Below are 58291 nucleotides of genomic sequence, written 5' to 3' on the forward strand. Positions count from 1 at the left end.
GTACCACATGCATGTAGAGTGGATAGTTGCATTTTCATTCATCTGACTGATTGTAAATGTCATGTATTAATATTGTTGTGTGAATGATGGTGTGAGAATCGGTTTATGTTTGTGTTTATGCATGGTGTAGATACTACTCCTTAACCATGTGATATTTCACCGTATATTTATTGAATGTAATTCTCACCCTTTTTCTGTTGTTGTGTCTGTGCTTCTTCGGGAGTACAGATAACCAGGTACCAGAGTAGTGCTTGGATTTTCGAGTGTTCCTGATCGAGTCTCAGGAGTCGCTCTGATACGTAACATAGGGATGTTGGGATACGCCATATTTTGTTCTGTTTTCAGTAAAATGTTAAATTGTTACGTATCTTGATTTTGACATCATTGTTGGACCACCTGTTTAGTGGATATAATTTATTGTTGGGGTCGTGGTGCCAAAAGAACTAATAAGTTGTTTGAATTTCGCTGCAGTATTAGAAATTCTTTTTTTTTAATGAAAAACTATTAAATGCGGTGATGTTTTGTGAATTGTTTGAAGATGTGACATCCTACTTGCAATACTCTGATTATTTATGTATTTGTAATTCGTTTATTTTCGATATGGGAAAGTGGGGTGTTACACTAATGATGATTATTAAAACAGATAATGTCTATCATAAGTTGAATGTTCAGACAAACAGGAAAGAAATTGCAAATGAAAGTAAATCTAATGATCTAAAAAGTTCATCCTTCTGGACATTAATCAATCTTGTCGTTATTAGGCCTGGGAGTAGTGATCACTACAGGAATCTTGGGATGGTTGAATTCAATTTCACCAGCATCGATCATGTCTTGAATCTTGTTCCTCAGTGTCCAGCAACTATTTGTATCGTGACCAGGGCTACCGGAGTGGTATGCACATCTCGTATTGGTACTATAGCCACGAGCAAAAGTACTAGGATTCTTAGGGGGATCCTTTAAAGTAATCAACTCTGATTTCAACAAGTATTGTAATGCCAGAGCCAGTGACATATTAATCTGGGTGAATTGACGCTTATGCGTGTGTGGCTTGCGTCGTTGTTATGGAACTGGTGTAGAGATTCAGAGTATCTGGGGTTCGAGCTTCCGAAATGTGTATCTGATAAGGATGTTTCAGAATGTCCGGGGTTCGAGCTTCCGGAATGTATATCTGATTAGAATGTTTCAGAAGTCTGGGGGTTAAGCTTCCAAAATGTTCATCTGATTGGAACTTTCAGAATGTCCGGGGTTCGAGCTTCCGGAATGTATATCTGATTGGAATGTTTCAGAAGTCTGGGGGTCAAGCTTCCAGAATGTTTATCTGATTGGAACTTTCAGAATGTCCGGGGTTCGAGCTTCCGGAATGCATATCTGATTGGAATGTTTCAGAAGTCTGGGGGTCAAGCTTCCAGAATGTTCATCTGATTGGAACTTTTAGAATGTCTGGGTTCGAGCTTCCAGAATGTCTATCTGATTGGAATGTTTCAGAGGTCTAGGGGTCAAGCTTCCAGAATGTTCATATGATTGGGATTGATTTGTTGATGGTATTTGTCTGACCAGTTGGTCGACCTAAAAGGAAAAGTTAGTTTTACGTGATGTTATGAATGCAAATGCAATCTTTTCTAGGATCTTTAGGAATTTAGTTAGGACATTAGAAAATGATTTGGTCGCGTCTTTGTCTGAAGAATTCTGACTTTTGTCTTTGAATGTCTTTCTTTGAGAATCAAGCTCACCATATCCAGTGGGTCATAGCCTCTGATTCGGGATACTTTTGAATTTTGAAAGTACATGGCTAGAGGAAAATAAATCCTCTTGCCCCTTGATAGGTACAATGTCTCTGAACTGGAAGGCATACGTCCAGAGGAAAATAAATACTCTTGCCCCTTGATAGGTACTGTGCCTTTGAATTGGAAGATATATGGCTAGAGGAAAATAAATCCTCTTGCCCCTTGATTTAGGAATTCAATCCTTGATAAGAGTACCTGAAATTGTGCGCCATAAATTCCTAAGATCCTTGAAAGGGTTAGTTAACATGATATGTTATGATGTCATGATGTCATGATGTCATGCACATGTAATGCAATAAGTAAAGCATGAGGTAATAAGGATGAAATGTCCTACAAGCAAATCCTGCAAGGAAATAGTAGGGTTAGTAGCACACACAAGCAAGTCACACAAATGTCCATAGGTTCAAAGGCTTGCATGGAGTTTGATTAGATAACAACACTTCCCCAAAGGTATTTCTAAGGATAAGGATGATATCAGCAACGGGTTCTACCGAGTTATTCAGAATTGTCAGCCCTTCTAAAGCACCCTCGGACACGATACATTCGCATCATGCAATGATACTTTGAGAAAGAACCTATCTGAATTGTAGTATCGGGTAGCGACTAGATTCTCAACATTTGTCAAGAGTAGTCCCCCCACTACGTTCCTAAAGGCCAAGATGGGTTAAAGGTAACTAAAGGTCCTTGAGCTCCGGCGCACCCACAGACACATACATAGACCTCCCTCATTTGAGAAAGGTGTGCATATAGCTATGGAGTCCTAACTCAAGCGTGAACTTCATATTGACTCATCTCCCACATATGTGAAAGAGGCCGCCATGACTATGCCACTCCTATCTTAAGTGTACTTGAATCCTAGTGTAGGATTTTTCCTTCATTTATTTCTCAAAACAGCCCTGAAAAATAAAGCAAGCAAAGCAGACAATAGAAAACAATTAAGTGATCCTAAGCTATTAAGGTAACCCCTCTTTTATTCGAATATCCCCAGTAGAGTCGCCAGTTCTGTAATACGGTGAACTGACTTTATTGAAATGTCGCGGTAAGCAAGAGTCGCCACCGACTTTTATTTTATCCAAATTAACAGAAAGGCTAAAAGAACAAAAAAAACCTTTTAAAAGAAATTTTGAGTTCGGGGGGTAATTTATACAAAGGGAAGATGTAAGGCACTCTTTGTATCCATGGTTTTCCATGGGCTCTTAATTGCTTTGCTCTTTTGTAACCAAAAGTTTAGAAATATGTAGAAGAGGAAATAAGGACTTTAGCTCGTAAATGAGTGTAGCCTTTATGAAGGTTTATCAAAAAGTGTAAGAAAAAGATTTAAGCTAGAGCAAAGCAATTAGGGGCAAATTACCTTGACATTGTAAAAGAGTTCTTTTAGCCTTTCAGGGCTATCCATACCATAAGAGGGTAGGAAGTCCTTTTATTTGGAGGTTGAAGGGTCGTCGCAATTATCGTTCGCCATAAGACTGTCCCTGCCATAGGGGGGCAGATAGTCTAAGGAAAGGATCAGAATAGTCATCATTATTAGGCAACCAGGAGGACACCTCAGCAATAATCGAAAGGGACTATCACATCATCGTAGGCAACCTCGAGGGACGAGATCATATAACCGAACCGAAGGCAGCATCATTGGGACTTATGATCTTTTGTGACAAGAATGAACTGAGGGCAACATTGCTGAGGTGTCCTCGTATTCGAGGGACTTGACCCTCGAGGGACGAGATCATATAACCGAACCGAAGGCAGCATCATTGGGACTTATGATCTTTTGTGACAAGAATGAACTGAGGGCAACATTGCTGAGGTGTCCTCGTATTCGAGGGACTTGACTATCCTGCACTGGAAAGGCAACAAGGCAACAGGCAACAGACAACAAAAGGGGTTACCATAAAAGGTGTGTGTGGCACAATCATGTGGTTCAGTTTAATTATTTTATCTTGTAATTAGTGATCTAAGTTATTTAGCAGGCTTGCACTCCCTAGGATTACTAACCATAGCAGAAAAACAAAACAGCAAAATTAAACCCTAATTACTATTACAACCTCGGATCAGATACATAATAAGGCAAAAGGGCTTGTGGGCAAACCACAATAAAAAAATAATTAAATAGATGATAAGTTTAGGGTTACCACAAAGTTTAAGCTTTAATCAATCTGGTTAACCCTGGATGCCTGGATGCTAGAATCAGGTGTGGTCGAATTTTGAAGGTTCACCATGGAACTGCAAGCTCTGAAGCGTTGGATTAATCCATGCGTGAACAAGCTATGAATGTCTCCAAAACAGTCCAATGCTCACGATGGCAGTACCTCGCAAAAACAAGAAAATGGTAGTACGGATATAAATAAGATGACGCGTGAATAATGATAAAGAAATATTAACAATTAATCATAATTAACAAAAAAAAAATCTAAAAAGAAATTAAAATTAAGAAACACAATTTTATATTTTAATATGAGAAAATAAAGTCTAAATCTAACACAAAATATCTTTATATTTTTATGTCAATTAAAAGAAAAAGGAAACCATTAAAGAAAACTATTATTCAAAAATAAAACCAAAGATAGGGTGCAATATGCAACGGGGGCGCTGGGCCCATAATCAATACAAGACCATGTTAATTCAAAAACAAAACTCAGCCAAATTGGGGGAGGTGTATCGCATAGGAATAGGTGATGATGTAGTAAAACCGGTTTGGACCTTAAGTCACCAGCAGCCCAAATGAATAAAAAGAAAAACCCTAAGACAAAGGGGTGAGTCGTCCGCCCCCCTTCACTCTGTTCTTTCATTCGGCCTCCCTCTCTCTCTCTCAATTCATCGCTTTCTCCCTTCAAACTAACCGCAAAAAAATTATGAAACAAAGTTACCAACTCGCTTATATTCCAACTCACACAGAAAACCTAACATCTCAGCACTAAATTGAATGGCATATGGACACATAATCAATCAATTGGCATGGGATTTATAATCAACACATACAAGCAACAAATTGGCAACAAGAATTTGATGTAAGGGAATCGAAAATTACCCCAATCTAGTGGTTGGCGGCAGCCTTAGGAGGACTAACAGTGACGCTACATCCTGTGTATCGAACTGTTCACTTTCTTCTGTTTGTCTTGGATTAACACAACCACCATGTGTGATAAGAGGGGTTTTGCTACTACCATAAACTAGGGTTCTACTCAAAGAAAAAAGAGATAAAACTTGAGACAATAATAAAATTAGTTTTCATTCAGCATGCTAAGAAATAGAGGTTGCAGCTCTATAAATACAAGATATAAAAATATGGGCCTTGGGTAACACTGGTTCGGCCCACTTGGAGGAAAACATAAAAAGCTGAACTTAAAAATAAGGATTTAATTCATAACATAGTCTTGAAGCCATGTGGGCTTCCTCACAATTCTGTTGGGCCTATCACTACTATCCATCCCAATGAGAACCTTGTCCTCAAGGTTAGACCAACTTCTTGGAAGAACCGGCCCACTAGAAGGCCCATGAATCAGCGGTGGAATAGGGTTAGCAGCAACATGGTGAGAGGTTTCCAGCTGTATTGTGGAGTTTGAATGAAGAGGACGCGTGGCAGTGGGAGGCTGTAGCAATTCCGAACGTTGCAAATCCAACGGTCCCATTGGCAGACCCGCGGGTAAGTTCACGGGTGGTTGGGAGAAAACTTTGGGCAGTGTGTCATTTAATGGGATAGGTTGGGAACAGCTGGAAGCACATGGTTTTGGTGGAATTGAAAACGCGGTTTGATGGACTGGTGGGCCACCATTCACGTGAGCAGGTAGGGAGGGTTGGAATCCAATGTGATCCAACGGTGCAGATGCTGGGATAAGGAGATCTGAAGGCTGCATGTGCTGCGTGAGTGGGAATTGTGTCTGGCGCGTGAGATTGGGAAAAGAGTCACAAGTGCTGTACTTTAAAGTCTTGGAAAAAGACTTAAAGTCTTTAGATAAGTCTTTTTTTTCAGAATGCGTAACTACTTCTTTATCTCCTTTCTCTCCCAACGAATCTAATACCACAACCGAGTCTGCCATGGTGTTTTGCAAACCTTCTCCCCTTGAATCAAACACATTTCCGTCTTCATCCTCTTCCTCGTTTTCCTTCAGATTCTCCGGTAGAGGTAGCGGTACCACCGTTGGGTCTTGAGTATGAAAGTATCTAAGCTGAGAAACATGAAAGACTGGGTGGATCTTAGAAGTCGGTGGTAGTTGCAGCTCATAGGCCACCGGACCGATTCGACGCAGAACAGGGAAGGGGCCAAAGTATCGCTTTGAAAGTTTCTGAGAAGTTCTTCGCTGAACAGATGTTTGTCGATAAGGTTGTAACTTTAGCAAAACCAGATCTCCAACCGCAAAGGTAATCTCTCTGCGCCGTTTATTTGCTTGTTCTTTCATGTTCTTCTGACTGCGTTGTAGATTGATCTTTAATGCATCGAGTACGGTTTGTCTTTGTTGTAGTGTTGAGTCCAGTAAAGGGATGGAAGAAAATCCTTTGACATAATCTTTCACTGCCGGTGGAGATCGACCGTAGAGAGCTTCGAAAGGCGTCATCTTAATAGAAGAGTGGAAGGTGGAGTTATGCCAGAACTCAGCTAGATGAAGATATTTGAACCACTGTCTCGGGCTATCGCTTGTGAAACACCTTAGGTATGTTTCTAAACATCTGTTTAAGACCTCTGTTTGACCGTCAGTCTCGGGATGATAAGCGGTACTGTATTTCAGGGTCGTGCCTTGTACGCGGAAAAGTTCCTTCCAGAAAGTGCTCAAGAAGATTGGATCTCTGTCAGACACGATTGTTTTCGGGATACCGTGAAGTCTACAGATCTCAACTGAGAATCGCCGCGCCAGATCTACGGCGGAGAACTTTGGTGGTAACGCAATGAAATGGGCAAACTTGGATAACCTGTCGCAGACAACCCAAATGACCGTATGCCCAAAAGACTTCGGAAGGTGAGTAATAAAATCCATGGACAAATCTTCCCAAACTTGTTTAGGAATTTCCAGTGGTTGTAACATCCCTTGTTTCTTTGTTGTGAGGTACTTGTTGTGTTGGCAAGAAGAACAGCACCGAACATAGTGCTTGACGTCTCTAGCTATGCCAGGCCAGCTGAAGGTGGCCGAGATACGAGCCAAAGTCGGTTTCAACCCTGAATGACCTGCAGACGGTGTGCTGTGACATTCCTTAAGCATCGAGGCTCTAAACTCCAAATCATCAGGTAGAAAAATACGATTTTTAAAGTACAATAGCCCTTGTTTGAACTCAAAATGTGTTTGCATCTTCTGGTTATTTAGACACTTAGTAACAAAATCTTGCCCTGTTTTGTTTTCTGCGTAGTACTGCTGAAGATGGGAAAGGAATGTAGGAATTGTGGAGGAGATTGCAAACATAAGGGAAGTCTCTTCTGGTTTTCTGCTCAAGGCGTCAGCCACGCTGTTCGTTTTTCCAGGTTTGTAAAAAATTTCGAAACTAAACCCTTGCATTTTCGCCGCCCACTTTTGCTGTTCTGGTGTTTGAATTGTTTGAACCAAAAGATTTTTAAGACTTTTTTGATCTGTGAAAATATGGAAGTGTCTTCCAATGAGGTACTGACGCCATTTTTTTACCGCTTCAGTTATTGCATACATCTCTCGAGCATAGACCGAAGCAGCTTGCAGTCTGTGGCATAGTTTCTTGCTGAAGAATGCTAAAGGGTGGCCGTCCTGTGAAAGAACAGCTCCAATGGCTACAGCAGAGGCATCAGTTTCAACAACAAAGATCTTGCTGAAATCAGGAAGAGAAAGAACAGGAGTGGCAGTCATGATTTTCTTTAAATTTGTAAACGCAGTCTCTGCATTTGTATTCCATGTAAACTTAGTAGTGGAACGTAATAAATCGGTGAGGGGAGCGGCGAGTGTGGCGTAGTGACGGACAAAACGTCTGTAAAAACCGGTGAGGCCCAAAAATCCCCTGAGTTGCGTGAGTGATAGTGGCTGCGGCCAATCAACAATTGCTTGAATTTTGTCTGGATCAGGGGTAACGCCACTTAACGAAATGACATGACCTAGATAATCAACTTTAGGAACTGCAAAAACACACTTAGAAAGTTTTGCAACAAACTTATTTGAAGCAAGTAGGTCTAAAATCAAAGTCAAATGAAGTAAATGATCAGAATAAGAATTACTGTAAATTAAAATGTCATCGAAGAAAACTAAAACAAACCGTCTCAAGTAAGGTCTCAAGAGATCATTCATCGCCGATTGAAAGGTACTAGGAGCATTAGTTAGGCCAAAGGGCATCACCAAAAACTCATAGTGCCCGTCAAAGGTTCTAAATGCCGTCTTGTGAGTGTCTTCGGGTACAACCCTAATTTGATGGTAGCCTGACCGTAGGTCAATCTTTGTAAATAAAGTAGCAGAACCCAACTCATCAAAAAGCTCATCAATGGTGGGAATGGGAAATCGGTCTCGTATAGTTACTGCATTCAATGCACGATAGTCAACACAAAAACGCCATGAACCGTCTTTCTTGCGGACTAGGAGAACTGGGGAGGAAAAAGGGCTAGTACTTGGTTTTATTATGCCGTCACATAACATCTCATGAATTAGGGTAGTCATTGCTTCTTTTTGTGAATGAGGATAGCGATAAGGTCGAACATTGATGGGAGGTGTATTGGGGTTTAAAGGGATGTGGTGATCATGTGGACGACTAGGAGGTAAACCATGTGGAGCTTGGAAAACCGTAGGATACGATTTGATAAGGGCAGCTATTTCTGGTGGTGGAGTGATAGGTGGGTTTTCATGGGAGTTAGGTGGATCGTTTTGGATTGGTTCAATGCATGGTTGGTAAATTAAAAGGTGCATGGATGCAACTGAGTCAGTATGTAAGAGATGGCAAAGTTGGGTGAAAGTAGAAGGGGAGGGGGTCTGGGTAGCATCACCTTGAATAGTAATCTGTTTAGACTCATAGGTGAAAGAAATTTCTGGAATAGAAAAATCAGCGACAATGGGGCCAAGGGTACGCAACCATTCCATTCCCAATACTACATCAGCTCCTTCAATTGGGATTAAGTAAAAAGGAATAATGAACAATTGGTCCTGAAGTGTGATAGGGACTTTAGAACATAGACCTGAACATTGTAGCTTAGAGCCATTTCCCACCATGACAGAAAAATTAGGGATGTGAGTATTAGGTATTTTGAGGTGTGTTGCGATTCGAGGTTGGAGGATGTTATGAGTACTGCCCGTATCTATGAGAACAGAGACAACCAGCCCATCAATCAGTCCCTTAAACTTCAACGTCTTTGGAGAGAATTGCCCACTTGCAGCTTGTGGTGAGAGCTGAAAATAAGTTTCATCGATGTCTGTGTTCAAAACAGCCTCTGAAGGAATATCTTCGCTGATGTCATCATTGGCAGCTGTTGAAATTTCATCATCAACCATAAGTAATAAGAATTTTCCATTTGAACACTTATGACCCGGAATAAACTTTTCATCGCAGTTAAAACATAATCCCTGGGCCCTTCTTTCGGCCTGTTGTGTTGGTGTAATCCGTCGAATTGGAAAACGTGGAAGGGAGGTGGGTTGAGAGTTAGCTGGTTTGGAGACAGCAGCCATAGTTGGTGAAAGTGGGGTTTGTTTAGGATTGTTAGGTTGGAAAGGGGTACTGCCATATGGGCCTTTGAACTTGGGTTTAGAGTCCTTTAGCTTTGCTTCAATGAGTTTAGCGAGGCCTATTGCATGAGTGATGGATTGAGGGCGCTGAACAGCTAATTCACTACGGATTTCAGGAATTAAACCGGAGATAAAACAATTAAGAATTGCATCCGGGGGTAATCCAATGACACGGTTTCCCAATTTTTCAAAGCTGGCTTGGTATTCCGTAACAGACCCATGCTGTCTAAGTTTGAACAATTGAGCTTGATGGTTTTCGTACGTTGAGGGACCGAAACGTAGTTCCAAAGCCCTTGAAAAAGCTTCCCAAGTAGTAAGTTCATTGCTTTGAAACATCCATTTATACCAACCAAGCGCCTCACCTTTCATATAAAAGGCTGCCATAGGTAAGCGATTCTCAAATGGAATACTATAAAAAGCAAAGAATTGCTCCGCTTGAAAAAGCCATTCTAAAGCATCCGTTCCGTCAAAGTAATTTAACTCAATTTTTGGGTGTCGAAAACCAGAATTAGGTGAGGGGGAAAATGGAATTTGGGTGGCTTGAGGGGTATAAGGGTAAGAAGCGTATGAGGGTGGTTGGGTGACGGCTGGGATTTGGGAAAAAGAAGTATAAGGTGGGTTTGGGGGGTGTGTTAAAAATTGAGGGGGCTGTGTGTAATTTGGGGGAAAAGGATTTGTAAATGAGGTGGAATAAGGATTTGTAAAAGATGTGGAATAAGGGCAGAATGCAGAATTGGATGTGTGGATTGATGAAATAGGGCGAGTAAAGGTGGACGAAGGGGGTGGTGGTGGGGTATAAAGTTGGGTTGAGATAAGGGTGGAGTTGATTTGGGGAGATGAGGACGTGAAATTCATGTTAGGGTTCCCCAAGGTAGTTCTGGTGGTAGAAAAAGGAGGAGATGTAGGGGTAGATCTGGTTGTAGGGATGGGGGTAGATGTAGGGGTAGATCTGGTGGTGGAGGTGGGGATAGGTGTAGGGTTAGATCTAGGTATAGCAGCAGCTGCTGTCATTGCTGCAAATTGCTGGTTCATAAGAGCTGTAAGGGCAGCAAAGTTGTTGTTCATGGTGGACTCCAAGTTTGTGTGGTTTGTGTGGATCTGCCCTAGCTGTAAAGATACAGCTTGGTTATTAGCTTCCATGGAAGATTCAAGATTCTCATGGGTAGAAATTAGGTTTTCAATACGTTGATTTGTGGCATGAAGAGTATCTTCAATGTCTTTGGGTGTAGGATTGGCGGGTTTGGGAGGCATTGAGAGGGGAGATGAAAGCACCAATTGATAAGAGGGGTTTTGCTACTACCATAAACTAGGGTTCTACTCAAAGAAAAAAGAGATAAAACTTGAGACAATAATAAAATTAGTTTTCATTCAGCATGCTAAGAAATAGAGGCTGCAGCTCTATAAATACAAGATATAAAAATATGGGCCTTGGGTAACACTGGTTCGGCCCACTTGGAGGAAAACATAAAAAGCTGAACTTAAAAATAAGGATTTAATTCATAACATAGTCTTGAAGCCATGTGGGCTTCCTCACAATTCTGTTGGGCCTATCAATGTGCTATTCGATTCGTCTAGAACTCGCCGTTGCGTGTGATGAATCGGTACTGATCTTGTTTCAGCGTCGTTGTTGGACTGAACATGTACTGAAGAGGTTGAAAGCTGATTTTTGTGTGTAATTTCCTTTCGTTGTGATTACGTTGTGTTCGGATGCTTGTTGAAGCACATGTCGTGAAGTTACGAAGTTGCTTGAAAATATTCGATCCGATTTGAAATCGCAGAATTGCCTTGGCTTCGAATTGTGTTGTGAATTTGTCTCTGGAATATTGTTGTTTGAGTTCGATCGGCGAATCCTCATAGCAGAAATCGTGCCGGTTTTGCAGCGACAGAGAAACTCAATTCACTGCTGTGTTGAGCTAATCTGGGTCTGCAACGGTTTTCATCCTCCCAATTGCTTGTTCTTATTCTTTCCCTTCCTCAAAACAATGATTAGTGACGAGTTACGATAGAGAGTGGCTGAAGGTTAAATTAAAAATCTGCAGGTTTGTGCTTTTGAAAGGTGGTAATGGATAGTTGCGAGATCGGGGAAAACACCGACATTGTGCTCCTTCTTTTCATTGAATTTCCTGCAAAATAATTGAACAAAGTGGTGTTGGTCTACTTGATGCATATGTGTTAGTTGTGAGAGTGAGAATAGGTTAGCATTGGAAGAGTTTATGTAAGTGGAGAGGGAAATAAGGGTTCCCGAAGTCCTCTTTTTATAGTGAAGAAATTAGGTAAACTAAAAATATAATTAAATCACAATTTGATGACAATTATCAATAATAATTAAAATTTGAAATCAAATTTGATTTGATCTTAAAATTATAATTATTTTGATCAATTTAATAGAAACTATCCTAAAATAAAAATGGAATAAAATTAATTTAAATATTTTTTGTATTTTGTATTTTTTTTTTTACTAAAAAAGCATGAAATCAAGATTTAAATGGAGAATTAATATTTTTGAAAATTGATTAAAATAAAAAACGAAAATTCAATTTAATTAATAAAAAAAGACATTTTTCCGATAAAAAAATAAAGTTAGTAACAAAATAAAAAGATGGAAAAAATGTTAGAAGTGAGATTCTAACCCTGGACCTTGTACCCACAAGCCTTACCTTCTTACCAATTGTGCTAAGTTATTTATTTGAAATAAAAAGCCAGTTAAAAAGGTATGAAGCATAGACGGACATTTTCTATTTATTAAAATATAAATAATTTAAGAGTAAATTATTATATTTTAAAAAGCCAGTTAAAAAGGTATGAAGCATAGACGGACATTTTCTATTTATTAAAATATAAATAATTTAAGAGTAAATTATTATATTTTAAAATAGACTTTAAATCGAATATTTATAAAAAATTCAAGACGTCAATGTGAATGACCTCAAAATTTTATAAAAAATCCAATTTTGAAATAATTTGAATATTTGAATATGGTGGGCAAATTTTGGGGTATGACAGGAGGCATTACCAAAGGAACAAAGAGGCTAAGAAGGAGGCTTCAACATCACAAGGGAAGGTTGTCAAACCTCAAGAACAAAAGAGGTACTATCCAAAGGGAAAGCTAAACAAGAAGGAGAAGATCATAGCAAATCAGAGGCTAGCCATGAGAGTAGTGCTTCTAAGAGATAAGGAAATAGTCTTGACATAGAATACGAAGTACACTCCGTTGCCTGAAGAAGGAGAACCTGGTTATGATCCACTCCCAAAAGATGAGATGATCGAAGACAATTTGGACGGTGAAGATTTCATTATTAATTGCAGCATTGTGTTTGTTCTACCTACTGAATTTGATCGAGTATCGGAGGTATCGGAAGTAGAAGAAGATTTCCTACCACAAAAAAGCGTCTGGTGAGAAACCATTATGCTACTATGATATGAATAGCGGTGTGGTAGAAGAGAAAAAAAGTTGTGTTTGAAAAGCCTAACCCAGGGATGATGTATCATCTCAAACCCTTGTTCTTAAGAGCTAAAGTGGATGGAATGCTTGTGAACAAATATTTTTTCCACGGTGGAGGGGAAGTTGTTAATTTGATACCTACCGCTTTGTTCAACAGGATGAGAAAGTGTGGTTCTGAACTTCGACCATATAACATGGTTATTTCCAATTAATAAGGGAGAGCCATCAACATATTTTGAGTTATTCAGGTGGAATTGGTTGTTGGTACAACAACTAGGTCGACATTGTTCATGGTAATAGAGTCCATGGCAAATTACAATTTATTGTTAGGCCGGGAATGGATTCATGGGATAGGGACTGTCACATCGACTTTTTATCAAAGAATCTCAATCTGGTGGAAAGACGGCATCGTCGAAAACATCGTAGTCGATCAAAGCTATTGCAAAATCAATGAAACCAAAGTTAGGAGGAAATCTTTCGACCAACATTTATAAAATGTGGCACCTTGTAATGATGCTACAAAATTTTATACCCCCAATGAAAATGTTGGCCATTTTCTAATTTTGGATCCTCATTACGGATTCATCTGGGATACTGAAGGGACAACAGAACCTGAAAGGGTAAATCCACCTACGGGATGGCATGTGGTCGAAAATAATGACCATTGAGCCCGAAGGCTTGGCTCGAATTTCGGGGTATATGGTTGAAAACAAAATAAAATCGACTCTAAAAGGTGAGAAACAACAAAATTTGGCTGTCAAAGCTAAAGTCAAATATAGTGAGAAGGGCCTATCTGGCCAAACAATAGCTTCACAAGCTGAAGGCAGATTGTATTTACAACAACAATCCTTTGGGATTTGAGAAAGATCCAGTGAATTCACAACAGAAAATGCAAGCCCAAGATCCATTAGGGGAAGTGGACTTGGGAGATGGCGGCGCAAAAAGGCCAATGTACATAAGCATAAAAGTGGAATCCAAGATGAAAAAGTGAAGTTGATTAAATTATTAAAAGAATACAAAGATTGATTTGCTTGGGATTATGGCGAAATGCCTGGTTTAAGTCGAAATATGGTAGAACATTGATTACCGATTCAACCAGGAAAGAGGCCAATTAAACAACAACCTCAGAGGTTTTCCCTAAAAATCACAATAAAAATTAAGCAAGAAATCGAAAGATTGCTTAAAATCAAGTTTATTTGAAATGCAAGGTAGGTCGAATGGTTAGCTGATATTGTACATGTGATAAAGAAAAATGGAACTCTTCGAGTTTGCATAGATTTTGGAGATTTGAATAATGCAACTCCTAAAGATGAATGTTTGATGCCAATGGCAGAAATGTTGGTTGATTCAGAAGCACGTTTCAAATATTTAAGTATGCTCAATGGATATTTTGGATATAATCAAATTTTTATAGACGAAGAAAATATACCTAAAACAGCATTTTGATACCCAGGTGCTCTAGGAACTTATGATTGGGTTGTGTTACCTTTTGGTTTATAAAATGCAGGAGCAACCTACCAAAGATCTATGAATCCTATGTGTCATGATTTTATAGAAAATTATACATTGATGATATTGTGATAAAGTCCTTGTCAGAAGAGGGCCATTTGGACCACCTTCGACGATCTTTTAAAAGAATGAGAAAATATGGATTGAAAATGAATGCACTAAAGTGTGCTTTTGGTGTACATGCACGAGACTTTTTAGGCTTCGTCATGCACAAAAAAAGGCATTGAGATCAACCAAAACAAAACAAAGGCAATTTTGAATCTCAAGCCTCCTTCAACGAAGAAGCAGTTATAATCTTTGTTAGGGAAAATCAATTTCTTGAGAAGATTTATATCAAATCTAAGTGGCAAAACGAAGGTCTTCTCACCATTACTCAAAATCAAAAAAGAGAGTGATTTCTGTTGGGGAAAAGAGAAATGATAGGCTTTCAATGAGATCACGACTTATTTAACAAATCCTCCTATTTTATTGACTCCTAGTAGAAATAAGAGTATGAGACTGTATATAGCTGCATCTGACTTGACAACAAAAAGTATGTTAGCCCAAGAGGATGATAATGGTGTCGATAGACCTATTTACTACCTCAGTCCAGTATTAATAGATGCAGAAACTAGATGCAATATGATTGAAAACCTGTGTTTATGCTTGTAATTTTCATGTACAAAATTGAAGCAATATATTAAACCAGTTGATGTTTATGTTTATTCAAACTTTGATGCAATTAAACACACGTTGTCAAAGCCTATCTTGTATTTTGTGGATTGATTCACAATGTTGATGGTGTGTTGGTCCACAGTTTTACGGGTATAATTAGTTATTACAACATCCTTCATGTTGAGCTGATGACGATATATCATGGTTTGTGTATGGCCTAAGAACTTGACATTAAAGATCTAATTATATTATTCTGACTCCAACTCTACTATCAAACTTATCTCAGAGTCTATTAATGTTTGGCATCACTATGCCACGATTCTTCACAATATTAAAGATCTTTTCTATTGGGAATGGTGAGTTCAAATATTTCATATTATTAGGAAGAGAAATGCTTATGCTGACTATTTAGAAAAACATGAAACTGATAATGATAAGGTGTAATGATCTTTTGCGGAGCCTCCTGTTATAATCATCACTTTTCTATTAGTTGATCTTAGTCTATTTTTTATTGTTTGGTAATCCGATATATTCAAAAGAGAACTAAGGGTTCTCGAACCTGTTTACAAGAAAGAATGAGACTACGGCTCGACAAAAAGAAAGATTACTATCCAATTGAAACTCAAGATAAATAAAACAATGGGTTTTTGCTAAATTTATAGAAATTATAATTTAGATGAGTAATTTTTCCGATGAATGACCATCTCCAAACCAACGCCTTTATGTTCCACACCACGTCTAATATGTTCCGTTCATCATCAACTATCTAACTAAGAATAAAACATACCACCAAACACCCTAAATTCCCCTTAATGAAAAAAATAATTACCCTTACAAAAGCCCTTTATTTTAATTTGCTAAATCAAGGTTTTATTCCCACCAATCACATTTCTCCATTCTTCCAAATGGCACTCTCTTTTCGTATTCCTTTTCATTAATATACCTACTATTAACGACTGAATTTTTCCCTCCAACCTTTCAAAATCCAATAACTTTTTCAAAAAAAAATTCCACTTCCCAAAGGAGAGAACGTGCATATTGGGTTCTCTCCCATTCTTTCGTCTCTCACCCGCTCTCTCTCTTCCTTCAACTATTCAAACCCTAAATCCAATGGTCATTCCCTTTCTTCCTCATCTTCACTTCTCTCCTTCTCTGATTCAAACCCAAAATCTGCCTACATCAAAATTCTGCTTCTGGTTCTTATGATTTCGATCTCATAGTTGTTTTATTTCTACTGAGACAATTTTTCTGGTTTTTCGATTCTTCTGGTTCTTGTGATTTCAATTTCGATTTCGATTTCGGCTCTTTATTGTCGTTGATGAACCAATCTTTCATTATTAGAGGCGGAGAGGTAGTGTAAAGGTGAGATTGATAAAAGTTTCCGTTATCAAAATGATTCCTTCAACCATGATCGTGAACCAATTAGAATAATGATGCTATTGTTGTTGTGTGTTTGGTTTTGTTTGTCATGCCTATTTTTGTGTAAACTTGTAATTGTTTTTCTGGTAATGAAGCTGGTGAAAATCTTAAATGCTTTTCGTTTTTTTGATAATGATGCTATTGTTGTTCTGTATTGCAGATCTGTGTCGCGGTTATGTTGCTATTATGTGTTGCCCTTAAGTTGTTGTTGTGTGTTAGGTTTGTGGTGGGTCATATTTACCTCGAAGAACAAGTGAATTAACCATGTTTTTCAATCATTTTTGAACTACTATAGTATGCTAAATATATTCAGATGGATCATGTGTGAATTGCAGTCTTTACCATTCCTATTAAGCTAGAAAGTACTGATCTACAAAACTTTACTCTGTTTGAAATCATTTTGCAGAGAGTGTGGGGCTGAGTAGTGCAACCATATAGTTTCTAAAAGGTGTCTTTAAATTGTTAGATAAAGTAAAGTTTTGTAATAGTGTTTTTAACACTGTTAGATACAATATGCATATTGTAGAATGGATCTTAAATGCCCTTGCATCTAACATTCTCCCGCTTTATTGTAGGTATGTTCTATGTTAGAGCTTATGCATCGAAGTCGGTGTTAATGCAATTCGCGGTTGATTCACTGTTGTTGTTGTTTGATGTGGTTTAATCACAAAGATCAAATCACTGTTGTTGTTGTTTGATGTGGTTTAATCACATTAATCACAATTTACTTTAAATCTAAAAACACTGACCGATAAGGATTAATTAAACTCAGTATTGATGATTTGCAATCGTTTGTTGCTCAGAGGATTTATATGCCAATCATGATGTCATGCAAATAGTTGAGGTGTGAATGTTGTCAAATCTATATTTTGATATGTAATTTTGTTTATGCTTTTAACAAATATTAATAATTAATAATTCCTCATACATTTATAGGTCTTGGACGAGTGTTTACGTGATAAGCACTTGCTTGCTTTACTAGAAAAATAACAATATTGACCAGCATAGCCTAAGCAAAAAGAATTGTGCACATCAAAATTAGAAAGACTTGAGTTGAAGAGTTGCCAAAACCTGCAATTATTGCCTAAGCTACCACCAAATGTACATTTTATAAATGCAAGTGATTGTGGTTCAATGGAACTCTTATCAAATCCACAAGAGATATGGGATCACTTGGCATCATTTGCCTCTGATAAGGTACACTACACTATAACCGTGCATCTCTTTCTTTTTATAACACAGTTTGTAGTTCACTTTTTAACATTCTGATTTCGCTGTAACAAAGGTTGCTTTTTCGGTCAGTGATTTGAATGTTGTGAGTTTGTTAGTATTCTTGAGCTTCATTTTTGGACAGCATTATATATTTATTAGATCTATACTGGTGTTGGTTTTGGTTATATTTTGTTTGGGTGACTTTTGTATGCTAAGTGGAAAAGTTTTTATAGATGCAGGGTGATCAAATGAAAAACAGGGTGATCAAATGAAAAACATTGTTGTGGTGGATGCTGAGTACATATTTAGTGTCCACATTAGGTGTGTTTATTTACGACACTGATATCCCTTAAATTACTCATTAAAAATTTAGTGTGCATATTAGGTATGTTCAACAATCTGCTATCCCCGATTTGATTCTAAGGTGCACTCACAGCCTTCGATTGTATTTCAATTAAAGGTATTTTTTCCCTGCATCATGTTATGATTGTGTTTTAAATATCGAAAAAAGTATTCACGTGTTTTTGTAATGAATTCTTGCATACAAATAGTGATTTTGATTGCAAACCTATGGCGCACCTCGGAATCAAAAATGATGTTCCGAAGACGATAATGCAGCTCATGAGTGTTGATGGGTTAACAAGAGAAAACATGGCAAGACACTTGCAGAAATATCGTCTTTATCTTAAACGCATTATATGCCTTTTGTTCCTGTACCTGTACCTGTACCTGGCATTCACATATATTATATGTTTGGTATTCTATGATAATTACTTGGGTGTATATCTGGTGCAACATTTCAATGTCTGTTTTAAGGCAAATGCTATACAAATGGAGTGTAGAAGAACTAATCCTTGCAACTGGCGCGAAGGAGTCACTCGACTTCAGCACCAACTCAAGCTCCGCAGTGCTTATAGCGACCTTCCTGTATGTTGTTTTGAATCTACCAACTGTATTTCTAAATTTAATCCAATGTCAATATAATAATTACATATTTACAATAATCTATTTTTGCAACTTTCTTTTTCTTATGCTTATGATAGTTAGTTCATCCTTGATATTTTGATATGGAAAACTCCTTGAAATTTTTTATGGGATAATTCAAATTTTAGAATTGCTTCCAACTGTCATAATGGAAGAGACGATGTATCAGCGTTGCTAGATTTTGGATCTTCCAGTTTTTCACAAAGTGATTTCTCATTTCACTTTGATACAGGAGTGAAGTACATGTCAGGGAAGCAATCATCAATGAGTTATTCATTCCCATCTCTGAGCCTGCAAAGTTGTCTCAGAGTTGATCCACAACAATATTCCCAGTTTGATAATAATTTTTAGAGAAGGTAAACTCTTATTTTTGTTGCTGGTTTCGGGACATAATTTGTGACTGTACTTTAATAGGTTACCAAATCCTTTTGTTGTAAACTATGTTATCCTGTACTGTACTATCTAACAGCTGTAGTATTATGCATGTATATCCAATGTTATTTTATGGTTCAAGGTAGTAAGTATTATCCTCACCTAGATGTGAGCATGTGAAAGCATATGCTTCCGGCCATGCTTTCAAGAAATGACTATATCATATCATTTAAATTTTTTATTATTATTTGCATGGCATCCAAAAAACATTAAATAATTTGAATTTTAATGTGTTTTAATATCCAAAATAACTATATTTCAGAATAATTATGTATCATTATCACTAATCTTTTATAATGTTTACTCAGTAATTACAGTACCTTTAGATAGGAACTAAGAATTGTATTCTCCATAAGTTATTTCAATCATTTATCAATCCAATGAGTTTCAGACTGTTATATACACTGAATTGATTATTTTCATTCCTTGATGTTTAATGTTAATATATTATATACATTTTGGTAAGAATTATATTGGCAGGTGCAGAGTCCTGATTTAGAATCATGTTTTTAGACATATTAACAAAGTTTCCGGTGACAAAACATACAAGTGCTTTGACACGGTGAGTGTGTAGCTAAGAAGGTAACCAAGTTCCATGTCACGTTACTCTGCAATTTTTTTCTATATCAACATGTTTCCAGTACTTATCCTCATGCTACCATATGACTATGAACTGAATTGTTTGTGGACATTGATGATCGAGTCTATTTGAACTATTTAATTAGTTTTGCATAGGAGATCATTGTTTGACTGTTTTTCAATTCTTATGATTTTTTTTGTAGGATGAAAGATATGGCTCCCATATTATTATGCTATGTTAAAAGCCGTTAGAAACCCGTGGGATACGTCTGATGTCCATTTTTGTGTGATTTTGCTTATAGGGTTTGCTCTTATTAATATTGACATATTCTTTTTGGCCAATATTTGTCTGGTCTAAATAATAGGATAAACCCATTAATGTATCTAAACAAACTTGCACATGGTTGTGTTGCCCGAGTTTCCGCCATGATGGAATTGATGGAGCCATGCTAGAGTGTAAGAGACAAGTAACTGATTTTTCATTGTTATAATTATTGATTCTGGATTTTTATTAATAATTTTGGTAAAATTGTGTTTAGCATGAAATTTTGTGGTTTAAAATATTCATGTTATTTTCTATGTAGGTTGTTTCTGAGTGGTTGAGACCATGTGAAATTGCTAGGCAAAACCATCCAAGTTGTTGTCCTTGCTTATTTTCTGGACCTCCTAATCCTATAGATGTTTTTTAGGTTTTGTGATTTACATGTCTCTTTCTATAATTTGTCAACAAATAACTGTTCATTAGTTTTGATAGGTTTAGATTTTTCCATTTCTCTTAATAATAGTATGTATTGATTATGGACGGTTAGGTGATTGGTGGTTTTGAGTGATGATATTGTTTTAATAGAGAGTTCATGCATATCATAGGTGATCATAGTATATAATGAGAAGGGAATCTACACTATCCACTTTTGTGTTTAAGTAAAAGAAGGAAAAAGATTTGAATTCACATTAGTTTCTTATTTTTGATCTCTTTCCCATGCCATATCTGACAATGGTTTCCATTGGCTGGTTTTTATGATGTCTTTTGGAGTTTTAGGCACTGATAAATGTCAGTTGGATTGAAATTTTTTAAAGTTTTCAAGTCTTCAAAATTGAGGACAAGTAAAAATTTATGCTTTATTAGACAAATAATGTATATTATAAATTATCCTTTTAAAAGTAAATATCAACCATAAGATTTATACTTATCACTACAAAATTCATCCAATGTTTGCAGTAATCATGTTAAAATTACACGATTCTGTATTTGATTTGTAAAGTTTGTATCAAACAAAAAGTTTTGGTTTACTCACATAGATTGACTATATTGATCTATTGAAAGATAAGTAATTGTCTTCTTTGTATTTTTTTTTATTTTTTATATTTCATTGCATCTCCTAGCAAGTATACTATTGTAGACATTGAGACTTATTATTTCTTTTTGGATATTCAAATAGGGAGTTTCAAAATGATATATATATATATATATATATATATATATATATATATATATATATATATATATATATATATATATGAGTGTATCCGGTGAGAACTGATATCTATTGTGAGAAACGAGAATTAACAATATTAATCTTCTGATTTAATTAAGGCTTCAGATTTCTTTATTCCATATAAAGAGCATCTTATATAATTTTTTTCATTATACTTAATATTTAAAAATTCCATAAATAGAGAATATAATCATAATTACTTTTTTATTTATTATATTAATATTTGGTATAAATAAAGACTAATATTTTTCTTATTCTAATATTTGATATAAAAAAGACTAATATTTTTTTATTTAAAAAATTAAATAAATAAAAAAAATTTAATTTGCCAATATCTAATAAACACATTAACATTATTATTAGAATAGTAAAATTTACTTAAAATACTGGTAACTTAAAAATATGTAAAAGTAAATTTTTTCGATTTGCTAATAAATAAATCAACTCAATTAAAATATAGGTGATAATTTTAAATTCTTTTCAAATTAATATATACTTAATAAATCAATAATTGTTTTCTTATGGTAAACGGTCACAATAGTTGAAGAAAAAAATAAAACATTTATTAATTTGAAAATAAATAAATCAACAAAATTAAAATATATGTTATCATTTACATTTTTTAATATTTTAGATCAACTAAAAATATAAGTAATAAATCAATAATATATTATTATTTAAAATGGTCACAATAGTAAAACATTCAAAAATAAAAAGTTGCTTTTTATTCAAAGTAGATTTATTGTACTTGAAAATTATAGATCAATATATTAGAACGTTATACTTTTTTTATCAAAATAAATTATAGATTAATATATTTATAATTATGTAATGAATAAAATTACACTAAGTCTAAAACATAAATTAAAGATTATGTATAATTCAAAAATAAACAGTGAATAGAATTGTATCTATTTGAAAGTATAAAATAAATATATTATAAATAATTTGGAATGTTCATTTAATTAAAAACACAATATTGATTTACATCTATGTATTCATTCGATTAAAAATATAAAAGAATGTGAGATTATTATTTAAATATTAATTTCGTTTTATTTATTTGTTTGCAATTTCGAAAAACAAAATATATTTCCAAATTCTACCATTGTGAGCATTTAATATAAATTCACTATAGTGATAATATTATAATAATTATGACGCCTTTTGGATATTGGCAAACTAAAAATTTAAATATTATTTATTAAATTTTTTAAAAATAAAATGAATTAAAAAATATTAGTCTTTTTTTATACTATCAAATATTAATATAATAAATAAAAAATAATTATGATTATATTTTCTATTTATGGAATTTTTAAATACTAAGTATAATGAAAAAAATTCTGTAAGATGCTCTTCATATGGAATAAAGAAATCTGAAGCGTTAATTAAATCAAAAGGTTAATATCGTTAGTTCTCGTTTCTCACAATAGATATCAGTTCTCTTTTTTTTACATAGCTACTATATATAGATTCGTTCCATCTATATTATGTTTTGTTAATCTTAAATTAAGATTACTTATTCAATTTTTAAACTTTTTTTTTGCGTTTATAATACATTATTCATCTTAAAATTTAAATTACCTGTGCGGACGCACGGGTCTTCTACTAGTTTCTAAAAAATATGTCATTCCTCAATATCTACAAGTTCCAACAAATTGCCCAAATAACTCTCTCCTTACCATCCCTCACCTTCTTGCTAGAACAAAAAAAGCTCCAAGAGTAAAATCTTTCTTTAAAACAATCCATCTGAAAGTCCACCATTCCTATCAAACCATCCATCTCCCTCCAAATAAGATAAGAAACTTTACAAGATAGAAAAGAATGATTCAACGATTTGTCAAAGTGACCATAAAAAACACACTTACGATCGTTAATGGATAAATGGATTCCCCTAATAAGGATAAGATCTCTAGTAGGAAGTCTATTTATGCAACACCTCCAAACAAAAGCCTTAATTTTAAAAGGTACTTCCATCTTCCAAATTAAAGAAAGAATGATATCAAACTTGTTACTAGGACCATACGGAACACGAAAAAGATTCATCAACTTATAGAAACTTCTCTCTTCCGCTATCGCCCCCACGTAACAGAATCACTTTCATATGTGCACGGATGAACCGGTTGCAGAACTACATTCAGCACCTGCAGCTGAATTGCAGCTTGTAACTCGGTGGGAGAACTGACTTTTTATTTTCGTAAGAAAACAATGTTGCGGTGAGCAAGAGTCGCCACCGACATTTATTTTGTCCAATTAGGGAAAGGTATAAAAGTACAGGAAAGACCTTTTAAGAAAAGACTTGAGTTCGGGGGTAAGTTATGAAAAGGGAAGGTGTTATCACCCTTTTCATCCGTAGTTATCTACGGGCTCTTAGTTTGCTTAGCTCGTTTGTTTTGTTTGAAAGTCAAAGTGTGTGTGTGTTTTTGAAAAGAAGTGTCAAGACTTCACAATGATCCTTGTATCAGTCCTCAAGGATGTATGCGAAGTGTTTGAAATTTGTTTTGAAAAAAAAGGTAAGTGGTGAGAGAAATATTTTGAGCAAGCAAACTAAGGGTATTTACTCTACGCTTGGTCTCTCCTATACTTTTATGCTTTTCGGAGGGATAGGGCTAACCATACCATTTGTGGGTGGGTAGTCCTATCTATTGGACGTGTTCGGGACATCGAAGGGTCATCGATGGTGGTTTGAAGGCAACACAATAGAGGTACCTTTAGCAAATTCGAAGGGACAATCATCTTTCATAGACAACAATTCGAGGGACTAGATCATGTATTCGTAGGCAGCAATTTTTTGGTCATCGAGGGACCATGATCTTTGATATTTTTTAATCACGGGACATTTTCTATAGGGTACCTCTATATTCGAGGGACACGACCTTTATTCGTAAGGCAAACAAGAGGGGCGTAACCTAGGGGTGAGTGTGTGAACAAGTAAAAAGAGTGTGTTATTTTCAGTTATTTTAGTTTTGAAGTTAGTGAGCTAACGATTGATTTTGAGTTTTATCATACAATCCTATTAAGACATACATCTAAGCAATTATAGCAATTTATATGGTGCGGAAAGTAAAGAGCGGAAATTAAAATGTCCTACGCTATTACAGGGCTTTAGGGCAGTTACATAATAGGAGGTGCAGAAATTTAAAATCCTAGTTAAACTATTACATCCCACGAACAATTACATAATTGAAAATGCGGAATAAAATGATAGATGTACAAAATAAGAAAAAATTTGCGGATGTCCACAACGGTCCAAAGGTTCAAGATAGTAGTACCTTACATCGACAAGAAAATGTTAGCAAAATAACTTGGAATAATGATGAGAAATGATAAAATTTACTCACAAATATTAATCAAAAGGTAACAAAAAGAAGTCTAAAAATTAATATTAAATCTAAAAGAAAATATGACATTTAACTAAAATATATTTTTGGTATTTTTAATTATAAGAAAAAAAAAATTGGTTTACGTAGATTTTGATAAAATTAAACCCAAAATTTATTATGATTAAAAAACTCTAACCTAGTTAATGAAAATAACTAATATGATTAACTTAAGAAAATTTCTTTGCCAACCTCCCAACCCTCTGGTGAAAAATCCAAACTACCCCTGACTTCGGAAATGAACTTCCGAAATGCAAGAAAAAGGTGTTTTCGGAGATGCATCTCCGAAAGCGCCTTTTTTTTTAAAAAATTTGACTTATTTCGGAAGTTCATTTCCGAAAACAGCATTTCGGAAGTTCATTTCCGAAATACTGCGCGTTTTGCAGATTAAGCAAAACAGCCCCCTCCCCCAAATCATTTACCCTAATCTTCTTCAAACTCAACCCCAAAGAGATTTTTGTGCAAACCAGTTCCAAGCTACCTCAAAGGCTCCATCTACTTGCTCTATTACATTCTAAAGTCCTCCAATCTATTCAATAGGTAAGCATTTTGATTTTAAGATCTATGATTAAAATGTATATTAGGGTGTTTACAAATAGCAAAAAAATGTATTAGGTTAGGTTTATACTGATATTTAGGATGTTTAGAATGTGTATACATAGGTTTGAATTTTGATTTTGGGGTCTGCCATTGAAGGTTGCAGAAAAGCTCTACGCAGGGGTGTTTCGGAAGTTCATTTCCGAAAACACCTCCATCCCAGTTTCGGAAATGAACTTCCGAACTGTATCAGAAGTGCAATTTTTTTTTGTTTTTTCATTTGTCTCGCATATTAATCGATTTCGATTTCGATTGTTTACAAGAACATGACAGGCAACCAGCCAGCACGCATCAGACAGGGCAGGGAGTCCCAGACTGCGTCAGCTAGACGCGAGCGGGCGGCGGCGCAGCTGGCGTCGACACGCGGGCGGGGCCGGGGACACCGTGTGCGCGTTCCACAGGACTTGGTGGAGAGTTCATCTCCTTCAGGCTATAGGAGTAGGCTGGCTCGGGTATCTTCTTCCCGCCAGCGAGAGGAGGAGGATGATGATGAGGAGGAGGAGGAGGAGGTCATACCGGATGTTGACCCTCCAGTCGGGGAGGAGGAGGAGCAGGAGGTGGATAGCTATCCGGGAGGGCCTTTTGACACTTCCCTGCTGATTCACTACCAGGATCACGTCGCTCGGCGGATTTGGGAGGGAGAGGTATTTTTTTAACTTAGCCGTTTATTTGTCACCATTTTTTATAATTTTACCGTTTATTTCTCGCTTATTTGTTTTTTTTTGTAACAGGAGAGAGAGCCATTGAAAATGGTGAACCACTCCATGAAGATTTTCAGTCTGTTTAAACCAACAGCTCAGTGGTTTAACGACCACGTGCGAGGTTCAGGGCTTAGCGGGCTCTGCATGACCGGGTACACCACCATCAGCACCGGCATGCAGGGGGCATTTGTGGAACGCTGGCACAAGGAGACGTCATCTTTCCACCTGCCGGTTAGGGAGATGACGATCACCTTGCACGACGTGCAGTGTCTTCTCCACCTGCCAATTAGGGGGCCGCTGTTGCACCACTCCCGGATCCAGAGGGTCGAGGCCATTGAGTGGATGACGCTCTATCTGGGCATGGAGGAGGAGGTTGCTCACTTTGAGTGCGCCACGACTTGTGGGCCTCATGTCCGGTTCACTACACTGAAGATCTATTTTGAGTTCCACCTGGACGCGGCGGCCGAGGCCGAGCAGGAGGATAACGAGCTGTTCACACAGTATCACCGCGGCTGCGCTCTCTGGTGCTGGTACATGCATGTGGTGGGCGCTGCATGCTTTGTGGACAAGAGCGCCAGGTACGTCGATGTGACCTACCTCCGCTATTTCATGGACCTGGATACCGTTCACCAGTGGAACTGGGGGGCAGCTACTCTGGCATATCTCTACCAGAAGCTGAATGAGGCCTCCAACTGGAGGACGAGGCAGCTGGTCGGATCCTGCACTCTGCTTACGGTACGTTTGATTTTAACACATTCTCGTATTTATTTATTTATTTATGTTTCGTATTTATTTTTAATACATTATCGTATTTGTGTTTCAGAGCTGGATCATCTCCTACTTCTCCCGCATCCACGGCTTCCACATCGATTCTGCGTACGTTGACGCCATGCCCAGGGCCTCCAGATACGCCCTCCAGAGGGGGAACGATGCGGTGGGACCATACCGCCTGTACCTGGACCACACGATGCACGACGACGTCACCTGGAGGCCGTTCGCCGACTATGCTCAGGTTGTCCCCTTGGACGGGGTTGCTCTATATTCAGGCTGGTTGGCATGCGGGACCGGCATCATGGTCCGGTATCTCCCGGAGCGGTGCACGCGGCAGTTTGGGTTCGTGCAGATCATACCCAGGTCACCCTTCGAGGCTGCTCCTGACACAGTGACCAGAGTGCAGCTCACTGCCATATGGGAGGAGTGGCAGCATCATGTGGTACCGGAGGAGTACCGTCGCATGCGGGTCATCCAGGACTGGCACAGTGTGGAGGGGTACGTCACATGGTTCTACCGGGTGTCCCATCCTCTCTTGAGACCCGACGTTCCCGGCGCTCCTAGGCCAGCACACGAGGAGATCCTGGAGAACCGGCAGGCGGGGGATGACCACGCCATTGATCTCCTTCCGATCTGCCAGCGGATAGAGATGCTTGGGCGGGACGCGTTGGATCGAGGTGTCATTCATCAGGGCGGACCAGAGGCAGTCGCCGTGATGGAGATCATCGTCGCTGATGCGGGCCGTGCGGCGGGGTACAGGCGGCAGAGGAGGGCCCAGGGTGAGCGGGTTAGGCACACCCAGTAGTGGTGGGTGGGGTTTATTCATTTTTTGATTTTGGATTGTATATTTAGCACACTATTTTTATTTATTTCGGTTTGTATATAATATTTTCATATTAGTATTTTTTTTTGTTTATTTATCATATTAGTGTTTTCAGTCTATCTATGGTTTATTTTATTTGCCGGTAACGTTTAATTAAAATGCGGTTGCGTTTAAGAAAAAACATAAAAAAAAAAACACAGTTTCTGCATAATTCGGAAATGAACTTCCGAATTCACCCCCCATGAGGTGTTTTCGGATGTTCATCTCCGAACGCACCCCCCATGAGGTGTTTTTGGAGATGAACTTCCGAATCAAGGAAATTTTTTTAAAAAAAAAGCGCTTCGGAAGTTCATTTCCGAAGCAGGGGTAGTTTGGGAATTTCGCTGGGGGTGACCCCCCATAGGGAGGTGGGTAAAGAAATTTTCTTAACTTAATTAGACTAGTTAGAAAAGCTAGAGACACTAAGTCAAATAAATAAATTATTTAAATAGAAGAGAAGAAATAAAATGATAGAGACAATAATATTTATTATATATATTATTGTTTAAATTCTTTTAAAATTCAATTTTTTATAATAAATGAAAGGTAAGTTTAATTTTCAATGAAAAATAAGTAAAATTGGATATCGTTTAACAAAGTAAAAAAGGATATCGTTTGTATTATCGTTTAATTTATTTTCATAGCATTGGTTATCGTAAAATAAATTCAAAAACGCAAACTGTTTGATATATTATAAATAGTAAAATTGGATATAGTAAAACAGTCAAAAACGCAAAAGAAGGTACTGCACTGCAATCAAGAAGAAGATAGAAAGAAGAGAAAGATCATCATGGAAGACTTAACAAGCAAGATTCAGAATGGAGAAACTGAAAGGTGTGTGATGTTGTTTGGGGTCAACATTGCAGCAAAACGCTCCAATGTTGGTGACACCACCATCACCATGAACAATAGTTTAAAATCTGAGAATGAGAATCAGAAAGAGATGCAGCTTTGTTCTCTTGACAAGCAGGAGGAGGAAAGTGATGATGAGATGAATGAAAATCTCAATTCTGGTCAATGTTCCAGTGAAAACAGAAAAAAAGGTATATGCATGATTTTATTTCAAGATTATCTTGACAGTTATCTTGCACTATGCTGTATTTAAGTGGTGAATTCAAGAAGCTGTTATTGATGGTGAACTATATGTAGTGTTTGAGGTTTCATTAATTTGTTTAAACTCATATCTCTCGTTATTCTTGCATTGTAGTGAAACATTGGACAAAGAAGGAACACAAGGCCTTTTTGGAAGGTTTGCAATCGGTAGGGAAACGTAAATGGAAGGAAATATCGACCGACTATGTGAAGACGAAGACTAGTAGTCAAGTCGCCAGTCATGCGCAAAAATACTTTCTGAGACAAAACACATTTGAAAAAACAAAGCGCCAGAGCGTCTTTGATATGAGGCTTGTATGTTTTCTTTTTCTGACCTGTGATTTTTTTTACTACCTGTATAAAATGGATGACCATATTGCTTGATATGTCAGGATTATGAAGATTCGAAACCTCCGAGTCCTTCTCCTTCGCGGAAACCGTCTCCCAACAACTCTATTTAGAGGCAAGTCAAGTCTAGAAGTTACAATACAAAATATGTTGTTATATTCTAGTAGTAGTATCAGAACCTTCTTTGATGAATTGTTAGGTTGATTGCATTATGTAGTTTGGTTATGATCTCTCACTATCACAACTTGTTTTTTGCAGTTTTTGGTCTTTGATGTTGTAGAAAGGACTTGCTGTTATGAAGAAATCAGCATAGGCCATTGCTTGCTATATGCAAATTTACTTCCATTAGATTGCTTGAGCTGTTAGGTTATGAACATGATATTGATCATGTGATATTCTTTATTCTTTGAACATCAAAATGTTCAATTTTATTTTATTGCTTACTCTATTTGAATGACTCCCTCAGAATTTAAATTTGGTTGCCATCATATGTGCCTTAAGGTATGTCAACAATGGACCAAGTTGGAGTGAACTCAAGGGCTTTTAATTCTGTATACATGAAAATGATCCAACAATCATGGTTGCAAGCTTGTTTAGTTAACTTATGTTTGGTAATAAAGTATGTAGTTAGAAAAAAAAGTTGATAGAAAGGTCTAGCTAGAATTGTCATATGTTAAAATTGAGGATAAAGGTAATGGAATATAAAAAACAAGGTGAATTCTTATTTACCCTTTTAGAAAAGTAGGGTAATTTTACCCATCTGAGTTGTCAATCATTAAAACACTTATGTGTTAATTATGTTTGAATTATTATTAATAAATTAACTTTTAAATAATTATAAATTTACCCCAAAATTATTAATGATATCTTTACGTCTACTTCTAGGTAGCTACAATTTTACTTTTCGATGCTGCTGTTGCTTCCTATTCCATTCATTTATTCTAATCATTGATTTTTTTAACTAATATGTGAAGTGCTTATTCTTCAATTCATTTATTTGTTTATATTAACACGTCCCAAAATAAATTGTTAACATATTTTATTTTAAAATATTATTCAATAAAAACTACTTCATTTATTTTTATTTGAATTTAAATAATTTATAAAATACTATTAATTTATAAATGTACGGTAGTATTATTTTTTACACCGATTTAACATTTTAACTAATGTATGGTAGTATTAATTTATCAAATATATCATATTAACATTTTTATAAATTTATTTTTAAACTATTTCTAAAAATTTGTATGTATTATGAGCAGTGTTTTAAAAATCGTACCGGTTTAATTGCATTTTGACAAAAAAATTATTTAAAAAATTAAAACGACGCCATTTTGATTATTTATGATATGATATTTTTAAAAAATTTAAGTGCTAGTTATATTTATAAAAACTAAATCATCCGGTTTGACAAGTTTTATAGCTATATAATTTTGTTATAACGACTGGTCTATTGAACTGAGTTATCCGATTTAATCCGGTTTAGTCATGCGGTTCGACCAGTGACCCAATGATTCGACCAATAAACCAGTGACCCAGTACCCTCACCGGTTTAATGTCCGGTCAGGTTTTTAAAACACTTATTATGAGTGATTTGATTAAATATATGTGTAAAAATATTTTATATGCCTTATTTTATTTAAAATAAATTAATATTAATTAATTATTCTAAATTAATAAAATATGGTTTAAATGTATTTTCGGAAGTCCACTGCCACTTTTTCACATTACAATTCACAGATCTTCCACTAGAAAGAATATTTCTTAGCTAATTATTTTTTTCGTCAAAGAACACCGACTAGAATTTTCAATATTGTACCTTCCATATATTGTAAAATGGACTAAGAAACAAACAAATCCAAAAGTTTCATAAATCGCATCCCCGAAGGTCCACCATCACCTTCCCAAATCATTATTCACAGAATTTTCATTAGAAATGGTCATTCTCAAATGACTTACTTCACTAGAAGAACACCAATTGGAATATTCAATATCGGTCTGTTCACGTCGTGTAAAATGGACTGACAAACAAACAAATTAAAAAAAAATTCTTAGATCGGACTTCCGGAGGTCCATCATCTCCTTATCAAATCATAATTCAAAAGTCTACCACTAGAAATGACCTTCTCGATTGACTCTTTCCTTCAATAGAAGAACATCGGCTAGAATTTCCAATATCAAACCAAACTGTGTAAATTGGACAAAGAAACAAACAAATTTAAAAAAATCATCAATCAGACTCCCAGAGGTCCACCACCACCTTTCAAAATCTCAAATCATATGGTTTCTATTAGAAATGGCCATTCTTAACTGACTTTTTCCTTCACTAGATGAACACAAACTATAATTTTCAATAGCCGGTCGTCTATATCGTACAAAAGGACTAATAAAAGAAAATGCAAAAATTTCATCAATCAGACTTTCAGAGGTCCACAATCACCTTCCTAGATCACAACTCACAAAACTTCCACTAGAAATGGTCATTCTCAACAAACTATTTCCTTCACTGGAAGAACACCGACTATAATATTTGATATTGGATTGTCCACATCATGTAAAATTAACTAAGAAACAAACAATTCCAAATTTGATATTGTGTTTGATGTTTGAACCTGTTAGTGAAACCGAAAGAGATTGAGAGGTATTTTCTATGTGTTGTTTTGATTTTCTCTAAAAAAACAATAATGAAGCATGGAGAAATAGAGGAGAATAGAGCAAGAGGAAAAAGAAAGACATGAGAGAGACGTGGCATGTTTATTTGCTCAAACCCGGAGAGTTTTGATTCAATCTTCCTTTTTTTTTTCATTTAAGTTTTAATTAAGAATTTAAGTAATTAATTGAAGGAAATATGACAAATTTGTAAGAAAAACTCTTTTTATTTTATTCTATTAATGATTTTTTTAATATATTTTATTTGTTTGGTGTCAAAAATATTTTTTCATTAAATTATTGTTATATTTTGAGATATGTCTTTAGCATCAATTTTCATTTTATTTTATTTTTGCTAATTATTTTCTATTGAATTCTTTTGTAATAAGAGGAAATAATTTTATTTCATGCCATGCACGGGCAAACAAGAAATTTTTGTATATTAAAATGAGTTTTACTTTATTACAATAATACAACTCAATATTTATGATATGTTTTAATTTAGTTGGATTCTACGGGTCAAAACTACTTAAAATAAAGCATGGTGATAAAAAAAAAGTTTGCTACTTGCCTAGAAAAAATTCTAAAGTTTGGTATTTGTCTCTTGCATTTTTCAGAGAAAGCCGCTTGAAAAACTAAAAATTAGATGTCCCATATATTTTGCTAAAATAAACTTTAGAATTTTATTAATAAAGAAATACACTATAAAAAGATAAAAGATCACTAACTCCCTAATTGCTCTGGTATCAGAACAATCAACGAGAAGCTACGGATCAACAATTGGATTTCAATCAATCAAATTATTATATAATACTTTCAAGTTCTAATTTATTTTTAAAATATTTTATAATATCTATTTAATTTTATTCAATTAAATGCATGGGAAAAAATTTACATCACTAATATATGAAAAATCATCTTTGATAAGTATAAAAACTATATAAATTATCATCGCTAAAAAATTTTTACACCACTATTGTATAAAAATAAAAAGCTGTCTAAATTTGCACCACTATTGTATAAAAATAAAAACTATATAAAACAGAATAAAATTTTTTTTCACCACCATTGTCTTGAATAATTTTGAATGGAAATGGAAATTCGTGAAAATGAAAAGTTCCAAGAAAAATAAAACAAAATATTTAAGTGCACTTACTAAAGCTATTCATATGAATTTGTGCCTAATTAATGCATCAATTTAGGTTTAGGGATGAATTTGTAGTTATAAAAACTGCATTGCAATAATTAAAATTTATAAATTTTTGCATAAATTGATGAGTGGCATTATTATAACCAATCCATTTATGACATCTCAAGTGGGTAAAGTTACCCTTTAATTCTTGTTGGGTAACCAAGTAGGCACCAAAAAACAAAATTGGTGGTAGGTTAATTTATATGCAAAGATCACAATGATAGTCGTTAAGGTAAGAATGTCTAGTAATGGTTCTAGCTGATTTTCTTAGGATTTGAGCATTATTATCATGTGATTATACTGAAGTAGGTACATGAGTAGTAACAAGATCAGGAGAAATTGGATTACCTGTAGGGGAAACATGAGGTGTAACATAATCTATATCAATTGTCACAGGTGTAATGTTAAGATAGAAACTAAATGTTAATTTATATACACAGAGAATTACTTGGTACGGAAATTACTTAGTACCATTTCTATAGCCTAAAAACACAATTTTTCTTGCACGAGATTGAAATCTATTACAAACATCAGGCAAAGTGGATGAAAATACTAGATAGCCAAAATATTTAAGCTGAAGAGCATAGTAGTAAAATGAGATTTATTGTGTAAAAGAAGAGATGGAAACTTATTAATTAAATCTTTTGCATGTTGAATAGAAAGATGTTCACAAGGGATGCGACTTACACTTCAGAATTCAAATTCAAAATGACTTGTCCATGTAAGATTACTGGAATCTCGTGTTCAACACTAGAACATATGGTTCAACAAAAACAATGAGTTGCAAGATTTATAACACGCAAGTAAAATATTTAAAGACTTACAAACAACCTCTACCAGTGAAGTTTCTAATATCCATCAAACAAAGACAACTTTCTAGAAATCAAAAGAAAGAATTGTAAGGTTGCTTATATTCTCACTTAGCCTTGTCATTAATATGTGCTTGCTCAATATGTGCCCATTGTCATCAAATTCACTCCATTTTGGTTGTTGGTGTCAACATTGTTTCTTTCATCTGAGTCTTGGAACTTGTTTAGGTATTCGTGGATGTTTTTTGATATATCACAAGTTCACAACCCTAATGTGAATTTCATCCACAGAGGCCAAGGCATAATCATGAGGGTGATTCACAACAAGCCATGTACTATTGGCTTCTAAGGAAATGAAAAATATTGATTCACAATCAAGTCGCTAGTAGTGTTTAAATAATAATAATTTCCTGTATTATATATTTATCAAAATATTGAAGATCCATTTGTTACACCTTTTTTTAATATTATTTTTATAACATTACATATATTCACTAAAAAAAAATACATTTTTCTTAAAAAAACATTAAACAGAAAATGGTTAAAACAAACTCTTATAAAAATCCTATATAAATTTAAATTTTTGCTATAAATTTTTTAGATGTAAAAATTCAAAAAATAAGTAAATTTTTTTTTATAAAATAATATTTAATAAATAAATAGTATAAGTGTCATATTAAAATAATATTTGTGCAAGACACTGCAAACTATGATCAGAGTTGCTAGTTAACCTATCTAAATATTTTAAGGGTCCTGACTCCTGCTGAAGTTTATCTCATGTCAAACACCAGAACAGATCTATTTTGAGGAAAAATTATATGACAATTAGCACTTAAAGTTCTTAGATCCAATAAATACAACAACCAAAAATAAGGACCTGTAGTTCAACATATATGTAATGTGTAATGTTACGATCCCATGAGCAGGACCATACAAGAATCTGGAATATGATTATTGCAAGTTAAAAACCCCACATGTAAACTGGGAGCATTTCCTGTCATTTTGTAGGTTTAGCAAAAAGCTAAGCTTCTAAAGCAGTTAGGCTTCCTAAAAATTTATTCCTCAGGATTAAAAAGCCTCACGAAAAATTTAACAAAAACAACAACCATTTATGTTTCTTTTCAAACTTATTCCTTTTTATAAAGTTGGTTATTTGAATTTGTTTATTCCTACAAGATTTTAAAAGATAAACAAAATTAGAAAACACACTCATTGGAAAATTGTTACCTGTCATGTTTCTTCTATTCAGCGGTTCTTTCAACAACATTAGAATGTGAAAATAGATCCAATCAAAAAGAGATATGAGATATATGCAAGATAATAACAAAACCTCCTTATATGAAGAAACCGGAACCACCGCAAACTTGAACATTTAGCAAAATCGAGTAGTTAGAAATGATCAAGAATTGTATATCGTATTCATTCACATACAGCCTTTAAATATACATAAGAATGAATCAACTTGATCCTACAATTATGCAGACAATAATTACATTGATTCAAAATAGAATAATTCTATTAAAGACTATTAAAGTGTTATTATAATAGTAATGATAGAATCACATGGAGTAATGGTCGTGCATGAATCAGGGGATTGTGACTTTATCCTTTCTCTAACTCCCCCCCTCAAACTGATGGTGCAAGAGTCACCCCAAGTTTGTCTCTTAACATGTTGAACCTTGTGTGAGTGAGTGGCTTGGTTAAACAATCTGCTATCTGATCAGTTGAGGGTACATATGCCACAGTGATTTCATTTTGTAAAACTTGATCACGTATGTAATGAACGTCAATTTCAATGTGTTTTGATCTCGCATGCATAACTGGATTAGAAGCTAGTGCCTTGGCACTCAAGTTATCACACCATAGGATTGGCTTTCTAGGTAATGATAATTTTAGCTCATTTAGAAGGGACCTAACCCAAGCTACCTCGGCTGCAAGGTCAGCTAGAGCTCGATATTCAGACTCCGTGCTGGATCGAGACACAACCTTTTGTTTTCTTGAAGACCAAGAGATCAGTGATTCTCCTAGGAATACACATTGCCCAGCCATGGATTTCCTGTCATCAACGCTTGTGGCCCAGTCGGCATCTGAGAAACCTGCTATATCTAAATCAGTGGATGGTTTGATGTGCAAGCAGAAGTTGATTGTTCCTTGGAGATACCTCAGTATCCTCTTTACTCCTTGCCAATGATCAGTGCTAGGAGTGCTCATGTATTGGCTTAGTTTGTTGACTGCAAAAGCAATGTCAGGCCTTGTGTTTGTTAAGTATTGTAGTGCACCTATGGCTTGTCTATACATGGTTGGTTCTGCCATTGGTTCTCCTCCATTGGTGAATTGTCTTCCCGTTATCATAGGTGTTGGACAAGTTGATGCTTTCTCCATTTTGAATTTCTTGAGTATATCACCTATGTATTTTGATTGTCTTAGATACATTCCATTTGCATCTCTTTGAACTTCAATACCTAGAAAGTAGTGTAGATGACCAAGGTCCTTTAGTGAGAACACAATGTTTAATTTTTTGATGAAAGACTCTAAAAACACGGTGTTGTTTCCTGTCACGATTATGTCATCTACATAGATTAGGAGGAATGTGATGTGATTTGTGTCTTTATGCATGAAGAGAGATGAGTCACTTTTGGTGTTTTGAAAACCCCAGTTCACTAGAGCATTTTTCAAGCTGTCAAACCAGGCCCTAGGAGCCTGCTTCAGGCCATAGATTGCTTTGGATAATCTGCATATGTGATCAGGCTTGGTCGAGTCTACGTACCCTTCCGGTTGATGCATAAAAACAGTTTCCTTGAGGTAGCCATTAAGAAATGCATTGTTGATATCTAGTTGTCGTACCTCCCAATTGAAGTGTATGGCAATAGAAAGAATTATCCTCACTGTGCTGGATTTGACAACAGGGCTAAATGTTTCTTCATAGTCAAGGCCGGCTGTTTGTTGGAATCCCTTGGCAACCAGTCTTGCTTTCCTCCTTTCTATTGAGCCATTTGCTTTATACTTTGTTTTGAACACCCATTTTGAATCAATGATGTTCTCTTGACCTTCATATGGCACTAATGTCCATGTTTGATTGGACATTAGAGCATTAAGTTCTGTGTCCATTGCTTCTTTCCATTGGGGTCTGCTGAGAGCTTCTTTGACATTTTCTGGTTCTTTGTCTTCTGTTTGTGCTTCTGTCAGCCCTATATATGGTTGTTTTGGCTTGTGAATCCCATCTTTGCTTCTGGTGCGCATCCAATGTGTGTTGGTGTTGTCATTCAGACTGCCTATTCTAGTTTCAGCTTCGGTTTGTCTACTTTTTTTCATTGTGTCAGTTGCATCACTATTTTCTTCCTCTTCTCGGATTATAGTGTTTTCACCTATGTCAATGATTGCATCACTTGAATCTTGCTGATCTATGCTTGGGTGGCTGGTGCTTGAGGTATTCGAGGCTTGCTCTTCATGAGTGGTTGTGTCATTTGCTGGATTTTCCATGTTGCTATTTGTGTCACCTGCAGAATCAAGAGGAAATAAAGTAGATATATCTTGAGTTAGTGTTTTTAATGGATTACTTGTGTTAAGAAATCCATCATGAAAGGGAAAGTGTTCCTCATTGAACACTACATGTCTTGAGACAAAGATTCTTCCATGTGAATTGATGCACTTGTATCCTTTGTGTGAGTTGCTATATCCCAAGAATACACACCTGGTTGTGTAGAATTGAAGTTTATGTTTGTTGTAAGGTTTTAGGCAAGGATAACATGCGCATCCAAACGGTTTGACGACGTTGTAGTCGGGTTCCTTTTTGTTGATCAGAACATAAGGACAAGCATTTTGGTTAATGGATGAGGGCAACCTATTTATTAGATAAGCAGCTGTGGCGAAAGCTTCCCACCAATAATTTAAAGGCATTTTGGCTTGAGCCAACATGGTTAAACCTAGTTCAGCAATATGTCTGTGCTTTCTCTCAGCTCTACCGTTTTGCTGAGAGGTATAGGGGCATGACATTCTAAATTGAATGCCTGCTTCTAATGAGACTCTTTGGACATGTTTAAATTCACCACCACCATCACATTGAACAACTTTTATTCTTTTGTCAAATTGATTTTCTACCATGTTTTTGAATTGGATAAATGCATGTATGGTCTCAGACTTTTGTTTCAATGGATAAATCCATGTGAATCTACTAAAGTCATCAATAAAATGGACATAATATTTAAAATCTGAATTTGATATTATTGGTGCAGGACCCCATACATCAGTGTGAATTAACTCTAGGGGTTCCTGAGCATGAGAAAAAGATGACTTAAAGGGTAGCATGTGTAGCTTCCCGAATTGACAAGCCTCACAAAATTTAAATTGGTCACTGGATGAGGTCTTCACATTACAATGTTTCAACACTCTATCTAGGACTTTATTGTTAGGGTGCCCAAGCTTCCTGTGCCAACTCTCTTTGACAGACATGTAGGTACATGAGTCTTTATTTGATTGGGGGCTGGCATTTGACACCTGATATAGACCTTCTTTAAGTCTCCCTCTTAGAAGAGCCTTCCCTGTCTGTTTGTCCTTCACAAAGCAACAGTCAGCATCAAATTCAACAATAGTGTTGTTGTCAGCAGTTAACTTAGACACACTCACTAAATTTTTAGTAATTTTAGGTACATATAAGACATCATGCAGGTTTAGGTTTTCAAGTTTGGTTGAACCTGAAGCAACAATTCTTAACTTGTCACCATTACCAACCAGTAGGGAATTCTTACCTTTGTGCTCAGTGAGATCTTGAAGCTTGTCAGTTTGGTGAGTCACATGATTACTGGCACCACTGTCAAAGTACCATTCATAATCTTGTCCATTGTAGGGTGAAGCTATGAATGCACTACTATTTGTTCCTTCTGCTGATTGGTTAGTGCCTGAGTAGGACTTGTCAAAACGATAGTAACATTGTACACCAGTGTGACCAACTTTGGTGCATACCTGGCAGATTGGTTTGGATGTTCTTCCTCTTCCTCTGCCACCTCTCATGCCTCTGAACTTTGATCCTCTCCAATTTCCACGTGTGAGGAACTTGTTGCCTCTAAAGTCAGTCTTGTTTGCAAAGTTAACAGATGCATCCAATGTGAGAGTGGTAAGGTTGTTCAACTGCTCCAACCTGCTTTCAAACGTTAAGAGTTGTGCCTGTAGATCAACCCAGCTGAGGTTGATCTGATCAGATAGTTTGACAACTACTGGGTTGTAGTCAGAGTCCAAGCCATTGAGTGTTTGAATGATCAAATCAGAGTTTGACATAGGTGCACCTGCAAGCTTCAGTTTGTCAGCAAGACTCTTCATTTTTACAAGATATTCTTCCATCTTAAGCTCTCCTTTCCGAGTGCCGTGAAATTCAGATTTGAGGTACATGATGCGAGACTTCGTGTGTGCACCAGCAAGGCTTTGTGCTTCATCCCATAATTGCTTGGATTTTTCACTATGAAGCAGTTGTGTGGCAATGTCTACTGTCATGGAGTTTAGCAGCCATCCTAACAGTTTCTGATCTTGTGCTTGCCATTCTTCAAATTCTGGATTTGTCTGCTTGCTGCCTTTGTCTGTGTTGGTGATGAATTTTTCAGGGCATTCTTTGGTTCCCAACATGTAGCAATCGAGCCTGCAACCTCTGATGATTGGCAGAACCAATGACTTCCATAAGGGATAATTATCTCTGTCCAGCTTGACAGAAACAGTTGAAGGAAGGTCATTTTTGTGTTTTGTATCTGCAACGGATGACATGGTTGAATTGGATCGAGAGCCTTCAAGCTTAAGTGCTCTGATACCATGTTAAGAAGTGTGGTTGGGCCTAACTCAACCCTACAAAACCGGCTTGTAGGGTGAAGATTGCCCCCCACTTATAAGGACATGTTCAGGCCATATATTGTCCGATGTGGGACTCTTAACACACCCCCTCACGCCCAGGACTAGACAACTGGAGCGTGGAAATAAATGGCGGGTGGCCCGATAGCGGAAACCATAGAAGGTGGCCCACCGGATCTTAAACGAGGCTCTGATACCAAGTTAGAAATGATCAAGAATTGTATATCGTATTCATTCACATACAGCCTTTAAATATACATAAGAATGAATCAACTTGATCCTACAATTATGCAGACAATAATTACATTGATTCAAAATAGAATAATTCTATTAAAGACTATTAAAGTGTTATTATAATAGTAATGATAGAATCACAAGGAGTAATGGTCGTGCATGAATCAGGGGATTGTGACTTTATCCTTTCTCTAACTCGAGTAAGCAACATATTCACACCAAAAAGATGAAGAAAACTATAAAAACAAAAACATGAACATGAAGCATTCAGTGATAGAAAACTTCCTTAAGATCTATGTGGAGTTTGTTTTTCTTTCAATGGAGACGAACACACGTTCAGCAGTGGAAAATGAAGAAGAAGAAGAAGAGAAAAGGGAGAAATGGGGTTGTATTACCTGTGGAATGGAGAGAGAATGGAGATGTGATGGTGAAGAACGGGTTCGACACTTGGAAGTTGGAATGGAGAGAGAATGCTTGTTGAAGAATGAATGTAAAAGGGCAAAAGAGAGGGAAATATTGAAACAAAAGTGACCTTGTTTTGTTTACCGTGTAAAGAAGATTTTTCATTATTAGTATTACACAATGGATTAAAATTGTGTTTGAATAGAGAAAAGGGAATAAAGATATGCCAAATTGAGAATGGGGTTGCCACTTGGAATAATGGGTAGATATGATTGGTCCATAAGAAGATTGATTTAGCAAATTACCAAAATGGGCATTTGTTAGTGTAATTTTAAAAAAGCAAAAGGGCAGTTTAGGGTGTTAATAGGTATATTATAATCTTAGTTAGGTAGTTGATGTGCGTGATTTTTAAATATTCAAAGATTAAATGATTTTATTTTAAAAATATTTTTTCTTTAAATTTTGTAATAAAATTATATTGGAAAATAAAGCTATTTTAAAATTATCTCACCTTTAGGTCTATTAAGTTCGCATTTGCCTCCAAGAATCTCAGCAAAATATTTATAAAAAAAATACTTGTTGGAGGATATTTTGAATATAATAGCTTTAAGAGTCGTACCACTAAAGAATACAAATTTTTGAAATGATCATAGAGCTTCCACTGCAAATCATTTTCATAAACAGTATCATTATTGATTACGCAATTTATATTTTTCTTAATCATTTTTTTTCCATTTAGGTGTATGATCATGACAGATGACAGATCAAAACCTGAAACCTGTCACCCTGAAAAAATATTTGAAGTAGTGTAATATGTTGAACAATTTTCTAACTCCAAAAATATAATTGACATAATAATATTGATATTTTATACCGCTGCATCAATTAAAAGCATCTACATATGCTCAATTCCTTTATTGTTGATTACGGTCCAGGCATCAATGATTCAAACCGCAAGACGTCATGTTTCTTTTGAATTGTTGATGTCTTTTATGCAATCAAATTTTCGACTCATTGTCACTGCAACAAAAATACAGTTATGGAACATAAACTATGTAACATCAAAAGATTATTATGAAAACATAAAATCCATTTTATCAAAACGGATAACCCATTTAGTAAAATACAGTGCTCAAAAGACCAAACAACGTGCACAAAGAAATCATCAAAACTTACTGTAAAAGATGAACTTTTAAAATAACTTAATTCTGAATACATCAAACAGATTTTCAATATAACATAAAAATGAAAACTAAAAACCCATCAGTGATAATATTTGGATGAACATACGAACCAAATAACAATGTAAACAAATAATATTATTAACAGAAAATACTGAATGAATGCTAAAGCAGTGAAAAAGCAAAGAACTTTTTTTTGCAAAAGATGTGAAGAATGGCGGAGCAAGTACTGAAGAGCCAACGACTAGAAGACGGGGATGAGGAAACACAGATGGTAAGGTCGAAATAATTAAATTGGAAAATGAAGAAAGGAAGGAAAATAATAGGGGGTCCAAAGGTTGATTTAGTATTTCTAATACAAATTTATTGTTCAAGTTGTGAGAATTGTAAAAAAGATTAACGTTGATAATTGATAATTTTGGTAGTAGTTTCTTTTTATATATTAAAAATAAATATTAATTCAAATGAATACCACATATGATTTAAAAATAATAAAAAATATAAAATAGTTAACGTATCATTGTCGCGTCATAATTAATTCTAATAATGATAAAGTGCGAATTAAATATTAGTTTAAAAACAATTATTTCTTCTCTCACATAATAGGTGTTTTTTTTAAAAAAATTTATACTTTTTAAGATAATAATTAAGTGTGTTGATTTCAATGATAAAATAAATTTATTTATTAAAATAATTTTTTTAATAATAAATAATAGGGTAGTTATATAATTTAAAATATAATAAATAAAATAAATTAATGGAAAGAAATAATAAATAATATATTGATATTTTAAAATGTTTATGTATCTTTCATTAGTAACAATAAAAGTTCGGAAGCGGATAGACTAAGTTGTTGCTAGAAATTTTTCCTGACCAAATTTACCACATGATATGTAATGACTTCTTTCTTATCTAATCGTGTTTTATTTCAAGTAAAAGAATTATATAAATTAAAAATATATCTTTGAACAACCATTAACCAAACCGAAAAAAAAAAAAAACCTAATTTTTTTATTAAATAATATTATTTTTTAAATTAAAATTAAATTAAGAGAGACACTCTTCAATGCAAATTCAGAGAGTTTCACTAATTTTATTAAAACTTTATAATAAATTATACATACAAGCCTATTATTAGAAATTTTGGAAATTTCAAGTTAAAATGATAGTGATGTGATGTGAACTAAATATTCAACCATGGATACCAAACAAACTTGCTTTTAGGTTATGCCAACCTCCATTAGTACATCATATTATTTCTCTAACATTGTATTTGTACCGAATCCATAAGTCACTCTGAAAAATTCCCAAAAGAAGAATTTATAAATAAATAAGAATAAAATAAGTCATAGTGAAAAAAAACCCTAAAAGAAAAAAATCTAAAAAGAAGAATTATAAATAATTCCAACTATGAGTGAATTCCAACTGTTAATTTGTTAAAATTATTTGGTTTTTATTTTAATTTTTATTAAATTAATTCATTTGAATGGTGATGATGAATGGATGGTATAAAAAATCTTACACGAAAAGTATATAGTAATTAATCTCAACAATTATTTACCTTCTAAGCTTTTAAGAGAGAAAAAAAAAGACGTTGACGGTGCCTACGCGCTGGTTATAAAGAGGAAGAAGGAGTAGCATAGCACTAGCACCAACCTGTTCTCACTCTTTCAACTTCCAATTGCCGACAAACACTCACCCAACACACAACCTTAAAACTTCCTTCGATTCAACCACATCACTTGTTTCTCTCTCAAGATTTGAGTTTTTGTCTTATATCTACAATCACCATTAGAGAGAGAGAGAGAACAAGGTATATACATCGCTATGAACAAATCAGGGGTTGCAATTTTGAGGGCGAGTTTGGTAATTGTAGCTCTATGCATAGCAGGTTACATACTATGTCCTCCTCTCTATTGGCATTTCAAAGAAGGTTTAGCTGCTGTCAAACAGTCTTCTTCTTCTTCCAGTTGTGCCCCTTGTCTCTGTGATTGTTCTTCACAACCCACTTTTTCAATTCCTCAAGGTTTTGTTTACTATCCCCTCTTCTTTTTTCTGTATTTTATTACCTTTCCTTTATTGTCCAGTTTTAGATCTAGCTCAAAATTTGATTTTTCCTCAATTGGGTAGTTCAGCTCAGAAAAAAAATTGAATCTTTTTGAGATCTAGAGTCTATGTGATTCTGTTTTTGATTGTAGTAACTGGTAATAGTTCAATAATTAAATTTGAGTGATTATTTGATTAATAGGCACTATTGATCTGACTTTTCAGTTAATTGTGCATAAGATTTTTGCTTCTTTAATGTTATTATTATGCTAGGGTTTTTATAATTGTTCTAAGAATTTCTAAGAAATTAATAGACCAGTATGAATTACGAACTTGAAACTTGATCTAAGTTCCAACTCTATTTAGGGTATGCTTTTATCATAGGTTTTGATTTGATATGAAGTGATAAGACCTGATTAACAAACTAATTGCCAATTATACATCTTACTGAAGCAAGTGGGAACCTGTAGTACATTCGTGGCCAAAATGATGAGCGGAATTTTAAATAGTAGTCGTAACAATTGTGGTTGCATCGCGTTTCTTGATATTATGGAGAATCGTGGTCAAATTTGGTTGATGCGGCTTCAATTATGGTTGCTTCACGATTTTGTGGTCGTGGTGACAAACTAACAATTGTGGTTGTGTTGGGATTCTTGATATTGTGGAGAATCGTAGTCAAATTTGGTTGATGTGACTTCAATTACTGGTTACTTCACGATTTTGCAGTCGTGGTAACAAACTGACAATTGTTGGTGCAATCGAGATTCTTGATATTGTGGAGAATCGTTGTCAAATTTAGTTGATGCCGCTTCAATTGCGGTCGCTTCACGTTTTTGACAATATAAAAAATCTTGATGTTGCGGCCTAGCTCTTGACCGCATAAAATCCTATTGAAGAAGCATATCCGTAAAGTTGTCTACCACTAACCTATTACTTTCGTCAACATAAACAAACAAAATTAAAGTAAAGCAATGCAACCTTAGAACACTGTTATTTCTTTTGGTTAACACTAATAGATTGAAACCATTAATTAATCAACAACGACATAAGTTAAAGCTTCAATGTAAATCGGGCATAAGCAATGCTACCTTAGAACACTATTATTTCTTTTGGTTTTATCATAATTTACTGCTCCTTTCTTATCATCTAACGGTAAATCGGGCATGTACTTACTTCAAGTTCTTTCACTTTTTCTCTGCAGGGCTGAGCAACATTTCATTTGGAGGTTAGTTTCTGCATCCTAGATGAACTAAATTGAAATCCATTGAATAACTCATGTTGGTCTTGATACCAATGATACACATTAGTATGATGGTAGGCACGGCCGTCTTTGGGGGGGCGTATAAGGCGGACTACCGCAGAGGACTTAAAATTTGACATGGTTCAATCATAGTTAAATAGGGCCTCACAAAATATTGTTATGGTTAAACAGTGGAAAAATATGACCCCTATTTATCTTTTCACAGTTAAACCGTAGCTAATCTATTGAGGGCATCCAAAAACATAACACGGCTCTAATGATAGGAGTTGAAGTGCAATTGTTGAGAGTCACTTTGAATAATATGATAAATCGCTATTTCTACTTTGACAGAACCATCTTTTAGTAAATAGGATCACAAAATCTCACACCTCTTCGGTGTTTTCTTACAAGATTCATGCTTAGTTTACATTTTCCTGATTATATCTATTTTAGAATTTGGTCTAAATTTGAATAAGAAATTTTTTGTCTGAAGTTTGATATTTGAATAAGAAGTTTTTGGTCTAAATATGAAAGCTCAAGAACAAAAAATTCATTTTGCGCACAGTGTTGTTGTTGTGAGCCATCTTTTTAGTGGCATTTATGGCTCAACTTCCTTCACCGACAAATTTTCTTTTTCTTTTCTTGATTGAAATTGCTACTCAGATTGTGCAAAGCCTGATCCAGAAGTAAGCGGAGACACCGAAAAGAATTTTGCAGAGCTACTATCAGAGGAACTAAAGCTACGCGAAACCGATGCTTTAGAAAATCAGCGACATGCTGACATGGCTCTCCTTGAGTCAAAGAAGATCGCATCTCAGTATCAGAAAGAAGCAGACAAGTGTAATTCTGGTATGGAAACGTGCGAGCAGGCGAGGGAGAAAGCCGAGTTGGCATTAGTCGCTCAGAAGAAGCTAACTGCATTGTGGGAGCTTCGAGCTCGCCAGAAAGGATGGAAAGAAGGAGTTGCCAAATCGAATGCTCAGTCTCAGGGAAAAGTACAAACTTCTTAGAAACATGATACCTTCATGGAGTGTTTCTTGCATAATAGTTTTCAAAGTGTTTTTAAATACTGGTAATTGTAATTCATGTAGTTCTCTTATGAATTGAAGAAAGCTTAAGTGTAAAATATAAATGTTGCATTTCTAACCCATTTTTGGGCATTGATTCCTGATGTACTACTGCTGAAAGCTAGAAATTGTTATTTATTATGATGATATTTTACAGAGAAAATTTATTAATACTTCTGGCTTGATTTTGGAGGTTATTTTCTTTGTTTATCTTGTACAATAGAGAATCCATTGAGCACTGTTTTTGGAACCATACACCTTCGTAACTTTAATGGCTTATTACTAAAATTGTGTCTGAATATATCACCCATGTCACAATTAGGGTCATTTTAACAAAAAATGTATATATATTTCAAAATGAATATTATTTTTGTAACTAATTATGTTGAATCAACTTAATCATACTTAACTGAATTAGTTACTGAATTATCCACATCTCCCTATAAATAGCCTTGCACAGCTATTACAATCAAGACTCCACCTTACTCTCTCTCATTGAGCTTGAGCCAACTTCTCACAATGGTTCTCCATGATTTCAAATGGATATTTGCTATGCACAATGAGAGTGCTATTGGATGCAAATGAGTGTTTAGAGTGAAGTAAAACCCAATGGTTAAGGTTTGTTTCCAAAGATTAGTTTTTATGTTTAGAGTGAAGCAAAACTTCCATGAATATCCACTATGTTTATGTTTATGACATTATTTTTTATTAAAATTCTCAACCTCACATTCAACAACCCATCACCAACAGGGATGTTCAATTCCCACTCAAGCAACTAGGTAACTTAGATTATTTTTTGGATATTGAAAGTCACTACATCTTCAATTGCAACGTGTTTCTTTCTCAAAACAAAATACATAAGAGATCTTTTAAGCAAGACCAACATTAGGGATGCCCAAGGGCTAGCAACCACTATGGTTGCAATATAAATATGTTCAAGCTTGGATCTGATTACCTCAATAATCCTACTTAGTATAGGTTCATTGTTGGTGCCTTATAGAAATAAACTTATTTATCAAGGCTATTTGTCTTTCTTGTCTCAACCTATAGAAAGTCACTAAATTGTTGTCAAAAGTATATTAACGTACTTTATAGGTAAAGTCCATCATGGTCTCCTTTTCAATGCATTCTTTTATGGTGATTGAGGAAGTGATTAAGATGATTGAAAGTATGCACGAAACAATTGTATCTACCTTGGACCAAAATTGGTCTCATGGTGGTCAAAGAAACAAACCCTAGTTATCAAGTAAAACATTGAGGTTGAGTATGTAGTCTTGCTAACCCTACAACAAAGGTATTGTGGATGCAATCACTTCTAAAAGAGCTCAACGTCTCCTTCAACACATATTTTATTTTGTGACAATTTGAGCATTGTGCCTCTATCACATCCAACGTTGTGTCAAAACAAAACACGTGGAATTGGATATTTTCTTCCTAAGGAATAGGAAATGGTGATCCACAAGACTCTTGCAATTCACTAAATACCAGCAATTGATAAGTATGTTAATTTGCTGGTCTAGCATATCTTTCTTCTAAGGTTTCTTACTCTAAGAGATAAACTTAGAATTTTTTTATAAAGGTTCTCTAACATAAACAAATTCTTTTGAATTTAAAAGGAGGGTATAATAGTAAGTAGCATAAGTTGTAACCATAACTAGTATGTCATCAAAATAAAATAACCAATTCTATAACTAAGTATGTTGAGTAAGCTTAGTTATAACTAAGTAACTTAATTAGTTAAACCTCCTTATAAATAGCCATACACAAACTATTACAATGAAATGATTTACTTCTAAAGAAATATGATAACATAATTCTATCTTTCTCCGAATTCTAAAGTGTTCTAAGAGATCAAATTCTAAAGTGTTTTAGAAGATGAATTGTGCATTTTCTCTCGGTTTTTAATAAAAAAAAGTGTGTTAGTCGTGATAAGAGGAAAACTTTTAGCACTTTTTGTCACTTACAATCTATCAATTGAAATATGGATAGTGATTGACTTTTGGGATTTTATAGAATCTCACACTTTGCATGTGGATGGTATGGCTAATTTGTTTTTAACTTCAGAAAAAATTGATCACAAGTGCAAAGAGATATGTGGAGTGTTTGCCTGTGGAGTATTTGGCATTTTCGATATCTGTAAATTGTGAGGAAATGTGGCAGAAAGTGTACAAAGGGTTTATGAAAGGATGAAAGTATTGAATTGTGCTTAAAGGATGAAAGTAGTAACTTAAACAAAGAAAAAATAATGTATCTAGTTCTAGATTATATTTTATCAGTTAAAGAGGGAAAACGTATGGATTGCTTCAAACTATTCATTAGAAGGGGAAGCTAAGTCTTGACAGTATTGTTTTTGGGCTAGATACAAAGACAATAGTGGATAGCATACATAAATTTTGTTTTCGATTTTCTCAGTTTAAGAAATACACTATTAGTTCCTTAACTTTAATAAAATGTTAAGTTAGTCACTTAACAAAAAGTTTGTAAAGTTAAAGTTAAAGTTTATAAAATGTCGGGAAGGGTTGAGCTCTAACTTTCAGTCAAACATTAATTCATTCATAAAACTTTGAGCATTATTAAACACAATAATCGATCCAGACTAGAGGATACAAATGGGGGCAAACATGAGTTGACTCTGTCATAAGATGAGACTTGAACAGCCAGCCATAGCCAAAATTAACTTGTTACAATCTCCATCTGAAAACCGAAGCATAAGCTCGTGTCAATTGTATGATATGAGAGAATTAATCAAGGCCAAAATATCAATTGATAGTTGAGATTGAATTTCTGTGGACAAATTGGATTTAAAGTTTAAATATATAATACAAAATTCCAAATATATATATTTTTCTATAATAATTTAAAGTGGCACAGGCCAGAAAATTCAATGAAAGTTCATCCATCAATCCCAATTTGGAGCACTTACCAAAGTATTTTCTAAATCCCAAACTGCGGAATAGAGGAGTATATTATCTAGACTGTTCCACTTAGAGTGCAGGCTCAGCATCAGGTGGAAGGAATATTGAAAGATTATCCAAGTTGGGAAAGCCTTGAAGTCTCAATCCATTCTCATTTGCCAAATGCAGTAGACATATAAAGCACAAATGAGGAGATATGTCACTGATGTTTGCGGCAGCATTGCATTTGGCAGGAAAATTAGCCAACACATTCTTGAAATATATTATTTCTTCTTGATCCTTTAGGATAAAGAAAGGGTACAAAATTGCAAGAATTAGAAATACAGCTTTTATTATGCTCTAGTATACTATGGAAAGTTAAAATAGCATCATGTCTAGAAGAAAATTTACTAGCAAGTTTTATTTCAGTGGGGAAAACCAGAAAGGGAAATATAATTGTGGAAAGAAATGACAACAAATACTTTGTACGATGAACTTCTTTAGAAATGGAGGTATACCTGAACAGGAGGAAGTTTAGCAGATGCCTGAACTTGGTCCCAAAGAGTAACTTTTAGCGCTTGAACATCAACTTGTTTGGACGTTTTGTCATACTGTACTTCGACTTTACTGACCTGTTATTTGAAAATAAGCAATATATTATTATACCAAAATTCTTGCTGCAATATTTTGATTAAAAATTAATGATGTGTATGTGCTGATGAAAGACATCATCCTATCGTTTAGGTGTATAATACCTTGAAAAACATATTAAGAGCAAGTGTGTATATACTAAAAAAAAACTACCTGACGAGGCTGAGTAATAAGAGTGTCAAGGTCCTCAATATCATTGTGATGAACACCTTCATATTCACCACCCTCATCACCTCCACAAGCACTTCCATTATCCCATGAAGGGAATAAATCATTCTCGTTGAACTGATCACTAGATCCATCTGCATCTGCAAATGCACCCAAACTTTAAATACAATCTAAAGACAGCTGAAAATATTTTAAATGATCTTGATATATACAAGAGTGGTGATTAATCTATATTTGAAAAGGGAAAACTTTAAAACATTTTACCTGGGACTCTTTTTGCCCTCCTCCCAAGACACTAAAGAAAGAACAAGAATCATTAGAGATAGCCTGACAAAGGCACTAAACAAACATCGCTCCAGACAAGAAAAGTACTTTGAAACTGATTTCTATGTTTTAAATAAACTACCTTCACATCCGGAAGAAGAAATAGCTTGACAAGTTCCTCTGGCTGATAGTGGCAGTCCTCTGGAAGTTTTGTATTGCAAGGCGGCCTACTCTCAGGGAGAAGTAATGTTTTTGGATTCTTGGGAGGAGCAAATATATCCATAAAGTTTTTCTCCAGAGAATTTGTGAAATCTAAATCAACTTCAGTTTGTTTCTTACTCTTTGTCTGCCTAGTTTTCAGGGTTGACCCATCTTCGGAAGTAGGTTGAACCTCAGAAACTACAACAAAGTAATTAGAATAAATACAATGTTCATTTCTAAGAAACATAGGTTTAAATCTCTTTATCTGGCCACCAAACCTCACCTTTAGATTTTTTATACTTCCAATGATCAGGGCCTGCCCAAGCATTCTGTTTTGAATTAAAACCCAGACTCAAGAATAAGAAACCATCAACATTTTCAAATCTGTCATCCATATCAGACTCTGTGGAAGGAAATTGCTCATTTTCCTACAAAACTTAGAGTTTAACTTTAGCCAATGCATCATTCACTTGTTAGACTGTCAAAAGACTATTTTAAGAGCTTATTCAAAACAGTCATAGAGGTTTCTATGGTTAAAACATGAGAAAACCTGAGGGTAACTAGAGAAACTTGGATCAACATCATTAGAGCCTAGATCAGCAACAACTGGTTGGTCATCATGATCATCACTCCAGGTCGTGCAGTTCTCATAGTCTGCTCCGTCAGCCCCATTTTCACAATTAAAATCAGCATCAAGCTCTTCAGCTGAATTCTGGCCATGAAGTTGAAAATCAGTAGGCCTTCTATTAGTCTCATCGAATTGGTTTACTATAGTCCGGAGAGTTGGAGAAATTTCTTTCTTTACATGCATCTCCAATAACATCTGCTCAACACAATCTATAAAGAAAAGTCCGTCACAATTAATCACATTGAATGTGTTTCAGTTTGCAAATGTACTGATAGTGACAGTTTCACCGAATATTTCACAAGGCAACGCACCTTTGGCAAAAGAAATATCAATGCTATTCGAGGTATCAGGTTCATTTTGCCTTTTCATACATTTTGCAGGTACTTCTTGTGAATCAAAGAGCATCCTACAACCACCATATACTCCGAGATTATTCATTAAAAGGCCTTTGGCTCCTCCTTCGTCAAATTTTGCCGTTGTTTGGCGATAGAGGGGATCCACAACAAATGCAGCTGAAAGGAATATAATATAACAGCATATACATTTTCAGCAAAACTTCAACCCTGCTTGCTGCCTATAACTAGTAACGAAAAATAGAATAATGATTCGAAATCACCATCAAACTTCTTGACATTAAGAGCCTCAAAAGATGATTCCAGTGTTGACAAAGGTGACAACTGCATGAACAAACAACTGTTCAAACCAAGCAGAAACTATCATTAACCAGTCAAGACCAAAGATCCAAAAACTACTGACCTTTCTATCTGTCTCTTTCCTGCTTCCTTTTTGTCCACTTTCAACATTAATACTCTCCAGACTAGTGTCTGACATTAAGACTTATCATTAGTTAAAACTTAATAAAGAACAAATATTACAAAGCCAAAAGTAAATTAATATCAAGCCATATGAATTCATACATTCACAAGATATCAAACATGTACTAGGAATATCAAGTCATTTGAGTTGATACATTTACAAGATATCAAACAGTATTAGAAATAGAGCATATGTTATATTACAATACACCATATACAAGATGGAAGAAAGGCAATCCCAATAACTCTTATCTACAAAGAAATCATCAAGAAAATCAGAATGTGCTAGGCTTGGTAAGAGGGAAATGATTGTAACCTGGCTCAGCGTCTTGTCCCGCTCTATTCATCCCACCAAGGACTTTGTATGCCTCAGAATGCACTGAATCCACCCTTAATGAATAAATTTTGACACCAGCCTCAAGAGTGCAGCTTGCCTGTCAAAATAAAATTTAATGAAACTACACTAAGTATTACACAAATACAACTTTGTTTGTTCATCCTAGCAAGCTATGTAGCACTAACATGTCGGATTGAAGCCATGCCCGTTGTGGGACATCGACACATGTAATTATATTCAATCACTTCCAATTTCCTAACCTATTACCACCAACCATATGCCATTGTTGTGTATCCCTCTGTTAGTGTTGCATAGTTAGTAAATTCATATGCGTAGCCCATAATCTAACCAGTTAACTTGTATAAAGTAGCACATAACACTTCCGATTGATGCCATGGCCAGTAACACCGAAACATGAAATTATATTCAATCACTTCCATTTTCTTAAATTACTACCACTGTATGCGTGTCCATAGCTAGCAAGATCATATGTGCAGCCCATAATCTAATAATCAATTTCGCATAATCTAGTAGACTTGGAATTATAGCACATGACATCACTAATTGCAAGAAAACCATCCAACAAACATCATATGCTAAAAAGTATAAACCCTAATCATATCCATACAAGTTTAAAGCACACATACCTTCTGAAAGTTGGTCTCCGTATCATTTTCTTCTTCCGGCTTAACAATATCAGTAAGGTGATCAATCAAGTTCAACTCCCAAGTATTTTTCTGATTAATTTTCTGCGCACCAACAACGTTCAAGTCACGCCAAAGCAAGGAAAAATTCAAACAAAAAACAAAGCAACATTTCAATTTCATTCTGTGCATACATTTTCGCTGGCAAGCTTTATGCAGTTCTGGAACAAATCGAAGATCTGCTGTTTGTTGAGACAGGGATCAGAATCGGCATCGGTGGATTGGGAGACAGTTTGAGTCTTGCGGCGGATAACGGCGGCGCGTGCTGCACGTGCTTGGGCGCGTTCCAGCTGATCGTCATTGGAACCGAGTATGAAGGGACTGGTGGGGGATTGAATTCGTGCCGCAACGGGAAGTCTCTGTCTAGTAGGGCTAAAGGTTTCCTCCATTGAAGAAGGCGAAGGTTAGGGTTTGGAAGTGGAAGTGAGGAAGAAGATTAGAGAGAGATCTGGAGAAATTCGAATTGTGTGGGTTCCCTCTAGTTTTGCAATTTGAATTGGAAGTTTGATATTTTATGAAGAAGACGTTTATTTTGAAGTAGCGGCGGTATTCGTATTATTTTGAAACAAAAACTTATTTTATGTAAAACTAAAAAGAAAATGCTTATACGTGAAAACAAGAAAGATAGGAATAATTTCAATTATTTATTATCACCATCACGAAGTTAAATTTAAAATAAATTAAAAATTATATTTTAAAATAATGATATGTGTATGTTGTAACACCCCTTTTAGACCCAAAAATAAATAAACATATAATCAGAGAATAAGTATGCATATAATTCAAAAGGGCGTCACATCGATGTTTTCAAAAACTAAAAGTTTTTAAAAACCGACAGCATTTATCTACAATATACAATACACCTGATCATTTCAAATAACACATAAACATTTAATTACAATTCACACAGAATATGCATTCACAGCGGAAAATACTAAAATACTCATGTATTTCATAAAATGATTCATGTCCCATACCATGATCATATCTCAAAATCATCTCAACATAAAATAAAACATAATTAGAATATTTGGCTTAAAAGCCTCTCAACAACAAGTAGCCAAATAAACAGGTTCTCAAGTCATAACATAATACATAACCAAATAGAACACATGAGTTCAACACGACTAGTCTACCCAGTATTACATGACCAGAGCATCGACTCACTACCTAATCTCCAACAAACACGGAAGAATCTCCGGCTAGATCACGCACGAGTTACTAAACTCCAGAACCTGCATGTCGCCAAACGAAGGCAACATTAAAATAGAAGGGTGAGAATACGAATCATTATGAAGAAAGTATAATAAGATACAATGGTTAAGATCAACAATTAGAGGAATTCATTACACCTTGTCTAATCATGTAACATAATATGAATCAATATATTCACATATATTAAGCATTCACCAAGTATAAAGAGTATATTATTCTAATTCCAATACTATATTTCCAATTATGCACATAACCATAATTATCACATATTCACACATTAACCAAATATGTATCCAAACATCACCCATTTCAATTATCAAACTCATACACATATCACAATTACATCAATTCACATATTCAATTACCACATAACTCTAATGTGACTCAATGCAAGATATGTGACACTATGCATGTGGTACCGCAATGTGAACTCAACGTTTCACCGCTTTCCGATTCAATATCTAGAATCCAAGCCACGCTTCCAATCCGGACAAGATCAAAGCCACCACGTATGTTTCCAATTAAGGATCAACGTATTCTACGTCTATTTCCATTCAAGGATCACCGTCTATTACCATGTGAACCCACAGTTTCACCGCTTCCACAATAAAGTCGACTATGCTATGAATGAATGTACAATTACCAACAAACTATGCAATTAAGATTACCTCATCAATCTTAACTTACCGCATACCCATAATAATTCAACTCTATGAATTATATATCAAATTGTACACAACATTCACAACACATTGATATCAATCCACATAATAGAAACAATATTCAATTAAGATTCACAAAATATAATTAACACTAGTAAATCATACTATCTCATGTTAATTCATATTGCCGACAAAAAATAAGAATATACTTCCAAACCAAGTATCAATTCATTAGTATTTGGCCAAAAATACAATTACGGTTAAATTATCAAGATATCGTACTTACCGACAAAACCGAATAATTGATCAAATCCCAAATTTATTTCAATCAATTAAACTTATTGAAATTAATTTAACTATTAAGTAAATCAACTAATTAATAATTACACTACATTAGTTCCAAGTTACTAATTCATTTTCTATTTCAAAACTAATATTTAATATAAAAGATATTCAAATCCACACTATTTCGGTCAGTTCGTAAATATCACATTTTCAACAAAATAACACAACTATGTTAATCTACTAATTAAACTTAGCTACCACGTAAATTTTCATCAAATTCCGAACAACTAATTATACTGCTTAATTCGACTATTTCGATTAAACGGGACTATTTTGCATTTCATTTTGTTTTCTAACTTCTACTATTACATAATTCAATATACTATTCCTGTTTCTATTATATTTCATGCATTTCCAATTTTGCTAACCCCATAGTGACACGTGGCAGATCCCTCACCATACTTAGTAGTACTAGTTTCTTAAACTCTTAGAATTTGGTGTATCACAGCAAAATAATTAAGTATTAGAATATGCACATGGTATACTATTTGGATACATATTGGAAAATGGCATTATTCTACCCGTTCACCAACACAGTAGAATATATAGAATCATTATATTGGCACATAGATCATTATATTGTTCGTATAAATATATTTGTGACTAAAAGATGTGCACATGATATGATAAGAAGCTAATCCTACCAAGACTATCAATTTAGGGTTCAACAATAAAAAGAGGAAGACATTAAAAATAAACTAAAGAAATAGAGATAAAATAAACTTTGATTTCTTTTATACCCTTAATTGTGTCAAAGACACTACATATATAGTACTCATAGTGACACTAAACTAGAAGGCCCAAATGAAAAGTCCAATTCAACAAAACATTTAAATCAAATAACAACTAACATGATTATATTACTAATTAAAATATCTAATTACACCTCCTATCATTGCCGTCGGGTTCACTTGAACCTTGTCCTCAAGGTTCAGTCATAAAAGTTAGACTCTTGAATAAATTTCTTGAACTCCACTATTTGAAAGAGTACCATTCTAATTGCTTTAGACAAAATCCAAATTCTCACCAAAGTTCCAGTGTACTTTAAAATCCATAGTAGAATCAACAAGATAAATGTCAAGAGGTTGTGTTCCATTATTATTTCCAGCACTTGCAGCGCTGTGATTTCTTCCACTAAATAAATGCTAGGATCCAAGTGTATTCCCTTAATTATAATTGGTTTTCCATCTTTCATTGCCTTTATCAAGTCACCACCCAAACCTTTACGAGCAATCATGCATTCTCTACAAAACTCAATTATTAACTCTTTTGATGAATTGAAGTCTTGGGCCCATACAGGAGTTGAAGCCAATGGTGCATCCGTTGAAATACGCAACAATTCGTAAACCATATCTGTCTGTAATACATTTGGCAAATTTAGCCGTTGTTGAAGCTGTGTGGCAATTGTAGACTTCCCAACACAAGCAGTTCCACAGACAAGGATTACCAGGGGAACTCTTTGATGGTGAAATCTTGTAATCATCTTATAACGATTTATACACTCTTTGCCATATCCTCGCCGCCCCATAAGATTAAACATGCTGGCTTCCAAATCAGACTGAGAGACATCTACAAGGCTGTTGTCTATGAGCAACTTCTTCAATTCGAGAGCAATTTTGATAGCTACATGGTTTGGAATCTTGGTTACAGTTAGCATTCTACTGAGCAAAAATATGGAAAGAACATAGTAATGATCTGCCTTGTCACCCAACCACACCTTTACCTTAACGAAATCGTATTTGGAAAAAGCGTTGCGAGAAGAGAATCTGACAGAGGGAAAGGAAGGAAATTGTTTATCATCACTGTCTTCACCACTGACGGGGCTCGATACATCGATGGCTTTCCCTTTCTCCTTTTTACCTTTCATCACACTCACTACCTTTATAAATTCAAATGAATTTATCAAAGTTGCAAGGCTTAATGCATTAATCATGGTAAATATACAAATGAGAATTCCTCCAAGACTTGCTGCAAGTGCAGGACTGTGTAACACTGCCATTGTGTTGTCTACCTTTTGAAGTCGCTTTGATCTTTTGTGGATTACCATCATGTTGACCGAAGCCTTAAGATTATAAATAACATCTTTGAAGAAATACTTGGTTTTAATAATCTTAAGGTTATACATGGGGGTTATGAATAAATGGCTAGAATCACATTTTCTGCCCCACCTATTTATAATTGTCCTTATCATGCCATCACCTCTTAAGTTATCACTATCAGGCCAAATATGAGAACATAGAGTTCCATAGCTCTTCAACATTTCAACATCAGATTCAACATCATCTTCATCATTGCTCAATTCAAACTTCAACATTTTGTGGATCCTATTTCTAGAGATGTTTGGCTCATCAAGGCTGAACACAGAATTGAGAATAACACTCTCAAAGAGCAAGAGAACAAGGTCTTTTCCAAATTTGTCATATGGTTCAGTATCATCACACTTCCTCAGCCCCTCCATCATGGAGTTCTTTGTATTAATCTCCACTGTTTTCTTGTCGTTTATGTACATATCCATGCTATTGTCCCATAATGTCGGAGCTTTTGTGACTCTTTCCATGTTAACAGTCCAGCCATATTCACCAGTCACAAGACACCAAGGTGAATCAATAACACAGTGAAAAAAAAGAACCTTCTCTTTCGATTCTTCTTGTTTCGATTCTTCCTGTTTCTTTTCTTCATCTTCAGTTTCTGACTCATCAACTATGAAAGAAACTTTGGGTGAGTTGATAAATTCTTTTTGGCCAAACCATTCCATGACATAAACCCATCTTGAACTACCAAGCCAGTCAGAGATTAGATCATATTCTCCAATACAAACAAACAAATTGATTCCATCTTTAAGAAGGGAAGGAATACCAACTTCAAGATTTCTTGCCCAATTCACAAGCCTAGTTTGATAAACTATAGAGTTACACAACACAAAATTAATATCACCAACCCCTAACTTAGATAAGCTACTCCAATTCATGAGAACTTTTATTATGCTTTCCTTAATAGTACCTATGATATCTAAGCTCAAAAAAAGTGGCGAACAATCCAGATCTGGATTTGCAAAGATGAGAGCAAAAAAGCTGACTGTGTTGACTGATGTTAGATTATTAACTAAAGGGTGGAGGGGTTGCTTAGAATATGGCGGTGAGAACCCTAAATGAGGCAGTGACCGAGCAAAGTAAGAAGATTGAGTGGTGTTAAGAGTTACCTTGACGGTGGCCATTGATTCACCATACATTGACATCACAATCGAGATTCTATCAGGAGGTTCCGGTGGGGGTATCTCTTCATCAGTTAGAGCAATAAGGTTGTCGAAATCTTGGCGTATTGCTTCAAAGGAAATGGGTTGTTCAAAGGAAATGGGTTGTTTATGTGATGGATCTGTTTCGCCATCCTTTATATTGGGTTGCTGCATTTGTTTTTCAAACAGATTTTCTGATTCTTGAACAATACAACTTTGCTCTTTCAAGAATGACGATTCTTGAACAATTTCTTCTCCATTCTTCTCAACAGAATCATTGGTTGAGTAGAAGGAATCCGTTGATTCATATGGTGGTTCCTCTTCTTCATCATCCAGCGGTAAAATGGGTCTCCACTCCGGCTTGAAACGCCATAATAATGCTGTTGTAAATGTATCCCAACTATATCTAGGATGAACACGACACCACCATATCCACCATGTGAAAGCAGAACCTCTCAATGCTCCAACAGCTTTTAAAACCTTCAATGAATTGGGTGTTTCATGCTCCTTGAAAAATTTCTCCAAACATAGAATCCACCAATAGGCATCTTCTTCCCCATCAAACAATAATATCGTCATGACTTTAAGCGGAAGTGAGATCGAAAATGA

The 58291-nt window shown here is 35.2% G+C and overlaps 3 protein-coding genes across 3 annotated transcripts; 1 reads left to right on the top strand and 2 right to left on the bottom strand.

The window, feature by feature from the left end:
- Positions 1-5137: 5137 nt before the first annotated feature.
- On the bottom strand, positions 5138-10684 carry LOC131604891 (uncharacterized). The gene has a single exon (XM_058877307.1). The coding sequence runs from the start codon at positions 10682-10684 to the stop codon at positions 5138-5140; it is 5547 nt and encodes a 1848-aa protein (XP_058733290.1).
- Positions 10685-42785: 32101 nt separating this feature from the next.
- On the top strand, positions 42786-45737 carry LOC131601780 (uncharacterized). The gene is made up of 3 exons (XM_058873674.1): positions 42786-43239; positions 44461-44484; positions 45163-45737. The coding sequence occupies exons 1-3, from the start codon at positions 43041-43043 to the stop codon at positions 45507-45509; spliced, it is 570 nt and encodes a 189-aa protein (XP_058729657.1). The 5' UTR covers positions 42786-43040; the 3' UTR covers positions 45510-45737.
- Positions 45738-47978: 2241 nt separating this feature from the next.
- On the bottom strand, positions 47979-52775 carry LOC131606783 (condensin complex subunit 2-like). Its single transcript, XM_058878911.1, has 14 exons — positions 52363-52775; positions 52172-52273; positions 51504-51621; positions 51129-51196; positions 50989-51049; positions 50684-50884; positions 50295-50581; positions 50028-50172; positions 49686-49942; positions 49544-49574; positions 49265-49419; positions 48979-49092; positions 48490-48760; positions 47979-48260 (listed from the first exon to the last, which is right to left on the bottom strand). The coding sequence occupies exons 1-13, from the start codon at positions 52615-52617 to the stop codon at positions 48551-48553; spliced, it is 2004 nt and encodes a 667-aa protein (XP_058734894.1). The 5' UTR covers positions 52618-52775; the 3' UTR covers positions 47979-48260; positions 48490-48550.
- Positions 52776-58291: the final 5516 nt, after the last annotated feature.

This window comes from Vicia villosa, linkage group LG5 (assembly GCF_029867415.1).
Source record: "Vicia villosa cultivar HV-30 ecotype Madison, WI linkage group LG5, Vvil1.0, whole genome shotgun sequence".
NCBI lineage: Eukaryota > Viridiplantae > Streptophyta > Magnoliopsida > Fabales > Fabaceae > Vicia > Vicia villosa.

Coding starts and splice junctions, on each gene's coding strand:
- LOC131604891 (XM_058877307.1), bottom strand. CDS start 10,684: ATGCCTCCCAAACCCGCCAATCCTACACCCAAAGACATTGAAGATACT.
- LOC131601780 (XM_058873674.1), top strand. CDS start 43,041: ATGAACAAATCAGGGGTTGCAATTTTGAGGGCGAGTTTGGTAATTGTA. Junction 43,240..44,460: donor CACTTTTTCAATTCCTCAAG/GTTTTGTTTACT, acceptor TTTTCTCTGCAG/GGCTGAGCAACATTTCATTT. Junction 44,485..45,162: donor GAGCAACATTTCATTTGGAG/GTTAGTTTCTGC, acceptor ATTGCTACTCAG/ATTGTGCAAAGCCTGATCCA.
- LOC131606783 (XM_058878911.1), bottom strand. CDS start 52,617: ATGGAGGAAACCTTTAGCCCTACTAGACAGAGACTTCCCGTTGCGGCA. Junction 49,943..50,027: donor GAAGTATAAAAAATCTAAAG/GTGAGGTTTGGT, acceptor ACTTTGTTGTAG/TTTCTGAGGTTCAACCTACT. Junction 49,420..49,543: donor GAGGGCAAAAAGAGTCCCAG/GTAAAATGTTTT, acceptor GTGCATTTGCAG/ATGCAGATGGATCTAGTGAT.